The 72,089-nt window shown below is 38.1% G+C and overlaps 4 protein-coding genes across 4 annotated transcripts; 3 read left to right on the plus strand and 1 right to left on the minus strand.

Moving 5' to 3' along the window:
• Positions 1-810: 810 nt before the first annotated feature.
• Positions 811-5,759, plus strand: LOC139741652 (peptidase M20 domain-containing protein 2-like). Its single transcript, XM_071652232.1, has 3 exons — positions 811-1,319; positions 3,216-3,507; positions 4,236-5,759. The coding sequence occupies exons 1-3, from the start codon at positions 948-950 to the stop codon at positions 4,787-4,789; spliced, it is 1,218 nt and encodes a 405-aa protein (XP_071508333.1). The 5' UTR covers positions 811-947; the 3' UTR covers positions 4,790-5,759.
• Positions 5,760-13,773: 8,014 nt separating this feature from the next.
• LOC139741653 (uncharacterized) lies at positions 13,774-32,517 on the plus strand. The gene is made up of 14 exons (XM_071652233.1): positions 13,774-14,073; positions 14,746-15,008; positions 16,517-16,605; positions 17,623-17,744; positions 18,388-18,530; positions 19,746-19,836; positions 23,967-24,108; positions 25,302-25,409; positions 25,741-25,818; positions 26,300-26,386; positions 26,983-27,118; positions 30,563-30,711; positions 32,001-32,120; positions 32,393-32,517. Exons 1-14 carry the CDS (start codon positions 13,850-13,852, stop codon positions 32,462-32,464), a joined length of 1,824 nt encoding a protein of 607 aa, XP_071508334.1. The 5' UTR covers positions 13,774-13,849; the 3' UTR covers positions 32,465-32,517.
• Positions 32,518-38,170: 5,653 nt separating this feature from the next.
• LOC139741654 (chromosome transmission fidelity protein 8 homolog) lies at positions 38,171-48,336 on the minus strand. Its single transcript, XM_071652234.1, has 4 exons — positions 48,314-48,336; positions 45,839-45,843; positions 39,269-39,384; positions 38,171-38,633 (listed from the first exon to the last, which is right to left on the minus strand). The coding sequence occupies exons 1-4, from the start codon at positions 48,334-48,336 to the stop codon at positions 38,310-38,312; spliced, it is 468 nt and encodes a 155-aa protein (XP_071508335.1). The 3' UTR covers positions 38,171-38,309.
• Positions 48,337-54,186: 5,850 nt separating this feature from the next.
• On the plus strand, positions 54,187-59,061 carry LOC139741646 (U3 small nucleolar RNA-associated protein 4 homolog). The gene is made up of 5 exons (XM_071652225.1): positions 54,187-54,375; positions 55,118-55,237; positions 55,728-55,793; positions 57,241-57,415; positions 58,862-59,061. Exons 1-5 carry the CDS (start codon positions 54,211-54,213, stop codon positions 59,059-59,061), a joined length of 726 nt encoding a protein of 241 aa, XP_071508326.1. The 5' UTR covers positions 54,187-54,210.
• The last annotated feature ends 13,028 nt before the right edge of the window (positions 59,062-72,089 follow it).

The raw sequence follows: 72,089 nt of genomic DNA on the forward strand, positions 1-72,089 counted from the left end.
AAAATTGAATGACACAATTAAATGTCTGCTTAGCAATATTTATGATGGACACTACTTATGATTTGGAGGCACCATCCCTACATCTGGTGGTGGGTGAAAATATTATTTTTCAAGTATTTCATTCATATTTCAAGGTTCTCTGGTGAAACTTTTGAAAGCCTCCTAGCTATAAAGGCCAACTATATGTAACCATCGCATACTGTTGATTAGCCGCAAACTTTAGTAACGATTATTATTAGTAAGCAATCATTATTATACTAGGGGTGGGTCATTGTTTATACTAACTTCTTGCTTTGCTCTTCTTACCCCCATGAACTTACCCATAAACATCAAAATTTAGAGTACTAGTACTAGTAGTGTGTACAGGTGCATAATACTGTATATAAGTGCGCCAGCTACGTCAAGTGTAACAGACTCACGGTCGACCGACATGATGCGAGAGATCAGTGCATGATGCGCGCGTGTGTTGACGTTCGTGTGCAATGCAACATGTGTTGATTGAGTGCTCATTGACCTTCGTCTTCTTCATTGTGCATCGTTTGTGATCATGAGTTGTAAAATCGAGTTGATTTGAAGGCAAGGGAATTCAACACGTTCCCTAGCCACTGACCAACCAGACGGTGCAGGCAGCTTCTCACATTTCGTCAGGACTACCATTTGGTTTTAAAGTTCAAGTTGTCCGAGTAAAAATTCCAAGCATCGCACCCTCATTCCCATAACCATTGATTGCATTGTCATTGTACCGCCGCCGTACCTGTAATTTACCGGACTGTAGCTGTGGTGTGCCTGGCCTGCATGATCTGGGTGTGAGGAGCATGAACAAGCGCAAGATTACTAACGTTTATAGCACTGGAGTGGAGGAAATATAGGTAAAAGTTTCTCAGCTCAGTAAACACTAGACTAGGTTTCTACCTATCACTTCAAGATTGGACGAAGTGAACGACAAGATGGAGGAACTACTGTCGGCAAGTTCTCAGACCATCAACACCGAAGCCACACATTTGTGGGAACTTGGCCATGAAATTTGGCGAAATCCTGAACTTGGTCTCCAAGAGTTTCATGCCCACAAGCTTCTGTGCAATTTTATGCGAGAAAGAGGATTTACAGTAGAGGAACAATTTCTGGGTTCGACTGGATTCAGGGCATCGTACTCCAACCCATCATCTGGGGGAGAGGGGGTGCACCTTTGCCTGTTGGCCGAATATGATGCGCTTCCTGAGCTTGGACATGCCTCGGGTCGTAATCTCATCACAGAATCTTGCGTAGCAACAGCACTCGCTTTGAAGGCAGTTATTGAGAAAAAGAAAGGAATTGGGAAGGTGAGCATGGTCATGGCTTAATACACAGCATGACATCACTCAGTAGAGACAAGTTCACCCAAACAGATCAGAGAGGGACTTTATTAGTCCGGGAAATCTGCTCATGAGGGGGTTCTGTCTCACAAGGCACTCTCCCCCTCATGCTCATGAGCACCTCCCTCCCCACAGTGCTCATGAGGCCTCCTCTTCACTTCTCATCCATCTCACATCTGTTTTTTTTTTGTTTTTTTTTTTTGTTACACACACATGTCCACTCCATGATGAAAAAGAAAAAATTCTGTCTATAATTCAAATAATTTGTTTTGAGTCAAGATGAAAGAGTCACACTTCATGCAACTTTTTTATGTGTGGTGGTTTCACATGCATGGTTGGCCTAAGTCGGTAATTCTGATCTACTGTCTATTTGTTTTAATTATTACTTCTGTGTAGACTATGCTTCAAAATGCTCCACTGAATCACATGCATGGCTGGCATAAGTCGGTAATCTCTTGTTCGACAGATGGCGATACATACTTGATACTTGATACTGTAATCCCTCTCGCAGCTCCTAGTTACCTAAGCTATACTGGGATGAAACTACACATGTGTGCTATTGGGAGGTGCCATGGTGATGATCTCTATTTACAATAAAAGTGTGCACTGTGCGAGTAAAATCTGATTCGCTGAATGCATCCTCCTTAAAGGATGAGTGATCCAGAAGAAGGCTGCAAGGTTGTAATACATGGGAGAGCAGCTTCTCTTTGAAATGTTGTTAAGGTGGTGGCATGTACAACTTGACTAGGTAGGCGGTTCCAGATCCAAATTGTCCTTGGAAAGAATGAGTACTCGAATGCATCAATGGTTGTCTTGGGTATGTTGAACATGAGGTCATGTTTGCCTGTAAACTGATATTAAGTATTAATGGCAGTTGTTTGTTAATATGCTCTGATAAAATCCCCAAAGTGCTTTTGGTATGTGACAAAACATGTCAGATTTTTTTTCCCAACCAGATACATTGACAAAGGGAATCAGAAACTGACTTTTACCATTTATTACTACTACACCTACAACCATTGTGTACTGTCAGATATCACACACCAGGCAGCCTGGAGATCCAACTCCCACAGAATGAGAAATGTGACCTTGAGATTATTATGATGGTTAAGATGGACATACAAGCATAGTGATATGTTTTGTCCAAGGATGTAGGCAAGAAAGGGCAGGATCTAAATCCAGGGTCTCTGTTAGAGTGCAGAGCCTCATTCACAATACATGTACTACAATATTCCTACCAAGGCACTTGGATACTTCATAAGCTGTTATTTTCACATACAGATATTTTCGTGAATTAGGAGGTCACAGATATTTTCACAAGATGATGTTGTTTTCACGAATTGACACCAACGCTATCTTAAATGCATTATACCATAGCACATGGTGACATTTTTGCGTGTTGTTAAATTCGTGATCCAACTGTGATTCCCAAAATTCGCGAAAATTAAACCCTCACAAAAATAATAGCTTATACAGTAGTGCAGAGTATGGCTGTGAGCAGAAATAGCAATATCAGAGAGGATTAGAAATGTCATGGAAACTACACGTATGGCAGTATATACACTGAAGGCATAGCAATTCTTGTCTTACTGAGAATACAGGGTATGCTTTTGTTGATCTTTTTCTTTATTCTCTGCATTTTGTGCTGTTACTAATGTTTATTTTGCTTGGATGTGAACAACAATTACTGGTATACTATTAGAGCCAAGAGGGTTATTGCATCTTTATAGAAATTAGCAGAAGAGACATTTTGTCCCCCTCATGATTTAATGAGTTTACTGATTAAAAAACAAACAAACATCATTGCATCAAGTTTGCAGTGAAGAGCAACATGACAATGTCCATTTAAATTGTATTTCACAGGTCACTGTACTTGGCACGCCAGACTCAGAAGGAAATGGGAAGAAAATTGAAGCCATCCACAGCGGGCTGTTCAAAGATGTAGACTTAGCAGCATCCTTCAACCCCTTCACAGTCAATGTGGCCAAACCCACCATGCTGACCATCATGCGATTGACCATTCGCTTCAAAGGGAAAGCTGCACACGCCTCCTCGTGTCCATGGGATGGCCGAAATGCCCTGGATGCAGCTGTCCTGTGCTACAATAATATTTCTGTTCTGAGGCAACAGCTGAAGCCTTTTATGCAAATACATGGTCAGTAGTGAGTGGAATATGAAAACCCCATCATTGAAGAAGATTTGTAAAATGTTTTAACTGTTTAAGTATAGAATGTCTTCTTCCCTACCCTGTAAGATTTAATGAAAGAAAAAAAAAAAGCAAACAATGTGCCCTGTGACTTTAGCTGTAAAACTTACAATGGTGAGGTATTTCATCATCGAAGAATAGACCTGAAGCAGTAAAAAGTCACTCATCTGCATGATCTTTCATTCACCAGCTTGTTATCTTTCCCCATACCCCTTGGCAGAAATTTCAAGGGGTTAGTCAAGTAACCATATCGATCATCAGCTGTGAGCTTTTGTAATGTCTCATGATTGTATGTAATTGAACAGTGATGTTGCTATACTAGCTTCTGCATTGTATAGGTTAGCCTAAAATACACTGTTGGGATGAATAGTGAAGATGCTAAAAAATTGTTGCAGCTGATTGTGATATTATCACTATCTTCAGTGTCTGCTATGATGACAATGGTGTGAATAATTATGATGTCCTCTGACAAAACAGCGTTAGTCATCACTGAATGTTCATAGACTTTTATGTGAGATTGGAGTTTCTCAGTTTCTTCATACAGTGTAGTTTTCTCATCATATGCTATTACCACAGATGTGGCAGTCTCATGTGTAGATGTGATGACGCTTGATGATGAGAGTTATTGAATTATTTCTTCCCATCCTCCTATCACAAACACACACCCACATACACAGGCGTCATCTCAAATGGTGGAGTGAAGCCCAACATCATCCCTGAGCACACAGAGATGGTCTTCTACCTGCGTGCCAGAGACCATGTGGACATGGCTCACCTACAGCAGCGAGCCAATGCTGCCTTCCATGCTGCTGCAAAGGCAACTGGCTGTGAGCTGGAGTTTGATTTCACCCCAACACCATACTCCAATCTCTGCAGCAACACTCAGCTGGCTTCTCTCTATCAGACACAGGCGGAAGGTCTTGGCATGGAGTTTACCTCTAGCACGGATATGGCCGCCACTCTTGTTGGTTCGTCTGACACCGGTAATGTTTCTCACGTTGTGCCAACTTTGGCACCAGCATTTGACATTGCACCCGCAGCTGTAGCCACAAACACTCAGGCCTTTGCAGAGATTGCTGGTAGTGAGGAGGCTCACAAAAGAGCCCTCGTTGCTGCCAAGGCAATGGCCCGAACCTTGATAATGGCTGCCATGGATCCAACCATCATGACAAGCATCAAGAATGGGTTTGAGGCAGACTCCTGTGCTGCATCCATGACCCAGTGGCATTGAGGGAAGGAGTGTCTCATGGCAGTGACAACTGCAGGCGAATTCATCCTAGGTTGAGTTCTTTGAAGCAAAGGGAAATGTTTATGAATTTTAGGTTTTGTAAGGTGGTGTGCTGTCAGAATTCAGTGATAATACTGAAACAAGTTTCATCACTAACTGTGTTTTGAAAGGAAAAGATATGCTTTCATAATGAGCCACCAGGTTTCAGAGATACATTATCAGTGAAAAGTCAAGGATATTGACTGGAGTATGTCTGTAGTTTTATAATGATATAAAATGAAGATAATGTAAAGGCAAAACAGTTCTCAAAAGGATACAACATTCATCTTCCACCAATCGTAATTTGCTTGCAATAGTAATACATTGAAAGGGTCTGCCAAAAAATTTGTCTGGCTGACAGGATTTGCCAGGGTAATGAGTTCTTCTGAAGTGTTTGAGCTCAAAGCGTGAAATAGCAAAAGTCAGTATACCCTGTTTTTATTCGCAAAGCGCCCTCCCTGTTCAGTACTGGTTACCTGGTAGCGCTGCCTGGTACATTTGTAGGTAGAAGATTGTGTGATGATCCATAGTGAGCTAGAAATTGTATATCCCAACAAGCTGCATGTGATCACTCTAGTCTAGTGCATAAGATCAGCGGATACTGCTGTAGCCATATTTGTTGATTATTGATAATTGATTATGAAAACAAATATGTAGCAGCCACGATCAGCTCTGCTCTGAGACTGCAGTACCTGGTACTTCCAGTGTACCTTTTTAAATTGATATTTTGCATGTTTCTCATTACCCATCTGAAATTGCGTTATCACAATGTTATTTCACACATATTTCTTATGCTTATGTGTCCATTTTAGAGCAAAATTGGAATTGTGTTAGACCTTTAAAGGCTAATGCATATTTGTGAGTACTCCCTTTACTGTTTTGCAGCCATACTTTAGCATGATTGATGTGGCAGGCTGCAGGGGCTATTCAAACCTCTTGGAGTGATGCTATCAAGTCTGCATAGAATGCTTTAAACTGATATTGTATGTGACTGTAAATCATTGTAGTGAACATGGATTGGTGATGATTTGGAAAAAAAAAGTTGGAAGGTCACTAAAAAGTGTAATTTGTAAATTTTTTCAGCTGATTATCACACTAATTAAATGGAGATGTACACAAATATGCACATGTATGTAATGCAAATTAGCTGAAAAGGGCAGTAACCTAGACAAATATATCTTAGTCACTGCATTAATGCATGGATAACAAAACACTACATGTTTGTAGTGATTCTTGCTTTCAAACAATATTTTGGAGTTATTCATCATTACCTGTATTCTTATCAACTAATGACCATCTTCCCTTGAACTGAAATCTAGGAAATGCTGTATTTTCTTTTTTTACCTAGCAAAAACACTCGAGCACCAAATCAATAGACAAGAGGACCATGCAAAGTCAGGGAATGAAAAGCATATGAAATACCAAATGTGATCAACATCATTGTAGATAGTCTCAATCAGATGATTTTCTACCATTTTAGTGATACTATTAACTATTTACTGTAATGACATTCATGTTATGCTGCCCATATTCATCCTTTGTTACTAGAATAGTTCTAAGTCAACTCTCTTTTCCACCTTATTTCTTTGTCATATTTATAGTCTTTATTGATAGATTACTAGCATTTCTTTATCCTCTCTAATTAGGAAGATATCATTTTGGTATTTCTGACATTTTGTGCAAACAGGAATTCTCTCAGTTGATTTACTTCTTCTGGTATCATTTCCAGTATGCTATCATGCCTGCCACGTGGAGGGTGCTGGAGGTTTTTTTTTTTGTATATTTCATCCATTTTTGTCTCGCCCACCGGAGGTGAAGGCGAGACTAAGGGATCCAAATGGCGTCCGTCCGTCGTCCGTCGTCCGTCACAAATGTTAAAGTTTACCTGCAAGACTCTCTTATGATGCATAACTTGGCAACTGTTACAGCAATGGCAGCCACACTTGGGTGATAGAAGCACTAGGGGTATCTTCATGTTATGGTGTTGTCGGAGGTCATGTGATGATGTCAAAGGTCATTTGAGGTCATATATTAAAGAGTATGTGCAAGACTCTCTTTTCTATGTTAAAGTTTACCTGCAAGACTCTCTTTTGACAAATAACTTCACATACACCGAGTGTAAGTTGCTTGGATTACAACCTAACTTGGGTCATAGATGCACTGGGGGTACCTTCATGTCATGGTGCCGTTGGAGGTCACAGGATAAGGTCAAAGGTCATTTGAGGTCATACGTTAAAGTTTACTTGCAAGACTCTCTTATCACACGTAACTCGACACATGTTGCTACAATGGCAATCAAACTTGGTTGATGGATGCACTGGGGGTACCTTCATGTTATGGTGCCGTAAGAGGTCACATGATAAGGTCAAAGGTCATTTGAGGTCATACGTTAAAGTTTACTTGCAAGACTCTCTTATCACACGTAACTCGACACATGTTGCTACAATGGCAATCAAACTTGGTTGATGGATGCACTGGGGGTACCTTCATGTTATGGTGCCGTAAGAGGTCACATGATAAGGTCAAAGGTCATTTGAGGTCATACGTTAAAGTTTACTTGCAAGACTCTCTTATCACACGTAACTCAGCACATGTTGCTACAATGGCAATCAAACTTCGGTGATGGTAGATGTCTCTTGGGAAGTTGAAGGTAACCACAAGGTCAAAGGTTACAGACAGGGGTCAACGAACTTTTAGGGCCCAATGTTAAGTTTTTAGGGCGCATTTCATTTATGGCTCATAACTTTTGATCCCTTTGTCCGTTTGTGACCAAACTTGGATGGAAGATGTCCCTTGGGGAGGTGAAGGTCGTCACAAGGTCAAAGGTCACAGACAGGGGTCAACAAACTTTTAGGGCCCAATGTTATGTTTTTAGGGCGCGTTTTGATTGTGGCTCATAACTTTTGATCCCTATGTCCGTTTGTGACCAAACTTGGACGGTAGATGTCCCTTGGGGAGTTAAAGGTCATCAAAAGGTCAAAGGTCACAGAAAGGGGTCAACAAATTTTTAGGGCCCAATGTTAAGTTTTTATGGCGCGTTTCGATTATGGCTCATTACTTTTGATCCCTTTGTCCGTTTGTGACCAAACTTGGATGGTAAATGTCCCTTAGGGTGTTGAAGGTCACCACAAGGTCAAAGGTCATAAGCAGGTCAATTAACTTCTGGGAGTTATAAAAAATATTGATTCCTTGTACGTGAATGGGCGAGACACAATTTGGCGATTGCCTTGTTAGCTCACCTGAGCCGAAGGCTCAAGTACGCTATTGCAATCGTTCTTCGTCTGGTGTCGGTCGTGCGTAAACTTTTTACATTTTCATCTTCTCATTGAAAACCCCAAGACTGATTTTCACCAAACTTGGCAGGTAGCATCCCGAGGGGGTAAGGATCTCAACTTGTTTAAATGGGCACCATGCCCCACCCAGGGGGCCCCCAGGGGGCCCAAACCGCCCCAAAATTAAGGAATCCTTAAGAAATCTTCTTCTCTAGAACCAGAAGTGATAGAGCTAAGTTAATACTATGAGTTAGTACATTGATAACTGTAGTTTCAAGTTTGTTCATGGCGGAATCAGGGGTGCTTCCCTTGGGACCCAGGGGAGGAGGGTTGGGTGGGGTCCTAATTGGGCCTAAATTGTACATTTTCATCTTCCTCTTGAAAATCCTATGACCGATTTTCACCAAACTTGGCAGGTAGTATCCCTAGGGGGTTAGGATTTCAATTTATTAAATTGGGCACCATGCCCCACCAAGGGGGCCGGGGGGGGGCAAAAACCCCCAAGATTACATTTTTGTCTCGCCCACCGGAGGTGAAGGCGAGACTAAGGGATCCAAATGGCGTCCGTCCGTCGTCCGTCCGTCGTCCGTCGTCCGTCCGTCGTCCGTCACAAATGTTAAAGTTTACCTGCAAGACTCTCTTATGATGCATAACTTGGCAACTGTTACAGCAATGGCAGCCACACTTGGGTGATAGAAGCACTAGGGGTATCTTCATGTTGTGGTGTTGTCAGAGGTCATGTGATGAGGTCAAAGGTCATTTGAAGTCATATATTAAAGGGTATGTGCAAGACCCTCTTTTCTATGTTAAAGTTTACCTGCAAGACTCTCTTTTGACAAATAACTTCACATAAGTTGCTTGGATTACAACCTAACTTGGGTCATAGATGCACTGGGGGTACCTTCATGTTATGGTGCCGTTGGAGGTCACAGGATAAGGTCAAAGGTCATTTGAGGTCATACGTTAAAGTTTACTTGCAAGACTCTCTTATCACACATAACTCAGCACATGTTGCTACAATGGCAATCAAACTTCGGTGATGGTAGATGTCTCTTGGGAAGTTGAAGGTAACCACAAGGTCAAAGGTTACAGACAGGGGTCAACGAACTTTTAGGGCCCAATGTTAAGTTTTTAGGGTGCATTTCGTTTATGGCTCATAACTTTTGATCCCTTTGTCTGTTTGTGACCAAACTTGGATGGAACATGTCCCTTGTGGAGGTGAAGGTCGTCACAAGGTCAAAGGTCACAGACAGGGGTCAACAAACTTTTAGGGCCCAATGTTATGTTTTTAGGGCGCGTTTTGATTGTGGCTCATAACTTTTGATCCCTATGTCCGTTTGTGACCAAACTTGGACAGTAGATGTCCCTTGGGGAGTTAAAGGTCATCACAAAGTCAAAGGTCACAGAAAGGGGTCAACGAATTTTTAGGGCCCAATGTTAAGCTTTTATGGCGCGTTTCGATTATGGCTCATTACTTTTGATCCCTTTGTCCGTTTGTGACCAAACTTGGATGGTAAATGTCCCTTAGGGTAGTGAAGGTCACCACAAGGTCAAAGGTCATAAGCAGGTCAATTAACTTCTGGGAGTTATAGAAAATATTAATTCCTTGTACGCGAATGGGCGAGACACAATTTGGCGATTGCCTTGTTAAAAATCTATTCTCTAGAACCAGAAGTGATAGAGCTAAGTTAATACTATGAGTTAGTACATTGATGACTGTAGTTTCAAGTTTGTTCATGGTGGAATCAGGGGTGCCCCCTTTGGGACCCATAGGAGGGGGTGCGGAGGGGTCCAAATGGGGCCTAAATTGTACATTTTCATCTTCTTCTTGAGAACCCCATGACCGATTTTCACCAAACTTGGCAGGTAGTATCCCTACGAGTATAGGATCTCATTTTGTTCAAATGGGCACCATGTCCCACTTGGAGGGCCCCAAGGGGCCCAAACCTCCCAAAATTAAAGAATCTTTAAAAATCTTCTCTAGAATCAGAAGTGATAGAGCTATTAGATAATACTATGAGTTAGTACATTATTGACTGTAGTTGCAAGTTTGTTCATAGCAGATCCAGGGGTGCCCCTCTTGGGGGCAGGTGGGAGGGGTGAGGGGCCTAAATTGTACATTTTTCATCTTCTGCTTGAAAACCTCACGATGGATTTTTACCAAACTTGGCAGGTAGCATCCCTAGGGGGTGAAGATCTCAATTTATTAAAATGGGCACCATGCCCCACCCAGGAAGCCCCAGGGGGCCCCTATCCCCCAAAATTACGGAATCTTGAAAAATTTGGGCCCATATTGTACATTTTCATCTTCTCCTTGAGAATGCCTGGTCAAATGTTGGTAGAGCTGTGAATAATTTAGATTAGTGACTGCGTGAAAGGTGAACTTGCGATACTCGGGTGAGCGCTAGACCCGCGGGTCTCTTGTCTGTGTTTAGTGTGGAAGTTTTGAGAAGAGTTCGTGTTTACTCACTGCATGCATGATGTGTGCATAGTGAAGTACCAGATTTGCTAGTCTCATAAAAATATGCAATTACCATTTACATTCATAAATTTGGCAAGACATAATTTTGAATGACGACCATCTCTTGTTTTTGTGTGCATTGATTTGTGGATATTATGCACAGTTCATACTTGACTGCCCTTGTAATGGAAAATACGCTGAGGTGAGAAAAAATGGAAAGAGCTGTGATCATGCCTCGGTGTGTAGTGGAGGTCAACAAACCCTGCATTATGGTTGACACTTGTAAGCTGGTAGATTTGATTACAATAAGTTGTGTTAGTTCTAGTCTTGTAGAAAGTGTTCCTTCTTATATGCCGATGACTTTTATCTCACAATAGTTCAGGTACCAGAGGTTGAACATTTAATGGTCATCCAGTGGAAACCAAGGCAAGGGCGTTGATATGTGCAAAGAGTATCAATAAAGAGTGCATTCTATTACTGAATAAAGTTCTGAACTTGCTCCATATTAAGCTGGGGGAATTCAATTTCTTTCAAAATAACTACTGAAGAAGTTGAAATATATTTGACAGTCATAGTCAACCTGGACTGAACTCAATGACCCTCAGTCATTTATAATTCCTCAGTGGAGAGAATTTGCTATTTCAATATCTTCAAAAATATATTAGACAATCACAGGGGGGTGGGGGTGGGGAGAGAGAGAGGTGAATTTTTACTTATACTTTTATCTCTGACACTGAGGGCATACTGCAGATTTGAAATAGAGGCATGTTGATAGATTTCACACTGTACATTGTATTACCTGAATGATATGATTGGACTGGGGAGGGAGATCAGGTGGACAAGTCCCTGATTGGACCTGAGCCAGCTTTAGTCATGTGTTGAAGTGACAGTTTTCTTTTCATCTAAAAAAAATGAAATAAAATGAATAAAAAATCTTATTCTCAGAGTGTGACCACGATGATGGCTGTCTTTGCACAACTCAATGGTCATTTATTGTGATTTCCTTTTACAAACCTTTTAAATGAGCATGTGAGCAAGAAATAAAGTGAATGCAGTATTTCATGATTGTTCTGTTGGAAATGGTCACTATAGATTGGCTTTATCTGTATTGTTAGATCAGATGTTGTTTTTTTTAACAATGAGAAAAAATTTCTTTCATCATCATTACCAAATGCACCCCACAATTAATGTGAGTGGCTAATAAGAGGTTGCCTTTTATATTGTTCAAAGTTACTTGACAGACACATAGAATTCAAGCATTAACCTGAACTAGTTCATATGAACTTAGAAAGGATAGTAGATTAGTATGATTTTGTTACAATTTTGGCCAAATATGATAGTAATAACTTTTTGTCTTTAATTAATCAATGTCCGGCCTAAAGCCGTAAATAGTACAGTTCTATACATTGCAAAATTTTCCCAAGAAAATAAAGAACACAGAAATAAAAAACAAACACAGACACAGACAGACAGACACACGCACACAACATATAATTGAAGTGACTAGTCTACTGCAAAATAATGTCAATCTGCATCATTACACTTTTTCTATTATAACTTGCAAGTGTCCATATACTGAAAACTTGTTGATATATAATGTAGAACACAGATTTACAAATTAGCACCCCTGTTTCTTAATCTCATCTGTGTTTGTGTGCAGTTTTTTGATGCATCAGTATGTGCGTGTATGTGTGTGTGTGTGTTTATTGTGTGTAGCTTTAGCAAATCTCATGAATGTGTTTGGAGTGTGGTTTGGCAGTGAAGTAAGTCTGCCAATATGGTTTGTTGATAATGAACTTTACTGCTGTAGATACCTGCACAACTAGGAAAGCATTAACATAAATAAGTGTATATATATATATATATATATATATATATATATATATTTACTGCTGTAAAACAGGATTTAATGCCCCCTTAAAGGTAGGATTGCCCTTTCAGTCACATATACACATGTAGCTAGAGCTGATCTTCAAATGCTTCCTTACAGAAAGCTCTATCAATCAAACCAACATGAAAGAAATGGGTAGTGATCCCATTCGTGTAGAAAGACATGAGCATACAGGTATTAACAAACATTGATGTTTTCAAGACATGAATTCTCTATACATATCAAAGCCTTTTTTCCACAGTTAAAGTGAGTGTAAGCATGAAATGAGTCTTTGTGATGATACTACCAGAGTATTTCTGTGTCAAACCTGCAAAGTGTTGTGCCAAATGCAATATTGAAGTATGAGAGATGTCTTCCATGTTTTTTGACTTGACAACCTTTAACTTGACTTTGGAATACTCACAGCAGTCATTCAACTAACCTCAACAGAAAATCACCGTAAATACGATGAACTTTTGACCAGAACACAGGTAAAAAATACACTGTACAAAGACATGACACAGAAAAGTCATCCGACAAGTTAGAAAATAAAGTAGGAAAAGTGAAAAACAAGGATAAAGTATGTGCAATTACATGCATATATTCTGAGGGGCCGTGGAACTTTCAGTTTGTGTGTGTGTGTGGGGGGGGGGGAGGGAGGGGCACTGCGGGACAGGGGTCAGGGGCGTATCCAGGAATTCTGTAAAAGGGGGGGGAGGGGCATTACAAAATCAAAGGGGTGCACACGGCCTCCATTTTTTTACTTTTTATTTCTTTTGTTTTTAAAAAAAAATTAAGGGGAGGGGTGCGCACCTGGTGCACCCCCTGAATCCAAGGTCAAGGTCATTGGCAACCCACCCCCCCCCCCCCGTTCCGCAGCTCCTGATTAGCTGATCCTTTCAATATATGAAGATCTAGAATAACTCAATCAAAATAATAAAAATTGTCGCCAATAGCGAAAAAGAAAAACCGACTTGGGGTAACGGTTGATTTCGGGAGAGTTATGCCAAGGGGAAAACCCCTTGACATCACCATTCTTTTGTACCAATCACTGGGCAGCGTGCACGAAAGCTTCCGGTACAGGTATCAACATGGAGCAGAAAGTACAGTAGCTCCATGGTATTAACGGTCAACTACTGAACCAAGCAGTCGACATGCTGCGAATTTGATCTACTCGTAATCTTATCTTTTACGTACTAACAATACACGGACGCGGTACTTGATACTTCCGGGTACTGTGGTGAAAATCGTTCGGCTACCAGTATCATACACATACAGACCCACATGCACATGCGTGTCATACTGCACACTGTGCGGGCACTCGTTCATGATACGTGATGCCACTAACACTCGACAGCTCCTGAGTCTCAGGCAGCATCAGTTGGAGATCTAATCATGTTGCTGTAGAATTTGACGTAGAGATGATAAACATGATGACAACCAGAGCCGTATTTGTCGAGGAACCGTCTCTGCATTTGCTCTGTCCAGTTTGCAAAAACTTGCTGTTTGAACCCGTAATCAGCGTGGAATGCGGTCATACATTTTGCAAACTATGCCTGCAAGTCAACGCGGAAGGGCTGGCTTCTCTCCCCGAGTGTCCTGTCGACCATAAGACGCTGCAAGGTACACGGAGTGTCCCGAACAGGTTCGTTGACAAGTGGTACATGGCCCATGTGGACATGGGCCATGGGTCATACGGTGGTTAAATCGTTTATATTGAGGCATGAAAAATCCAAGATGCTCCTCTAGTTAACTATCTAAATATTTTAGACCTGCCTTATTGTCACGCTCGAAGTTTTTCTTTTTCGTGATCATGACAAAAAGGACCAAGAAAAGTTTTTTTTTTGATTTTTTTTTTTTTTTTTTTTTTTTTTTTTTGTGAAGACAGTCTTATAAACCAGAGCGGCGAGACTCGAGTGCAAGCAAGAAGGTGAAGGAGCTTTCAAGTGTCTCGTCTAAGTTACATTTATAATGTCATTGAATTTTCATTTGCTGTTCTGAAACTAAAGTCTGGAGCTTCTTTTTTGGTTTAATAGCACAATTTCCTCAACCATAAAATGATTTGCAGACGTCAGACCCTGTATTGTGTGAAATTGAAGCAGGCAGGCCAGTATGCAGTAGCTAGTGTAGTAGTGTGAATTCTGTTGTTCACCGATACTACTAGTCTTGTCTGCTTGATATCCTTGGCTTTGCTAGATGTTAGATTATACAATATATATGGGACTATGGGCCAGCTGTCTCTAAGTGGTTTGTAGAAAATGAAATGAAATTATTTCAAGATTTGTCTCTGATCTTTGAAAATTCCTTTCATTTCCAGGTCCATTGAATCCCAGATAGATGAACTACAAATCTTCTGCAAGTGTGGCATCAAGAGACTGGACTCTCGCAATGATGTCATAGAAGACGAGACAGGCTGCCCAGAAATCATTCCTCTGGCATCGCTGAATAGCCATGATGAGACTTGTAGCTACATCAAGGTGGATTGTCCAAACAGCACCCTCTGTGGTAAGCACAGGAGGAAGGCGTTGGAAAGTCACCTCCTGGAATGCACACAGTATCCATGTCCCTACCAGGATCAAGGTAAGGAAGTCCCTCACTTGTGGTGGTAAAGTCAGGTCAAAACATAACCTGGAAATTTAGCTGAGCTGTCGGCGAGGATGATTTAGTTCTGAGTCGTGTGACCTCAAATCTCTAGACAAGTCGTCTACCACCTCCCGGTTCATGGTGCCTTTAACCACAGTCTCCTTTGGTCTTGGGGTGAGACACTCTTTACTATGTGACCCTCACATTTAAACCAAATGAGAAATGATTTGGTGTTATACTCTCATTTGAGTCAGAGTAATAGTGGTAAAGATATCAAATGTTCCACCAATCTTGACCAGTTTTTTTTCCTTTTTTTTTTTGACTACTAGTAGATCATTTTGGATTACATCATTGTAGCCACAGAAACCTCACAGCTGAAAATTGCGGAGGTGATTTTGTGTCATTGGGAGAAAGGATCGACTATAAAAAATGCATAGCAGAGCTTTAAATAGGATTAAATGAAAAATTCAGTGTTTTAGTTCATTGCAACTACCAGACCTGCTAGAAATATGGCACATGCTTACTTCTGTAGATGCAGTAAAGATAATTCAGGTAAATTAAAGGTTTACAAAATGCTAATTGTTGAAAAATTGATCCCCCCTCCTAAAATTTGTCTAAATGCCTAAATTTTAGATAATGTCAATTTTGATAGGTGTCTACTCATGTTATGGTAGAAAGAGAATCATGTTTTGATTAATGACCATCGCAATGCCATAGAGCCTTTGATATTGATTCAATTTCTAAAAATTTAGCAAGAAAACTAATATCATTTCATTTAATTTCATTTCAGTCTTTATTGTCCATATCATGGATATTTGTTTTGTTCACATGCTTTTTACAAAACAGAAAAATATACAATACGCAATAACATTGACAACATTCAAAAGACATATCACAAAGGTATCTTTTTGCCAACATTACAAAACAGAAAAACATTATATATCATCATCAATCATCATAATAACAAATTTTATAATTTGTAATTCGAATGAATACTAAACCTGCACTCCATTTGATGAACTTTAGCTGCAAATAATTCCAAATGAATGGCAAACCCACTTGAAATCAGCATTACCTATTGTTTAAGTCCACTCCTTAGATATTCCTCACTCTACGAAAAATGTCATACTTGAATCAACTCAGTCAGATATCACTATTTTGGCACACAAATAACATCATGCTAGTTGTGCTTTGTTGTGTTAATTCTATGTATTCTCAAGAATCAAGATCAAAGAAAAAATATTGAATCCTTGTCCGTGAACATTTGTCCAGATACTGAGCAATTGCAATATATTGGAATGCCATTACTTGTGTATCAGAATGTAAACTCATTGCATATATATGTGTTGCTCATACAGTACTTGTTTTTCCCTGTGGGACCACAATATTCTGCTAATAACTTTAATTTTACAAATTTTGAGAAAGCTACATGGTTTAAAAAAAGGAAGAAATCTCTTGAGTCATGATTGAGAAAGGATCTCACACAGCTTGTTTGATGATTTCAGGCTGCACATTCAGAGGAACAAAGCAGAAGGCAGAGGAACACAGTAAGACCTGCAGCTGTCGGATACCAGCCGAAAACATCCCATCTGTGGTGAGCTGGGCTTATAATCTCGAGATCTTCCTTACACTTACAAGAACACTTAGATGAGATATTGTCATGGTAGCTTAACTTGCATGTTTCAGTGATATTAATGTGACTAACAATAGACATGGCGAGGGAACATGCAAGTTATGCTGAGTCGAGGGAAAGGTGCATTCCAATGTGTTTTGTTAAACATATAAGCAATGATTGACAGATGAGGTCACAACAGGAATATTGGTTTGGAAGGATTTTTTGTGGGTGTATCCAAGTAATCTGAAGAAGAATAGAAGAAAAACAGAAGAAAAATTAGGATAGAAATATATGAAGTGTTTCTAGATATTTGTTGCACTGCAAAAATGATGTTGAGGGTATCAACACAAATCAACAGGCATTTGTATTTCAGGGAACCTTCAAAAGTCTGTTTTAATATAGTGTCTAATCTTACACCATGCTGTGCTGTGAGCAGTGAATGGGACAAGAACAGGAAGTAAAACTCGTTAAGAACCACAATGAAGTGATGAAATTATTCACACGCTGTTAGCACATTCTGTTCATGACTAGTACCAACTTTCAATGCAGTAGCAACAGCCTTTCAAACGATACTAGATCTGAAAGTGAAGAGTGTTTAAGGGGTTTTTAACTCATTGAGGACGGACAAGTTTCGCCCTAATACGCATTTTCCTTAGATACCTGCCTGAGTGTCCTCTGGACTCGTCTTCAACGAGTTAAGAAATGAAAAGGGACAAGTCTGTAAGACATACCTTATTACAATACTCTAAAGAAAAATAAATAAATAAATGTCCTAGAAAAACTGCAATAAAGTGCAATTTCGCATTCACTTTGATGATCCCAAACTTAAGAATAATGTAGAAGAAGAATTGCTTGAAAAACAACAACAACAACAACAAAACTTAAGATCGACTAGCTTGACACATTTCACCTATTTTGAGTTCTTATGTGAAATGAGGGTGTGCAACTTTCTGTTGGTCTTGTGATGCACGGTCACAAATGTTGATTTCCCATCAGGTTCTGGAATTGCAGAAGGAGAATGCTGAGCTAAAGATGCAAGTAGAGAGTCTGAATCACAAACTAACCGTCCTGGAGCAGTCACATGACACCCTCCTGTCACACATGAAGAAGCTTGAAGCGTAAGTTGGCTTCTTAGTCTTCCAGAGCTGGATAGCTTAGAAATAACACCACTTTGCAGGAAAAGAATACCATTATGATGAAGAATAAGTTTCAGTGGATATTAGTTTGTCATGTTTCCTTTAATCATCCTTTAAAGTATGGAGACCACTGCACGGAATTTACAAATTATTATTATTTGTCCCCCAGAAGTTATTTGTATCCTTCGCAAGCAATAATTATATAAGTTGTGCCCAAGTGCATTCTTTTTGCTTCAGTAAGGTTTACATTCCTAGTAGCTGACAAATTTGTATATCCCACAACAATTTAAAGATAACAAAGTCAAAGAAGAAAGAACTTGTAATAATATCCACCAAAAAGGGAATTATGGCAGAATATACTAAATATATGCATCACAATTCAAATTGATTTTAGAATGATAATTTAACACTAGTAACTAACATAATTTCTCTAAATTAGAAATTGAACATGATTAGGATTAGAAATGCTATGTTATGTTCATCAAACATAAAATCCAACAGAAAAAAAATCAGACATTAACATAAGTTTCATTGCTATGTAAGTCATAATGATCTGTAAACTTTCATAGATGAAACTTAGACATTGTCTTTCTTTTTTATTTTGGTGTTTGTCTGTCTACATCAGACAAATGCTTACAGTGAATGAAAGATTATCAGATAACAATACTCCCAGTGCATCACCGCCTCTCGGCCAAGACTTCCTATCCAGGAGCTTCTCGACAAGGTCTTTCCGTCAATCTCGCTCCGGCAGCACAGGCAGCATATCAAGTCAGTTTAACCCACTCACTCTCTAACTTCTTATAGAACTGGTGTAGCAAGCTATTTGCAGTAACAGTCTGTCGTATTGATTATACACATCACAAACTATGATATTTCAAATAATTAATCAACTTTTAATGTATTTCAAATCTTCTTTCTTTAGAAATTTGTCATAATGTAAAATATAGTTCAAATGGTAAGATGGTATGTGTAAACGGGATTAAGACACTGAATGAAAAATACACATAAACATGTATCATATTAAGTATGCAAAGTCTATAAGGCACAGGTTGACAGGTAGTGAAAAGGGGACGTCAAAATGACATTGATTTAAAATGGATTGTTCGTATACATGTTCTTGTGCTATGTGCATATTGCATTGAAACATAAAAAACAAAGAATATGCAAATGATGTTGATATAGGTTGGTTTTTGGCTGAGTCCATTAATTAAGAGAATGCAATTTTAAATCACAAAAACTGCAGTTACCATGGCAACAATACAAATGCTCAAAGCAGATTGATTTAACATGATTACTGTCATGGTAATCGGCATTATTGTAAGTTGTAGTTGTCAGTGCTGTAGGAAACCTGACATGGTTCTTTGATAAATTCTGAAATCATATGAGCCATGACGCGAGAAAAGAGCCCTTAGGGTATGAAATACCGAAAATGAGTTTTCACCGCCACATTGTAGAATGAACTCTGATGTATTTAGATTTGCAAACCGTTTCCTGAAATTCCACTCCTGAATGGCCCAATTATGACATTTGAAAGAGCATGTTTTGTCCAAATCCTGCCGCTTTTTGATGCGTCTATGCATGTGCGTGCTAGCTACTAGCTGATCTCATTTTGCGTGTATTGGTTTGTCAAACTTCCATGCTATTTTCTGGTGTTTGTGTGCGACAGCTCTGGGGGCCCTTTCCTCACGTCATGGCTTATATAGTTTTCACTTCTCAGGACTAAACTTATCGCAAGCATGTGCTCACTTTGAGCCACAGATTTCTGTAGTCTGATATGATTTCAGTAAAAGAATACAAAGTGTCATTCACTTTAGGCCTGTCAAGCTTACCTCTCCAATCACCATGAATACACCTTTTTTGAGAAATGAAGTGATTTGACATGTAATATTAAGTTGTAGCTTTATATGTAGCATCATTCTATCCCAAGTTCCATTCACGCTGTAATCAAAGATGTTTCTCATGGTTGGATACTGTCCTGTCTAGGTCTTCGAAACTCTTTGGAGTTTGCCTTCCCAAGCAACCGCTCTGATCACTGGCAGGTACCATTTGAGTTTAAATGCATCGGTACCCTCATGTGAGTATGATACAATGATACACGTGTATGTCAGTACAACTTAATATATTTCTTTTTCCACTCTATGTATGTGTACAATGTATGTAGTCACAAACCCCTGATGATTAAGATTTTAAAGTTATGTGGGTCACACATTTTCAAGGTATACTCTATAGTCTCTGTCTTGTTAACTGGTATCATTATCTGTTGTTATTGCTATTTCAATATGGTTTTAATTTTGGACCATATTGGTTAGTTGTAACATCTAAGATTTGCATATATTTTCAGGCCGTAAGCAAAACATTGTTATCATACATTTACTGGCCATTATCCTCTGGATAATGAGTTTGATGGTGATGCTTGTAAAGATAAATTATGACATGCTCCATTAAACTGCATATGGTTATTCTCAAAATGTGCTTTAGTCAGGACATATGGTATTCATGATACTTGATCTTTGATATTCAATTAAGATATTTGATTGTGGAAAGTTTTAACAACCATTAGTTTATCTCATATTTTTGCTGTGAGACACGAGGGAAGTATGACACATGGTATTAACCCGTTGAGGACAAGTCCGGAGAATACTCGGGCAAGTGTCTATGGGAAATGCATGTTGTAGCAAAATCAGCCTGTCCTCAACGGAAACTGAAACACCCAACACCGCCCGTCCATTTTTGTCGAGCCCACCGGAGGTGTGGGGAGACTAAGGGATCGCCTGCGGCGTCTGTCCGTCCGTCGTCCGTCCGTCCGTCGTCTGTCCGTAACGCTATAAAAACTTGAATAACTCTGTACTCTGCGCTTCAAGTTGAATCAAATTTGGAGGGAAGAGAGGTCATACAAAGTTTTACCTTTTACCAAGTATGAAGATCACCTCAAGGTTAAAGGTCACAGGCAGGGGCCAATGAACTTTTAGGGCCCAATGTTAAGTTTTTAGGGCGCGTTTCGTGTATGGCTTGTAACTTTTGATGTATCTGTCTGTTTGTGACCAAACTTGGATGGTAGATGTCCCTTGGGAAGTTGAAGGTTACCACAAGGTCAAAGGTCACAGACAGGGGTCAACGAACTTTTAGGGCCCAATGTTAAGTTTTTATGGCGCGTTTTGATTATGGCTCATAACTTCTGATCCCTTTGTTTGTGACCAAACGTGGATGGTAGATGTCCCTTGGGGAGGTGAAGGTCATCACAAGGTCAAAGGTCACATACAGAGGTCAACAAACTTTTAGGGCCCAACGTTAAGTTTTTATGGTGCGTTTTGGTTACGGCTCATAACTTTTGATCCCTTTATCTGTTTGTGACCAAACTTGGATGGTAGATGTCCCTTGGGGAGGTGAAGGTCATCACAAGGTCAAAGGTCACATACAGGGGTCAACGAACTTTTAGGGCCCAATGTTAAGTTTTTATGGCGCGTTTTGATTATGGCTCACAACTTTTGATTCCTTTCTCCGTTTGTGACCAAACTTGGATGGTAGATGTCCCTCGGGAAGGTGAAGGTCATCACAAGGTCAAAGGTCACAGACAGGGGTCAACAAACTTTTAGGACCCAATGTTAAGTTTTTAGGGCCCAATGTTAAGTTTTTAGGGCGCGTTTGATTGTGGCTCAGAACTTTTGATCCCTATATCCGTTTGTGACCAAACTTGAACGTTAGATGTCCCTTGGGGAATTAAAGGTCATCACAAGGTCAAAGGTCACAGAAAGGGGTGAACAAATTTTTAGGGCCCATTAAGTTTTTATGGCACGTTTCGATTATGGCTCATAGCTTTTGATCCCTTTGTCCGTTTGTGACCAAACTTGGATGGTAAATGTCTCTTATGGAGTTGAAGGTCACCACAAGGTCAAAGGTCATAGGCGGGTCAATGAACTTCTGGGAGTTAGAAAAATAATCATTTCTTGTATGTGAATGGGCGAGACACAATTTTGCACTTGCCTTGTTCTTTTTATGCCTCCGCCACGAAGTGGTGCCGGAGGCATTATGTTTTCGGGTTGTCTGTCCGTCCGTACGTACGTCCGTCCGCATTAGTTTACGCGATCACTTGAGTAATATTGACTGGAATTTTACCAAACTTGGTCCAAGTATAAAGTATGATAGGGCAATTACTTGATTAGATTTTGGGTGAAATCAGCCAATGGTCAAAGGTCAAGGTCAAATCATGAAATTGTATTTGTTTACGCGACAACTCAAGACTGGATTGAGCAAATTTCACCAAACTTTGTCCGAGTATGATGTATGATGGGACAATTAATGAGTATTTTTTTTTTGTGGAATCGGACAGAGGTCAAAGGTCAAAAATCAAGGTCAAATCCTAAAATTTATCTGTTTACGTGATAACTCCAAACTGGATGAAGCACCTTTCACCAAACTTGGTCCAAGGATGATGCATGATGGGGCAATTAGTTGAGTAGATTTTAGTGACATTGGCAAGAAGTCAAAGGTCAAAAGGTCAAGGTCAAATGCCAAAAAATGTTGCTATTTCCCCCATATCTATGCAATGCCCAAAGGTATTTTCTTGAAACTTAGTGTAGACATGAACTACTGGGCAAAGATTCTCCAGAGAGAGTTTCATGTCGTAAGGTCAAAGGTCAAAAGGTCAAAAGTTAGGTGAAAATGTTACAATTTCACTTTTCTCGCAAATGGTTCGATGTATTTTCATGGAACTTGGTACATACGCATGTACTGACTGGCAGGGATTATCTAGGGAATTTAGGGGTCATGGGTCAATAGTCAGGGGTCAAAGGTCAAGGTCAACTCCTCAAAATTTTGCTATTTCCCTCATATACTAGTAATGCAATGCTTGCATTATTAGTTTTAAAACTTAATATGTACATGTATTACCTAATGGAGATTCTCTGGGAAATTTCCAGCCAGAAGGTCAAAGGTTAAGGGTCAAAGGCCAGGTTTAAATGCAAAAAAAGAAATTCTATGTTGTACTGTAATTACACTCTTTCTTCATACCTTGAGAATTACTCACTGCTTAAACTTATAAAAGGGTCAGTCAGAAGTCAAGTAAAAATCCTCAATTCCCCAAATATGTGTAACTGCACTCTTAGACATTTATAGCAAACCCAGTTCAAGGAAAGTGAACATTCAAGATATTTCTGACAAACCTGTCATTTCAATATTTTGCCAGTTATGTGAAACTGTCATCACACATTGTGAAGACATTGTACTATACACCTATTGGGAGAATCATGCATTATGGCGGAGGCATCAGTCCCCGTAGAGACATTTCTGGTTTTAAATAGTTTCATGCTCTATCATTTTTTGTTTTCATATTAAAGAGGTCAAAGGTCAGCAAATGTATGTCAGAATTACTCCTTTGACTCACCATTATCTAGACTTTCAAATAAACATAACTTATAACAGTCTAAACTAAACATGCAGTGAGCTATTTTACATCATTTAGAAAGTTGTACCTTCCAGGGAACCATAGGCCATTATGTAGAGAATCTTCAGTTGCTAAAGGGTTAATGTACATTTGTTAAAGGGGAAGAATGTAGTACTTAGTATTTAGAGAGATGATAATCAGCCATACTACATGTCAATACCACTATCAGTGTCCACTCCTTCATGACAACATGGGCTGGAATATTCTCAAAGGATAGATCAGGGTTGACAGCAAGAGACTATTTAAGCAGGGAGGGCCTCAAAATGAGATATAAGTTGAAGCGATTTAGGTTGAATCCCTAAAAGTGTTATAAAAAAGAGTTATATTTGTAAAAGAGTTATATTTGTAAAATTGTATTAAATGATTATTAAAGGGATGAAGGAAAAATTAATTCAGCAAAGCAAATTCCAGGCAAACACAACAACATACCAGACAGGCATGTCCACAAAGTTTAGATGGTTAGAGCAAGTTTATCTCTCAGTTGCCATTAACCCGTTGAGGACGAGTCCAGAGTATACTCAGGCAGAAATCTATGGGAAATGTGTGTTGCAGCAAAATTAAACCATCCTCAGCGGGTCAATGCTGGATCTGTATTATGACATATGTGCATGGCTCAATCTTTTTCTTTTCTATCATGTCTGCCTGTCAGATATGTAATGCATATTAATAAGTGACTTTAAACCAGTCATTTGCATATTCATGACAAACTTAACACAAAGGTCCAATCTTGTAATGGAATGATTCTCGCCCACTCTTGTCAATAGGGGTCACAGTAGTGTCATCCACTGCATTGCTATCCATGGACACAAGGTGTACAGCAGTGGTGGTGACTGTCATATCAAGGTATGGGACATTGAGAAATTGAGCAAAGGCTGTATACAGATCATGCAGGGACACACAGACACGGTGAGTTCACACTATGAAAACTATCCTGTGACTGATGGTACACCACAAACTACAGTACTGTAAAAGTGGATATTTTCACGTGAGTAATTTTTCGCTCTCGGCCAGGTAATATTGATTTCGCTTGTTTTTAATTCCGCGGAATCAAGACATTAACTACTTGAACACATGGCGTGCAAAAATATTTGCGTGCTTTTATTTTTCGCGCTGGCATCTGTTTGCGCGAAATGCGCGAAAATTTCAACACCGCGAAAATTTACACTTTTACAGTATGTTAGTTTTTTCCGAGTGGCACCACGTGCATCTTGTAGGTTGTAACCTTCGGTTGAGAAGCATCGTTTTTTTTTCTTCTCCTTTCCATTTGGAATGCGATATGATCTCCAAAGTTTCTCTGGTCTTGTCATATCAGATATGTACTCATGTCTTTGTACTGGATCATGTGGTAAATGCTGTTTCTCCGGCCTATCATTTCTACCCAGTAAATCGTGTAGCCAGCTCTAGTCAATGTAGTCTGCTAGTAGAATACCTAAAATGCAGAAATTGAGACTGTTCAGATTGGTTTTCATGCAACATATTTCACTGTGCTTCTTTTTGGTAGAACTATGCATGACAATTCCTGTTGACTGTTCATTTTTTAGAATTCCATCATGTGATTTGTAGTGAATGGGACAATCTTGGCTACATTTAATATGTTTGAGGAATTTGGAGGGTTGCCATAGTGGTAGTGAAGAGCCCATTTTGCTGGGCTAACTTCATCTATCCCCTTTATGTTGCTATTCATATTTTGTGCTATGTAGGCATGTGCCACTATCCATTTGAGTATACTTTGTGATAACACAGTGATACACAGGTTTCTAGCAGAATGATCTAGAGGTATTTTGCACTTAGAAATACATACGTACTGAAATTTAAAGCTGGTGAAATTTCATTTGTGTGTATTTTACAATCAACTCTTTACCCAAATCATGTTTTGTTTTGTTGTTGCTTTATTTTGGAAATGTATCAGGTTGAATCCTCATGTCCTATTTCTGACAAAATTGACTCCATCAGGACATTGGAAGGGTAATCTTCTTCCATTTTTGGCTGGTTAACCCAAAGGAGGGGATCAGCTAAGATATACAATCCAAGTGTGTTTACCCTTTGTTTCAGTCGCTGGTCAAAGGTTATTAAAAACTATCATTCTCTCCTGTTCTCAGGTCTACACCCTGGTCGCTTCCCCTGACTACCTCTATAGTGCCGGTGAGGACAGAACTATTCGTATGTGGAAGTATGACACTGCAGGCACGGAATACAAATGTCGAAATGTAAGTCTGAGATATCATTCAATATGTAGCATTGTAGTGGTTTATGATGTACATCTGTAAGCTTTGCTTTACATTACCCATAATAAGCTTCCATTCTTGTTTTTATTATTTAAGAGTGTTCTCCCAATAACTACAGGTATAGTTTTGTTAGGAGACTACATAGCACACAAAGGCATCTAAATAGATTTAATATTATAGTCTTATGTTTCTTTTAGTAGTGTTTGAATGTCCCTGTCATGGAAAGTAAGTAATTTGTGATGCATATATTATGCTAAATTATCATATCAAGTTTTGTTAATTTTCTACCCATATTTTGTTCATTTGTTGACAGGATGCCCATAGCAAACCTGTTTGTGCCCTACTGCAAGCTGGAGATTACGTCTTTTCATCATCGCAGGCATCCATCAAAGTAACCACATTTGAAATAAATGTCTTCACTGCAATTAATATCTGATGGGAAGTATTGCATTCTTACTGTAATTTCTGTGGATAAGTGATCTTACAAAGTTGTAAATATATCTAAATGTGCTGATTTCATGTCAATGCAACATGTGCTACCTTGATCCCAGTATGCCGATTTAATTAGCTAGTCATTACTGGTAATGCTAATGTTCATGGAACTTACATGTACTGTTTTGGCTAATCAGAATAATTTGACATATGTGAGAAAATTACTGCAAGCATATTGGAAAGTTTAGGGCATGAATGATCTTCTATGAGAGCCTTGTTATGAATATCTAGCATTCGTCAGTTAAACAGAAAAATAAATCCTATATGGATACCTCCATATCTAATGATATTAATGACCCTCTTTGACAGGTTTGTACACAGTATGAATAGTGTTTGTGGCCCTGAGAAAATCACTCATGTCATCCATGGTTTCTCCCTAGGTCTGGTTAGCTGATAGTCTTGATCTAGTCCACACCATTACTGGCCTACATGACTGGGTCCGAGCTCTGGCAGTTGACTCCAAGATGGTAATTAACTCTACGTCTTCCCTTGGTTCACTTCTTTACTCCTTTTCCTCCATATCTTGTTGGTATTTGCTCTTCATATTACTCCTGTCTACTAAGAAAGGGCTAATAAGATGCTTAATGGCAGATTGTTATATGATGATTGTTATTTAGAGTCCTTTGCAGATAAAAGTATCTTGACATACAGTATATTATGTTTGAAATACATGTAGTTCCTCACATTGAACCATCAGGGGGGCATTTCATGAAGCATTTTGGTCGGATAGTTTTCTGACAAACTGTTACAAGCTACTGAAATCCTTGCATATGATTGGCTGAGGGCAAATTTGTCGGACAAAATGCTTCATGAAATGCCCCCCAGGAATCTTTAAATCAGTGGGCAATTTTTCTATGATTTGAGTTCTCTAAATAGTTAAATAGAGTGCTTCCCGTGCCTTAGGATTGGAAAGGTTGACAATCTGTTGTCAGGAGTCTCTGTAGCTGATTTTTTTTTTTTTTTTCTTTGGGGGGGGGGGGGGGGTTGTAATTGTCCGCAATATTTTCATTTGTAAAAAAATGCAATGTCTCACACTGTGAAATATTACTTGTCTGATTGGCAGGAGAGATTGTATAGTGGCTCCCACAATTCTCTCAGTGTGTGGGACATCAAACCTCCATTTGCTCTGAAAAGGAAACTTGACCACACCTATGGGACCATTTACTCCATTGCTATCACCCCTCAATACGTCCTCCTTGGTAAGTTACCACTAAACATTCAGTATCACCACAGCATTTACACCTATGTAGAATGTAGTGAAGTTTTATTTTCTATGCTGGCGAGCTCCTTACCAAAATTGGAAGTTAATGGACCTAAACACGGCAATGAAATGGAAAATATTTCAGAGTTTACCTACATTGTATTTTATTGAGAAGCTCTATCACCTGTTGTACACTACCAAGTAATGGCTATGAAAGTTGATGATATATGAAGTTTTTATTCATATTCATGTGAAGTTACTCCCAAAGTGTGCAAGTTCTGCATAGTAAGATTCTTAACTACTTGGTGTACTACAAAACATCTGAGACTAGAGCAACAAATTGCCTATCTGTTAATTCATTCAAGGCTAAAAATGAACACCTTCACTATCTTACAAGAATCAATTCTTTCTGAAATCTGTTATCCTTAGTGAATGAACATGTGTCTTGTTACTTCTCATGCAGTAAATATCGGTCATCTATAATATGGCTTCACTTACACCTCAGAAATCCCCTCACCGTTTGTTTTACATCATGCCTCCACTGAGTAATCTACACACATTCATTGATGACATACTTCCAACCCCCTCTCTGGATTGTATTGTTATCATGTTTTCCAGTTGTAGCAAATAATCAGGTAGCCAGTGATTCTCCTGTATGATGTACCACCTCCTAAGAAGTTCAACATTTTTGGGACAAACTGTGAATCAGCCACATTTTTATTCAGAGCCTTGTTTTTTTCTTTAACCTTTTTTTTGGGTTCATATTTTTTGTAAGGGTGAAGTTTTTTGGTTAATACTATTTTCCCCTCTCTCTCCCTCTCTTTAAATTTGGGAGTATGTAGCTGAAACTAACAAGAATCAGTATTGTTAAGACAACTGATGTAGGTCAGTGAGATACTGGAGTTAATTATGCTCTTACAAAGATATAAACTTTGATGGACAATTGCATTGTGTTCACCATATATTCAAGATGTTCTGTTCATGAAATATTTCTTTGAGCCTGAGAATTTTGAAAATTAATGTAAAAGATTCTGAAGACTTGAATTAGTTTATTGCATTTTATCTATTTCCTTGCCCTTCACTACTAATGCAAACATTTCCTTATATCTGTTTCACTTAAAGCATTGTAACCTTACTAACATGCTGTTACATGCACACTACCTGTCTTTGTTCTTTAAATTCCAACTATTACCATCCCTGCCAATGTCACTTTCTGCATTGCAGATTATTAAAGTGGGTGTTGACTTTGTTTCATGTCTTATACCTCCAGGCTGTGTTTGTTCAAAGTATGGTTGTGAAAGACAAATCAATCAAGATGGTATTTCTTTGCTGTCCACTACTTTCAGGATAAAATTAGATTTGCATAAAAAAAAAGCCAACAAATTATGAATTTAGCTGTGGAGAAATATAAAGATTTTAGCCACAACAACAACAACAAATGAATGTTGACTCCCTTGACTTTTTCTTGTTAATTGTGAAGTGTGTTATACCTACATGACCAGTTTTATGAAAGATATAAGTAAATATTGAATCAAGGAAATATGAACTTATTTTCCCCACATGAATTTCTGTGGCAGTAATTACTATTTGAAGGGGGGATAGAGACAGAAAAGAAAGCTTTAGAAATCATGGTTGATGCTCTTTGTACACACTTTTTTGAAAATGGCCTATCTTGCTTTCGCCCTGCTCTCACACAGGTACATACAATCAAAATGTTCAGGTGTTTGAAGCTGACTCTTTTGCACATGTGCAGACACTAACTGGGCACATCGGGATTGTTAATGGCATTCGCACCAGTCCCGCTGGCCAGTTTGCAGTCACTTGTTGCTATGACGGCAAAACGAGGGTAAATCAAAATGGTGGAAGAGATTTGTTGTGATGGACTGTCTGAAAAGAAAAATAAGTGCAGGAAAAAGAAAAGCTGAAAATTGCTCACTTCCAAACCTGCAACCTTAAACAGAGGAATTTTATCATAAAAAATTTGCATGATATGCACTCAGATTGACTATTCTACGTATCATCTGACACTTTGCAATTTGTATCTGCAAGACATGCAGAAAATTCATGGCCTTCATTCCTAATGGTGACATCAGATACACAAATTCATTTTATGTTGTCATCATTCATTTCAAACTTCATTCAGATGACCTCTCATCACCAATAATGCAAAAAATTCCCAACTGTGCCAATCTTAATTCTTGCATCAGTCCCATTTGACTTTGTTTAAATTTGGATACAACTGTCCAGTAATCTGTCTTCATGTTAAATTCTTTTCTTACTGCTGGCTTGCTGTAGCCAAAGATAATCAAGCCATTGTCAATTTAAATCATGCATGCATTCTTTGTTTATATCTTTAACATGGGGCAAAGGTTTCTGTTTTATTTCAAATTCTGGCTATTTCTTATTTATTAGAACAAAAGAAAACAAAAAAATTGTTACTTTTGTTTTTCAATTTAGATTGCCAGTTTTCTATTCATGCTTTTCACCTGGTTTTGTTATGAAGTGGAATAGCCTGTAAAGTTTGGTATGCCATCCTGTAACTTTCTTTGCCCCACCATAAATCACCTCAGTGCATCAATACTCTGCTAGAGTTTGAGGAACATGTAAAAAAATGAGTTTTATACTTGCATTAAATCGGAGCTGTGCACAAGACAGGATTTCGTTTGAATCATTAATTGACATGTTGGATATGAATCACCTATTTTCTGATGTTTGGTAAGAGGTTGCTTTGTAGGGGTACCCCGTGGACATCTGATGTCCCTGTAAAAGGCCTGGAAATGAGAATCCTTTCATCACCTCAAACATTCTTGCATGTAGCTATCTGTGTTTAAAAGGTGTTGGGATATTATGATTTCATTTTGTGCGTTTATCAGAAATTTCATATACAACTTGACAAGAAATGAAATCAAGAAATTGCACTTTTACCCCCATATAAGTGATTTACAGCTTTGTACAAATATCTTGCACTTATTATTTCTTTTCAGTTGTTCATTCCATGAATTTAATTTTTTAATCTTTATTTACATTTGTATAAAGTGATGATTGCCTTGCTTAATGTTGTTTCACTCCTACATGGCCAAAGCTGTCATTCTAGTCAAAGTGCCTTTCTGTTATTTCTGTAGTACTCCTTCAAAGAACTAATCTTAAGTGCTAAGGCACTGGAGAATTATTTCGGATGATTGCCTTTGCAAACTCTCTGGAAGGTAGCTAGCCTTTCAGCACAAAACCCCAGAATAACATCATTACCTATCTTTATTCATCAAACGTAATGAATTTAAACCAAATTATGAATAGTAGTACACTGTTAGCAAGGCTTGATGGAGTGAGAAAACAGAATGGCATGGCATGATTCAGCTGTCTTTCACCTGTAAGTAGTGAGTAGATGGTGTGAACCTCCTCCCTCTCCTTGCATGTCTTTCCTCCATTATCCCAAACCATGCAGGGACCTACAGCCAGAAATTACAGGTTCTGGACCTAGAGACATTCGTTCATGTCAAGGAACTTGGAGGTCAAATAGGTGTTATAACATCCCTTGCTGTAAGCCCTGATGGCCAGTTTGTAATCAGTGGAGCATACGACAACACAGCCATGGTATTCACCAACTAAACAATCTCAGGACAGGGAACAGTAGATAAAAAAATAATTTGTTTTGATACACATTGGAAAGTACCTCTTTGTGAGGTGAAGTGGCAATAGTCAAACAATTTTGTTCAGTAGTGTTGCACTACCATTCTATTTCTCAGTCACTAGCCTTAGCTTTCACATTTACCTAGAAAGGCTATATTGACAGTGATTTTCTTTGATAAGTATTAGTGTTCACCAATTCTGGACAAAGCATTTTGTATAAAGTTTATGATTGTCTTTGTTTTCTGTTCTGAAAACAGAGACACAGAAATTGTGTTTATTCACCTGCATGTGAATAAGACATCCATATGACTTCTTACATATGTAATTGACGTGAGGTGAGAGATCCAAGTGACTAGAAATTACTCAAATTTATAGAAGCATGGAAGATGCTGTCATATGATTTGAATTTAGAAGCTAGAGACACCAAACATCTTGGGCAGAGTTCAGTTTGTAAGTTCTGTTGTAATGGAGATAAAGAAATTACTTTATTGCACTCAATTTATTATTTTGATGCATGTGTGAATCAGTTTGGCAATGCACACTTTTGTAAAGAATTTGTGAGATAGTGGCCTTCATGGGGTAATTTTGTAGATTCTGGCAGTTTTAAATATCAACAGACTTAAAAGCTGACGCCCCTTTCAACTCCATTTTGTCGACTTATTGGTCAGCACATGCATAATTCAACAGATTTCTCCACACTAATTTAAGGAGACTTACACAAGGCATACTGTACATTATACATTTACAATTCAGCTCTTAAAAATGAAAAGGGGATATGAGAATTCAACACATTTTCATTTTTCTAGCTTAATAAAAGAGCACTTGACTTGGGTCTTTTAGAAGGAATAGCATTACCATTAAGACATGCCAGCAACAGGTTTAAGGAGTGTGAAGTTTTTATGAAAAGTGAGATCTTGTGGAATTCTCTTTTTATTTTCTTTATTTGGTTTTCCTAATGTGACACCACAAACTTTTGTAGTCTTCTTATCTAGTGACATCAAAACTTTAAAAATTCATAACTTTTTAACAAATTGTTTAATTGTCTTTAAACTTCACTGATGTGCTCTACCAGTATTTATGTGTGAATTGCCCTTTAAACCCAAGAACACAGCCAAAAATAATATTGAAAGTGAATTCTTCTCTTTTAATATGCGGACACAAGTATGTAATATGGCAAGAATTTGATTTGAAAATGTCGGTTTTACCATACATGATGAATGGTGACCTATGACCTATGACCTCTCTACCAATAGATTTTCAATCTGGAGAACTTCCTAAGTCTACAAGTCCTGTCCAGACACCAGGGTAGCGTCAATGCCATTGCTCTCCGTAATGGTCTCCTGTTTACTGGCTCTGAGGACAAAGATATCAAAGTGAGTTTGGCTTCTTTCATCTTACCACCCTAAGTATGTTTTGTCAGCTTACCCTTAACTAAACACATCTATTTCTGCAGAGTACTTTGTGACTATGCACTGGGTAAGATATTTTTTATCATTATGTTGAATATGTGGGCAAATAGCCATATACTGTATTTTGTTGCCGACAGACCACTCAGTGAAGTTTGTTGGAGGGTATGCTGTCCATGTAACGAAGTAATTTAGTTGACTTTGATGTTATATTTGTTTTCTCACCCTGTTATGTATAGATTTTCAAGTACTTCAAGTCAATCACGTACAGCAGCTATGGCATTCATATCACACCTGGCAAAGACACATGAAAGATGTGAGGATTGATCTCCATGGTGATGGATCTCCATGGCGATGGATCTCCATGGCGATGGATCTCCCAGGACATTATCTTCCCAAGGCACTGTCTCCACCCAAGTCATTCATCTTGTCTGTCACATCTTGGCCTTGTTTGAATGCTAGATGGAAATGACATCTGATCAAATAACCGAGTGTTCTCCATTAATCTCAATCACCTTGGTAGGTTGAAGTAGACTGATTACTCTTGTATGAGATGGTGAAAACTGTTTAATAAGGATGACAGGTTGTTTTCCTTGACCTCGGCTCACATGACCCTTAATTAGCTGAGCACAGATACAATGAGGTAGATTCTCAGCTGTGCCTTCATGGGTCCACGCCATTCACTAAGGTTTTCTTTAATCCTCTGAGGAAATCACAATATGAAGGTTGAAGTTGGTTTGAATGAGATTCCCTGAGAAATTGGTGCTCATTTGCAAAAATTATAATTTTTGTGCATTCTTCAAGATTTTCACCAGTGTTTGAGGCAGTGACTATGGTGACTTGATACATGTATTTATTTCACAAATCCTAGTGTATGGACATTATGTTATGTCATCCATTATTACATGCCAGTAAATGATTGTTGGGATATACCATTAGTCATTGTGATGTGACACTAATGGCAGACAAACGACAGATTGAGTATGACGTTCTCTTTGTGGAAAAACGTTCATTAATCTGTAACAAGATGAAAGTCAGGTATTACGTGTGGATTAAAAATACAGTGTGTATCTATCAGTGCATGGATTGATGCTTTTTAGATCATATTGCTGTACATGTGGTACTGTAAAAGTGGATGTTTCTGTGTGACTAATTTTTCTTGCTCTGCCGAGTACTGGTAAGGTGAATTTCACATATTTTTAATTCTGTGGAATCAAGGCGTTACCTAGTGGTACATTTTTAACAAGCAAAAATGTTCATGTTCTTTTATTTTTGCGCTAGTTTCTGGTTGCATGAAATGCATGAACATTTCCATGCCACAAAAATATCCACTTTTACAGTATTACATCATTTTAATGCAATAAAGTTCTCAAATTTTTCTTTGTGCCATATAAAAGAACTCAGAAGTTAAGTATATATGGCAGAGAGACATTGAAAGCTGTAGTTAAGGTTACCATGGAAGTGATATTTGGTGAGACAAGTGAAGACCATGCATTTTATTTAAATTTTCACCAAACGTGTACCTTGCTTCTTAAGCGTCTCATAGATTGTAACATGATTCACCTGTATTGTAGGGTTGGAGGATTCTGTGAAACCCTTTGTTTAAAGATCACCTCAGGGAGACAAAAAAAAAAAGTGATGGAGGCAAAACTCACTAGATCCGGTATGAGGTACAGTGAGCTCTTACTAGCATCGCAGGTCCCAAATAAACTTGCATCTATTATTTTTTTCAGTGGTGTTTACCTCATATATTGAGGAGATGTAGGACAAAATGAAAAACACCACTATTGCTGTCATATAAAAGCGAATATTTCTTCAAAATTTTACCCAAAATGTCTTTGTATCACCCTCTTCATTTTTCTATTAGCTCTGTTACCCTCTTCTCACACCCACTTTAATTTATTCCCCCAGTTTGCTAATGTCACTACGTAGTTTGCTAAGCCTAAGCACACAATTTAGTGGTTGAACACATACATGTATTTGAGAGTGAAAGTACAACCAAAAAGCAATCATTTGTACATTCATTGTCATTGTGTTCAACTAATAACATTACATCGTGGTCAATATGTAAAACAGCATGAGGAAGCAATAAAGGAATGGAATGAAACATGTATGGTATGTAGTCCCACATATGCATTTTTATGTGTTTCTCGATATAACATATAAACTGTCAAGTGTATAAGAGGAAAATCTGTCAATGCTGACAACCTCTACATATTGTCCGTATCCTTAAGCAAATGGTCTTTGGAAATGAGGTTCTTTTTTAACATGTCATGTGCTCTGAAGGGAAACAAAATACAATACGAGATACATGTGGCCTTAACAGGGTGACGGTTTGTATAGCCTGGTGATGCTAAGGTATGATTGACCCTATGAAGACTGTCTGAGTTATCGTTGGCTCAATGCAGCATTTGGAGACATAATTCAAATGATGGCCTTCTGATAAGGCACTGCAGCTGTACCGTCCAAAGTCCAATATTCCACCACACTGCCCTGGTTCCTGCCATCAAACTATATTTTGTATGGAGTCTCTGATGTAAGATTTGTGTGCAGATTTTGGGGAATCCCGTTATACATGTAGTGAGGAGGTTGGAGGAAAAGTTCCACATCAAATGAAGTAAATTGGTGGGTCTCCTCTAGTCTTTACAAATGAACTTCTGGGAAATAAGTTTCCTCAAATGAGAGATAAATTTTGGGCCAAAAAACACAAAGAACGAAGAATAATGTGTAGGGATGTAGCAAGGAAAAATATTGGTCCCAAACCAAACAGCTTGTACTTGTCTGTGATGTTGCTAAGGTTACAATATACCATGTTGTAATGGGATTTGCCTGTAAAGTATATGATTGCATAGGAGAAATGTCTACCAGATCCGAGCAAGCAGTGTTTATTATGTGTATTATTGTGACTGTTTCAGCCTCACCGTAAAAGCTGCCACACTAAAATTAGTAGAGCAGTAATTATATGACTGTAATAACAACATATTGTTTGGCTTGGAATTTACACTAATTATGATATTGTCAATAGATCTATCCATGCTTACAAATTGATTTAGTCACAAATTGTCACACATTGCCTGTTTTATTTTTAAACATTTTATACATTTATTTACCTTGGACAATTGCATTTGATACATTATTTTGACAATAAATTATCAAAAGATTAACATACAACTGCATACTTTTTCACAGGTGTCTTCATTTAGAATGAACAAGGACACAAAGTCATAAAAAAGGGAGAAGCAGATGAGAGATGTTTAGAAATGAACATGAAAAATCCTGTGATGACAATGTACAGTGCGCTCGCGTTATAGCAAACATGGTTTTAACAAAATTCAGGTTACAATGAAGTAAAAATTCAGGCTGCAGGATTATCCACTCTATGTATTTTCATTGTTTATTTGTTCGGTTATGAGGAAATTTCGATATAATGAAAGAAAACTGCCGGTCCCAAGGACTTTGTTATATCGGAAATCCACTATAGTAGACATCCCAAATAGTGCCTCCCACACACACTTGATGGCACTGCAAAAACACACATAAAAATGTATCTGTTTACCCTTGAAAACTTCTTTATACAGAGATTCATTTTAAAAGCATCTTTGTGTCATAAATTAAGAAAAAGTTGTACATGCATGTGTATTCTGTGTATACAGTCACTAGACACTAAATCTTGAAAGCTGTCATGACAACTACATATCTCGATCTTGTCCCAGTTCATGAGATTATGTCTACAATATGCCTTTTTGACCATGTGCACATACCAAGAAGAAAGTATTGTAGCACACCTGTATGTGATAGAAAGCTCAGCATTTTAGACATTTAAATTGATTATACAGTGCACTCCCGTTATGATGAACACTGTAATAACGAAATTCCTGTTATAACGAAGTAAAAATTTGGGCTGCAATGTCATCCACTCTATTTATTTCTATTGTTTATTTGTTCGGTTATAACGAAATTCCGATGTGACGAAAGAAAACTGCCGGTCCCGAGGATTTCGTTATAACGGGAGTCCACTGTACAAAGAAAACTTTATAAAAAAAATCACATGTACATTGTACAGTGCACTCACGTTATAACGAACACGGTTATAGCGAAATTCCGGTTTCAATGAAGTAAAAATTCAGGCCGCAACATTACCACCTCTTTGTTTCCTATTGTATATTTGTTCAGTTATAACGAAATTCCGATAGAACAAAAGAAAACTGCCAGTCCTTAGGACTTTGTTAAAACAGGAGTCCACTGTATTGCATTCTGAATTCCTACTGAGTGCAGTTGCCCATACTGTTTACTGTATTTTTGTACCATTTGTACCATTTTTTTAAAATACTTTTTTCCTTCAAGCAGAACGAAGTTGTCTCTATTGTTTTGTTCTTCATTTAATGAGAGCCATTTTATTATGTTAGCTTTTATGTGAAAAGGTAGTTTAAAGGGACTGTACAGTACTGGTTGAGGTAGGGATTCATGTTTTGAACATTCCTAAGTAAGATAATGAAAAGCCTCTTATGAAATATGAAAGAGCATGTAATTTTAAGGATTCAACGTTTATTTGATGGAAATTGGTTTTCAAATGGCTGAGATATCCAAAAAAGTGCTAATAATAAAAGGCGACATGCCACAACTTTATTAGGATCTCTTTGTTTCACCTTGTTTGGGGATATCTCGGCCATTTCAAAACCGATTTTCATCGAATAAACTTTTGATTCCCCTTAGAACTGCATTCCCCCTTACATCTCATAGAGTGGTTTCTGAATATCTCGCAAAATTTTAAAAGCTAAATCTACACCTCGACCAGAACTGCACACACCCTTTAAAATGTGGATATATTCTCCATGAGGAACATGTTTCAAGCTTTTTAATGATCCTGTTTTTACCCAAAGAATTTCAATACATTGCAATATACAATTGTACTTAAAATCCAGCTTGCACACATTACCGGATACAGTGGACTCCCATTTTAGTGAAATCCTCGCGACCGGCAGTTTCCTTTCGTTATATTGAAATTTTTTTATTACTGAATGAATAAACAATGAAAATACAAAGAAATTTTTACTTCATTGTAACCGGAATTTCGTTATAACCGTGTTCGTAATGATGGGAGTGCACTGTTCTGTAAAAGTGGATATTTTCACAGACATAATTTTTTGCAGTCGACCAAGTAAGATGAAGTTCATGTGTTTTTAATTCTGCAGAATCAAGACATCACATATACATACATACAACAAGTAAAAATATCCTCACCTTGAACATTTCCACTATTTGCTGTGTCAGCAAGCCTCAAGCAAGCCATATGGTTGTCAGACTCAACTTTTATGATAGAGGTGTGCATAAAATCAGTCTTCTATTCAATCAGATATGTACATGTAAGTATAAAGTTAACTATCAGGTTTTCATGTGCATGTTTGTACACATGTATGTGTTTGTGTGTGTGTGTGTGTGTGTGTGTGTGTGTTTGTGTGTGTGTGTGTTTCTCTCACAGAACCAAACTACCAGGTATTTCAAATAGTGACATTGTCTATCACATTCATATACACTTTACTTGTAGCTGTACATGAAACACTACATTTTACTTCCTACAATAATTGTACATGTACACTGTAAATAAATTTATACATGTGCTGGTAAAATATTTTATCACACAGCTATACACCTGTATGTACATTGCATAAAGAACTGTACATTGGAACCTCCCAATGCTGTTTTTGGGGGGAAAAAAGAAAAAAAAAAGCAAACAGAAGTACAATCTGGAACACACAGTTTGAATTTTGGAAAACTTTGCTTGGTATACTGTCACTCTCATATGAAGAAAGAAGGACGATGTGTGATACATGAAACAGTATGGACTTGTGGGTAACCAGCTAAATGTAATGTCTTATAGCACTACATTGTGTTCTGTTTATTCCAAGTCCCCTGTACAATGTGGCTATATTGCTTCAGGAATTCATGTTACTCAAACAGACTAGAAAACTCTTCATTGATTTGATTCCCTCAGTCGGCCTCGTGGTTCTCTAGTCGAACACTTGCACTCCCATAATGGCAGAGTTTGCATTTTGTCAGAATATATTTTAGTTCTGGTGCATTCACTTGCATCAAGTGAGGCCGTATTCACAGCATCTTCTTTTCAATCCAAGCTGTTCAAACCAGGGCTAACCTCAGTTACACCTTCTTAGGCACATTGGTGATGATTGGCTTGGGACGAGTTTTAAAGACCATCTTTCTCCGGATGACTGCCTTCACTACATAGTATGCATCTTCATCACATTGATGCTGGTTCAGATCCGTAGTGCTATTCTGAGGATCACAGTTCAAATCTCCATTCTGTTCATCACTGGAATTGGTCTCCATGGCAACCACTGGCTCACTGCTGCCCTGCTCTGGTCCATTAACATTCTCATTTTTTGTCAGAACAATGAAGGATTTCTCCAGGTCAGAAACTTTGCCATAGAGGATGTGATGTCCAATAATCAGGATTGGTACTCCCTGAGAAAGACATTAATTGATGAATGAATAACAAATGACTGAACAGTGAAATTAATAAAATGGAAAAAAAATCAATTAATCTATAACAAGTACCTGTATACATAATCACATAACTGAATATCCAATCTTTAATCTTTGAAATACTCTAAATGAATGGAAGATTGTAAGGATGTGTCAGTGTAGTGTCCACAAGTACTCATTGAATGCACATTGTATATTGATTTCTGAAGAAAATTTGTATTCTGTTTTACTCGACTAAGAATTAAGAGTCAAATATGCAGTTTATAGAAAAGTTGAAAATTTAAATTCAAACATGCAAAAGCTCTGGTCCTGATATGGCACTCTGTAATTTCTTCATTATCAATAATGGTCACATTTAATACAGTAAGCAGATAATCAACGTTGGTGAAGGTGATGAGACAAACTATCACTTCCGAGGCGATCTGGATGTAGCTATCTTTGCGAAGCGCAGCTGAGGAAAGATATTATACACATTCAGATTGCCGAGGGAGTGAGATAGTTTGTCTCATTCGTCTGTAATAAATATGCAGCAGATGGGTGTGGTAACATGTGTTGTAGTCAATGATCAATGAAGTATAACCAGGAAAGTGATTGATGAGGTCACAAAAGGTCACCTTATTATTAAAATGTAGATCACCAATAAAGCGTCCTGTGATTTGCTCGCTATCTGGAGATTCAATAACTCCCTGTAGCTCCACCAGCATCCACTCTGCAGGAGCCCCAGGGCTGGCTCTGAAGGTAAGATAAGCAAGAAATCTAAAATCAAACCAAACTTGAGTGTACATGACAGTAACTTCATCATTTTTAGAGTTTTAGAGATCTTGTAAAATTAGTATCTACGAGACGCTTTCCTACATTTCCCTATCTATCTATTTATTAATTTTTTTTTCTGAAATAAATTGAAATTCTTTCTATGTTACATATCACTCTCAATGACACGAAGGAAAGATTCTAACTTTTTCCATAGAACATACAAATCTTAGAATATGAGCATCAAACCGGAACTCATACAATAAACAAATCATATAAATATTTTGTTTACAAAATTAGAACATGGTGTATATCAAGCATGGTCAATGAAATTCAAGAGTAACATTTTCATGGATCTATCATGCCCTTACTAAATAGATCTTTAGACTAGACTAATGTACTTGGCTTGGCATCACCACAAAATCCACGGGCAAAGCTGAAATTGCACAAATGGCAGCATGAAATGCAACACAATAATGCTGTATTATTCTCTTGAATACTTTTAGGTTCTACTGAAAAAAAGGGGAAAGACATGTCACACACATAGTTTTACTGAAATCTAACCTGTCTTTCACACAACTTTTTTGTGAACTCAATGGCCCAAATTCACGAAGGTGGTACAAATGAAACCATGGTTTAAACCATGGACAAAAACCAAGGAGCGCCAAGTGTCGCACGGAATATTTCGTTATGAAATTGGTCATTTCGTCGACAAAATGACCATTTCGTTAACCAAATTATCATTTCGTGGACGAAATGTTCATTTAGATACAAAATGTTGTCATTTCGTTACAAAATAATCATTTCATCGACGAAATGACTGATTTCGTAATGAAATATTCCATGCGACACTTGGCACTCCATGGTTTTTGTCCATGGTTTAAACCATGGTTTCATTTGTACCACCTTCGTGAATTCGGGCCTACGTGAAGTAAATCTGTAGCTGATGACAGACATATACATGCAGTGCTCCAGTGTTGAGCTGTGTGATTCTTATAAAGCCCTGATTTAACAGACTTTGCCCAGGCTGAAATGTCGGGGAAAACATCGGGAGAAAAAAATTCCTCGCCTCAGGCAATAAAACTGCAGGAGAGAGCGAGGGGTACCCATTCATACGCAAAGGGGTGTGGCCACAATCCATGCACATGATTTCGGTGAGGGGTGTGTCATTCTGTTTGGATTATTGTGCATGCATGTGGGCCATTCTCCGAAAAGGGGCACCAAAGGGCATTTTTGTGTCTCCAACCTTCTCTAGGCCATAAAACACGATTTTTTCATCAGGAAACCAATTTTTTTACTTTTATTTATACTAGAGAATATAATGAGTAAAATCAAAATCAACTGAGGTCACAGCACCTCATGAAAAAATTATATACGACAACATGAAATATATATTTGTTGATTTTACCCATGTCTCCAGCCTACTCTGTGATTATATTTCACGCTCTCGCTCTTTACCGTAATATCAGAAATCTATGTTTTGTTCACTAATTTATAGTGCCTTCGGTGCCTAAATAAAAAAGCATAATGCTTAGCGAAAAAAGGTTTGTATATTTTTTTCTGCGATCTTAGCGATGGTGTCTCCAAATCTCCATAAGATACGTTACTTTTTGTATGACGCCCTAAAAAATATGAAGACAATAAAGCAGTGATCTGTATGTCGGTCTAGCGAATGAAGTCCATTTCAAGATTATATAAATACAAATAGTGTATTCTGAAACTCTATAATGATAAATATATTCAGATACAAAGTTTGCAATTGTGTATGTTACGATAAGCTGAAATAAGATACGTTACTGAAACTTTGCTCTATTACAGAATAGAGTTATAATGCATTTTTCTTTAAAGCACTTTACATTGCTTGTATTCATACATGGGAGTTACGAAAGAAAAAGTTGTTATTTTGTGAAAACACAATGTTGAACATTAAGGCCGTCAAATACGTTACCGTCAAATACGTTACCGCATAAAGTGCATAAAATAGGCGCATCACACTTTGCGCTAATTCTCTAATTTTGCATAACCTAATGGTTCTCTGCTCTTCAAAGCATGGCGGCCACTTTGAGCGTGATGTTGCATTGCGTTTAGTACCGAGAGTTTGAGGGAGATGTAAGGCTTCTCGCCGTTTGTTATTCGTCCCGGCTACGTGGTTGGTAAGAATTTCATTTTTGAATATCGGCAGAGTAGGCCTATAGTTCATTTATTTATATGACTAGTATGACACATTTGAGAGTTATTTAATGTTGATGGAACAGTTATACGGCTTAAAGACATCTTGTGTACGCATGATATTGTTTCGTGTGTGTGATAGCTCGCATGTACGTTAGAATATTACCCTGCATTGGCACGGTAACGTATCTTACCCGACTGGTAAGGAATCTTATTGGATGATAATATCCTGTTCTTACGTACACGACTATATATATATTATATTTATGTGTTATTTTTTATTAAATAATATGCATATAAAACTCCCATGCTGATATTTCCCCTCTATGTTTGTCTCTCGTGTATTTTAGAAAGAAAAAAAACATGGGTAAAATGCTTGCTGAGATACAAAAGGCCTATGGATGCAGAGAGAGAAAGAAAAAGAGTGACCCCACGTTTCTAGCGAAGGAGCGGAAAAGACAAATCCATTATCGCGTTCCTGTTTCTGATCAAGACATGTCGACTCTTGAAAAAGGAAAATAATGACGTGTTTATATCTTATTTTTTTTCGGAAAACATTTCTTTTTTTGAAATGGGCAAATTAATGATGTAATCCCCTCACAATTTTCTACACATTTTATTTTCAGACATCCTCAAAATTTAATATATCATATATGATTTAGTATAAAGCTTTCCCTCTATTAATCCAGAATGAATGACAGATAAAAATTTGTTCTGACATATCTTAATATCAGGGTATGTTTTTTGCCTGTACAGGTATTCTGCAAAAAAAGAATTTCAAAAATGTCATGTATAACATAATGACAAATTATGAGCGGATGACATCAACGACTTGCTCATTAGAATCTTCATAAAGACTGGTCAAGAAATGTTTTCTGAAGATGTGAAATTTAGAAATGTATTATCTTCCTTACTTGGTATACTCGGATTGTATTTTTTGCTTCTCTTCCTTCTTAATTTTATTAATTTCGACCCGGATTTTCCCTTTAAAACTTGCCACATTATGTACAGGGGCAACGTAATGTTTATTGTCAACTGATACGTGGAAGGAGAATATTTATGATTCCTTAATCTAGTTTTTTTTTTTTGTCTTGGCTCTCTATGAATGTAAAAAAAAAAAAAAATGAAGATGTGGAATACGTCAATATAGTGTACGTTTTAAGATACCGAAATGTTTGAGTGGATGATGAATCAGATGTGTTAATGCAAAGAAGTTTTAGTTACTTGAGGGTTGTGTCGGTTACGTTATTTCCACCATTATCTAACGTATTACTCCGTGGCTTTTTTAAAACAAATTTCATGACAGGACATGTGGAAATATATTGATACATTATACAAAGCTTCTGACACCTATATGCAACGTGACTACTTGCTGGGAATGAAATCTTTTATACTATTTTAGAAGGTTCTTTTGGGTCTTTTTGTTAGGAGCAGAGCCGAAACACATGTAGCCCAAGTGAACATTGTCTTTATAAGATTAAACTGTCAGCAGTCAAATACGTTACCTTTATACGTTGGAAGTGAAATATTTGTCTGTTCACTCGGAGCTATTCAACTTCATCATGTTGTTCCAAACTGAATAATGTTGCATATCTATATGCGTTAACAGAGGGACAGAACTACATAATAGGCTGTACATTGTCCATTAGATATCAAAAGTTTCAGTCATTATATTTGAAACAGAATTATAGTTACGTCTCGGGTTAACATTTTTGTGTATGTTATCGATTAATAATTTTACTAACTGAAATATGTCAAATCGATTATCCGAGGTTATGATATGTTCTAGGTGGCTATAACATTTTGATGTAGACGATATGCAAGGGCGAGTCTATCGTCATGTTACTTTATAATTCACAGTAACAACATTTTGTAGTATAGATGTCTGTCAGATACGTTACCGTATCGACATGACCGTATATCTTCCTTGCACTCGTATAGGTAATATAGATTTGATTTTTATTGTTGATATTGTTCCACCTTAATAATGCCAGATATCTAATCAATAAGATAACAGAAGAAAATGGACTATATTGTACATTTTAAATCAAGTTTCAGTCATGCATTTCAAACAGAACATAATTAGGGCAAGTCCAAGATAAGGTCCCCTCAGAAGGCAAAATTTCATCTTTGCTCAATATTGACATATTTGGTATCATTTTGAAGCTTATGAGTTGAAGTTTTGATTTCCATGGAGGAAAAAATGATATTATGTAAATTTATGCAAATTTCAAGGGCTTCATTTGCATAAATGTAAAACACACCGTTACGTATGGGACATTTATAAAAATTCATATTTATTCAAAGGAAAGCAAATGATATTTGATTAATATGTGGACATAAGAAGTTCATCAAATAGTTTAACTTGGTATGAAAATTTAGGGATTATGCAAATGATTATGCAAATTAGCTCGTGTCCTATCATGAGATGTCCCATACGTAACAAAATGAGGTCATTTTTTTTAGGTTTTTTCTGAAATTGCTAAGGTTATTTGAATGCCCTTTTGGAAAGTTCTAATTTATTGTTTAGAGAAATTAAATACCATAGAAAAAAGAAAAAAACTGTAAAAGAAATATTCTTTATTAGGCATTGAAATAATGTTACGTATGGGACAAATGCGTTACGTATGGGACATCCTCATATATATTGCATGTGAATGCATGCAGCTAGCTGGGAAGGTCTCTCAGTGCACAAATGGTCAATCATCCTGGAGAAAGCATCCCAACTTTGGAGCTACAGCGTACTTTTTGAGTTATAGACACTTGAAACAATACATGTACTTGACTGAACAATTTTCAGAAAGGGGGAAGGGAAGATGGCAAAATACACAATGAAAATCAGCATTAAAGGGATGGTATAGTTTTTGTAGAAATGGGGATTCAGTTTTCAACATTTTATGAGATGACTGGAAACCAACAATATGAATTACTAAAAAGCATACAATTCTAAGACTAGAGGAATTCAAAGTTAATTTGATGGAGATCCAATTTGAAATGGTTGTGATATAAAAAAAAAAAATAAAGTAAAATGATTTTTTTTTTATTGCAAGTGATACACAAATTGTCCTTATTCAGTTTTCAATAGTAGCCACAACAAAATCCATGGGTATACATACTGAGGTGTGACTCAAATCAATGACCTGACTGCTAGACAGACATCATACATCTACTCGATTACTGGAATTCCACGCAGCAGGCAAATCTATCAAGATTAATATTTCTTGTGTCAAGTTGTTTTTTATTGAAACTAAATGGCAAACTGCCCTTCATCAATGGAAGTAAACACTTTAAAATATTCATTTTTTTAGTAGTAACTATCCTGATTAAAATAGGGCATACATACTCAGGTTGGTCATCAAATATGATTGAGTATGATTATGATGGTAAATATTTGGGGGATGTTGTTCCCTTGACAATCTGGATCAGTATTTGAGTAATTTCAACTGATTCCACCTCAATAATTAAATGCAAAAATTTGGTTATGGGTATTTTGCAAAATTATTTTGCAAAATACCCATAAACATGGCTCTCCACACACTGAACGAATGGGGGACAAAGGGCATGCATACTCAGGTTGGTCATAAAATATGAAAATATGATTGAATATGACTATGATGATGAATATTTGGGGAATATTGTTTCCTTGACAATCTGGATCAGTATTTGAGTAGTTTCAACTGATTTTACTTCAATAATTATGCAAAATACCCATAAACATGGTTCTCCACACACTAAATGAATGGGGGACAAAGTGTCCCATACGTAACTGTCCCATACGTAACGCGTCATGTCTCTCTTTAATTAGAACCTGTAATTAGAGCTTTTTGCCTAATGACATGAAACTTACCTGTAATAATCTTGAGTGTTGTGACTTTCATCACAGTGAGTTACAAGTTGTAGAATGAAATACTTTCAGAGAGTTTTGAGGTTGAAAAAAATGTAAAAAAAACCAAAAATTTTCTGGTCCCATACGTAACGGCACATATTTTCTCTTCTAGAATATAATTGTCAAGGTCATTTTTCGCAATTTTTTACATGATTATACTTCTCCTAGATATCAATCACCATGATAAAGTTCAATATGATCAAAGGCCATTAACACTATTTTTCAGGTCATAAAAGTCTCTGAATGTCCCATACGTAACGCGCGTGTTATCTTGGACTTGCCCATTATGTTATTGCGTAAATTTTGTTAATGCATGCACATAATGATATCATGATGAATGTATGACTTTGTATTACTGAGCAGTGTCAAGGCGATTAACTAGGGCTATAAATATGAATGTTTATGGTTGGTAATTCATTTGGATGTAAGATATAAAGCAAGACTGAGTTTATCGTCATCTTGAGATACAAATCTAGGTAACCAAATTTTGTGAAAGAAGTATGTCAGATACGTTACCGTTTTTTTCTTTCCTTGTAACTCGAAATGTATGAAATCTGTTGTAAAGTGCGCTTGCAATTAGCTTTCTTTGATAATTTCAGTACTTATGTATGACTTTTATTACTGTGTCAAAGCAATATAAGATCAAAGTGTATTAGAGATAATAATTGCAATATAGGGTTGTGTATCTTATACGAAAATATATAATTTTGGCGCTGATTTTAACTTACAGGCTTCAAACGTCAAAACTTTTTTTTTACATCTGGACCGATCAAAGTTCAAGAATTACTATTTAGTCATGTGCGCATATAGTTACGTTTACATTGAAATAGATATTTACATTAATGGTCCACAAATGATACATCCACTGCCATTTTCTTGTCTAAAGCCTAATGGTAACGTATCTGACAGGTGGTAAAAACTATGAAAAAATGTGTTCAAGTTCAATGCTATTTCTTGAAAAATGTGTTTGTGTCAAAAATCACCCGTTGGTTGTTATGTGTTCTCAAAGTATTAAAGTTTCTGAATTCAAATGAGTTTCGTGACTTTTTTAATGTCGAAATTTTATAGTTTGTCCAACCCTGTTGGTGCCCTTTTGTGGAGAATGGCCCATGTTAGTAAAATAAAGAGTCAATCAATTCAAAGGAATGTTATTATTGTTACGGCGAGAGCCTTTTAACAGAATTTAGGGTCGTTAGGGTAGATGTCGGGGTAATTATCCTATAGGTCTAGCTGGCTAGGGTAGAATTTGGCAAAGGTTACTGCAACAACGTCCGAGCAAGATTTTGCAGGGACAGTTTTAACTGGTAGCAGGGTAAAAAAGAAAAAAAAATTGCCCAAATGTTGTTGCAGTACAATTTTGGTATGGTATGGTACACTATATAAAAATGTTCTTGCAGCCAAACGGCTGAATTGAAACATTTGCTCACAAAAAATAACACAATACAAATTTGATTAGTATTTACAAATTTCAAATTATTCATCTATTATATATCATTAACAATATTCATATTAACTCTATTAAGTTTTAACCCTGGTCAAACGGCTCTTCTTCTATGAAACTGTCCAACAGAAACACCCCCTAAGATTTAGAAGGGGCCAATCGGACAGGGGGTGCACTGGTGTTCACAGTGCAGAGAGTGAAGCTTTAGAAACTAGTTGCTTTGCTCTTGTTGGATGTAATGGAGGGTTGCTACTTTGAAGGAGTCTTTGTTTGCGATGCCGGTGACTGTCGGTGGGAATCAAATCTGTGATAGTTCAAATCTAACAAACGCAAACTGAAAAACTGCCCATATTATTATTTACATTATTACATTATCATTTATTAGTGGAAAATTGAGCAAAGAAAATGGGATTCCAACAGGATTTGAACCCGAAACCTCCGGATTGAAAGCCTGGTGCTCTACCGACTGAGCTATAGAAAGCCCTAGTTCAGTGTTCATTCCAGAAACCCTAAATTCTCAATGTTTGAATGGTCAGAAGTTATACCGGTAGCAGTGTGTTTGTGTGAGACACACGCGTACACACTTGAACCTGGCATATACCCGAAGGATACCGCCGTACCGGTAATTCAAGTTGGGGATAAATGCGAGGGATCACCTAAGTGATGCAGATTTTTTAGTAAGTTTATGTAACAAATGCAAACAGAAAAACTGACCAGAATGAATATAATTTATTAGTGGAAAATTGAGCAAAGACAATGGGATTCCATTTTCTTTGCTCAATTTCCACTAATACAATAGTTCAAATCTGTGATAGTTCTTGGAATGAATAAGTAAACTGAGTTATATAAATAACAGTTTTTGTTTGTGGCAATTGGGATATATTATTATTACTTGTAACGTTAAAAGATGACTTTTGGAGAACCCTTTGGACCGGGTGCAGCCCGGCTTTTCGAACTGGGAATAGTGGGATGGATAGGCGACCCACACTGCACAAGCGAAGCGCTTCACAGAATGTGGTGATGCGTCCTACCCTGTGTGTCGGTGTTGCAGCAGTTCCCAGCTCAGCTCACGCCTCATATTATTATTACTTAGGTGCCTAGTACGTACGCTACTGTGCCTAGGCTAGAGCACAGTTTCCAATCTGTCTTATCAAAGTTGAGCTCTGTTAAAATAGGGCTTCATGTTCATGCATGCAGCATGGTGTTTACTGTTACTGCAGTCAAATTAAATTTACAGAATTCCACACTTTGAGTCTGACTCACCATGGCTGCTCACTAATGACAATAACAATTGTCTATTAAACTGTTCAGTGTTACTGTTAGTGTTACTGTTAGATATTCTACAATTAACTCCAGTGGAAATATGGCACAACCTATCTCTCCAAGTCCAAGGCATAGATGATAGAAACTTACTTTTTAAGGAATAATTGCACCATTCTGTATGAAGATTGTTGATGTCATCAACCACTTGCATAGATGGAACCAAGCATGGATGCCTGCAGCATGGGGTCGAGCGAGCGGCGCCGGTGAGCTTCCTAGCCGAGGAGAACAGCGTCGGGTCGGGGTTGTGCTCCGTACTCGATCGTGATTGTATTTCCCGCGCCTAGTGCGTATACGTGCACAACGGCGGGAGGAGTACCAAACCGGAAGAGGAAGTGGATTCGTTCAGAGGTTACCAGCCTGTATCCACGTGTGTGCGATCTTTGGTACGCGCACGTGAAAACAACGCTGTAAACACTTTCGTCGCTGGAACTGTAGCTGTGTGTGTCTGTTCTGTTTAGGTAAGTGCAGCCTCTACATTTCTATGGGAGACTCCAAGACAGCATTTTTGTCCCGTGATTTTAAGTAACAATGAGAACAAAGTTTTAAAGAGGGTCAAGACCTGATTTAGTATATAATCAGAGGCAGCAGGAATATGTGAACTAGGCTTGTCTAGAACTATAGTAAATTTATAAAGTGTCAGTCCCATCCACTAATATTCATGCTGTTGAAGTGACGCCGGCAAGAGTTCCTTTTGAGACAGCCACCCAAAAGGGAGTGCGTGCTTCCCTGCGTATCGCAAGCAAGGTTACTTCTACTTCTACTTCTACGAAGATACTCAGCAGGATCCATAAGTCAGGATGTAGTGCTAAGGAGTTGAACTTAGGTGCTCATTTGCAGTGCATGCTTGTTGGTGCATTAAAAATATATGGTGCGAGTAAAAATCCAGTTCCTCAGTCTAGATGCTGAGTGGAAGAGCTCCCTTGAAGGCCTCCAATGAAGTGGCTTCAAGGCCAAGGGCGTTTTTAGGAAGCCCATTCCAAGCAGTTACTGTACGTGGAAAAATGAGTTCCGATAGAGTTGGGTTCGGGTAGGAATTGCCAGCAACTTGTTTGGATGGTACTGTCGTGTGTTGCTAACAATCATGGGTGATGTGAAGTGCTGTGCATTGATGGCTGCCATGTTGTGCTGAATCTTGTACATGAGGAAGAGGCTAGCAGCATTTCTTCTCCTCTCCAGACTTTCCCAATTAAGTTGTTCAATCATGGCAGAGACACTGTCTGGACGGTAATACCTCTGGAGGATGAATCTTGCTGCTCGCCTTTGGACGGCTTCTATTTGGGAAATGTGTTTGTTTGTATGTGGGTTCCAGACTGAGCTGCAGTAATTTCTAGGTGTGGTCTCACTAGGGAGAAGTATGCTTGTTGGCGGATCCTTTGCGAGGTCTTTCGTAGGTTTCTGCTGACTAGTCCTAGCATCCGATTGGCCTGGGATGTGAATTGTGATGTTGTTGATGTGACTTTGCCAGGATAGGTTGGATGAAAAAGTTAACCCTAGATACCGGAGATCTGGTACAGATGCAAGGGGAGAGTCTCCCAGGGTGTATGTATTTCTAATGGCTTTGTGACAAAGGGAGAATGTGATATGGTAACATTTCTCAGTATTGAATTTCATCTGCCATGTATCAGCCCATGTGAACAGCCGGCTGAGATCTTGTTGCAGGGCCTGACTGTCATTGAGGTCACTGATAGGTCGGTATATGAGGCAATCATCTGCAAAGAGTCGGATTTTGGAAGAGATCCCATCTACTATATCATTGATGAAAGATATGAAGAGAAGTGGACCGAGGACCGTACCCTGCGGTACCCCAGATGTGACTGGTACCCATTCAGATGACTCTCCGTCAACTACAACCCGTTGTGACCTTTCCGTGAGAAAAACTTTGATCCACTGAAGGAGGCTGTCATGGATCCCATAATGCTGGAGTTTCCGGAGAAGGCGCTCATGGGGGACACGGTCAAAGGCTTTGGAGAGGTCTAGAGCAACTGCATCAATCTGCTCTTTTTGATCCAGAGAGCATGCAATGTCTTGTGATGTGATAATTAACTGGGTCTCACATGAATGGCCCGGGCGGAAGCCATGTTGTACATCATTCAGAATGTTGTTTTCGTCATAGTGATCCATGATGTTGGTGAAGATTATATGTTCAAGCAGTTTGCTGCAAATGGATGTGATTGATACAGGGCGGTAGTTGGAAGCCATGCTCTTGTCACCTTTCTTGAAGATGGGAGAGATGTTTGCAAGACGCCAGTCAGATGGCATCATTCCTGTGTCCAGGAACTGCTGGAAGATGAAGGCGAGGATCGGTGCAATGTCCTCAGCATGGTATTTCAAGATTCTACCCGGTATGCCGTCTGGTCATGTTGCTTTGCCTGCATCTATGGCTTTTAGTAGCTTGGCAATACCTTCCACGGAAATCTCAATGCGGTCCATGGATGGAGAGGTAGGCTGTCCGAGATCTGGGATGTTTGTGCGATCCTCCATGGTGAAGACAGATTGAAACTGGTCATTCAATACTGTTGCCTTTCCCTTGCTGTCTGAGATCAGCTGCTGACCATGTTTAAGAGATGCAATACCGATTGACTCTTGCTTTCTAGATTTAATGAACTTCCAGAAGGCTTTATTGTTCTTGTCTGCTGGAGAGAACATCTTGTTTTGATAAGTCCAGTAGTTATGCCGAAGTTGACTCCTAAGCTCTTTTTGGAAATTCTTGTACTTAAGCCAGTCATCTGATGTTTTTGAGGCTTTATCTTTGTTGTACAGCTTCTGTTTTTTCCTGATCCCTCTGTTCAAGATGTTTGTGATCCAAGGGTTGGTTCCTTTCTTTCCAGACATTAGACTTTCCAGAGGTTAGGCTAGGTAGAGTTGTATAGATTTGCACTGACCCACTGTAGGCTAGTACCAGTGGCTGTCTCAAAAGGAAGTCTTTCCGCCATGACGCCATATAGGGTTGGTCCCACTAGGCCCTTCTATGTAACAATTGTTACTAAATTTACTCATCATTGACCGCCTAATATTTATTTGCCTGATAACAATAGACTATTTAACGCTGCAATTCACGTAAAACCTTGACCTACGTGATTGAGAAAATCCAGCAGCAGCACTATCAAATACTGTTGTTCTCTTTTCAATTTGAAGTTTCAGTGCAAAAATATCGCTGTCGAACTTGAGTGCCCTCTTTTCAGCTCCCCTCGGTGCTGGCCCTTTTTTTAGATCGACCGCTGTTTTTGTATTGACCATGCACACAAACTGAGTTGTATTGAACACTGTTGTACGAACCTTTTTAGAAAATGTGTTGACATTACGATTCGGTTAAAATATTCATTCGAAATTTTGTCCTTGATTTAAACCATTAATGAACAATGAATTTTCGTTTTCCCTACACATCCTCATCAACAGTCAAGACTCAAAAGCCAATACATTTTTAAGTGCTCTGTGCGCACGTGCAGTGCATACTAAGCGTTCTGTGTGCCAAAAACTAGTGGTCGGTTTAAAAATGGGTGGTCGATGTGTAGTAAAGTTACCATATACGTGCAAGCGGTACATGCAGTGCCAGCCAGTGGCGTTACATGTGGTGGACCGCCCATGATCGGCGAATGGGTAAGAAGTGTTGTAGAGGGTCTGTACCTGTACTAACCCTAGCAATATAGGGTCTAGGGCATGGATTCTCTATGTCATACGAAAACCCAGGTAATCCTGGAGTTTAGGGGTAGAAGACAGTTATGACCCTCCAGGATTACCAAAACCCATTTTCTATGCAAGTGAAGTCAGGCATCTCATCCCAAAAACTTTGAGTAATTGTGCACTCTCCTCTCCGTTATCCTACTATGGACCACGCCCCACAGTACTATGCATTCAACATTTCAACCATTTTTTTTTTTTTTTTAAATAGAAAACTAGGTCTAACAAAGCCAAGTACAAAAAGAAAATGGGTCCTAGCATCTTCTCCAAATTTTTGGAGGGTGGTGAAGCTGGAGGTCTTTTATATTTGATATCCCTTTCTTAATTGAAATTCTAACGTCAGTGACCGTAGTCGCCACTTGTGTGTATTTCCTATTCACTCCTGGGTTGGCGAACGAATGATAGGCACTGAATTAGTTCGCCGCCCATAGCGTGCCACGTTAGCGCGTATGTTATACACACACTTCAATGTAGGATGCATAGTGCATCATCGCGTTTGAAGAACCTGACTTCCTTTCGAAATCAAAAAAATTCTCACATTGAAAATGGTTTTGTCACCTGTTACATATGGTAAAATGCATAACTTGAATTACAATTATTTGTGTTTTATGGAGGAAAAAGGTGAGTTAGGAATGTCTTTTGAGAGCGATGAAAATCCGTCGCTCCAGCTGATCTCTGATTGCGGCGCGCGTTACATGCGAAGTGAATGTCTGGCGACTTTAGGTAGTGGCGACTTAATGGTAATCAACGTTAGACATTCTTTTAATCTGATGCCGCTGCACAGTGCAGCGCAAAGAAGGCACTTCATACTAGTTACTAGTTTTGCACTGCCTTGCATGGTAATCATTGAAAATGATATTCAAACATCCATCAACTGACCCTGAACATATCACAACCTCAAATAGATTTGATACTTGCATCAGTAAACGATTAAAGTGACGCACATGCTGCACTTGGTATGAATAAACAATTTGAATTAGTGCAGCGATTGAAAGGGTTTTTACTTTTACAGTCAGAAACACAAGTTTTGCCCTTATTGACATTGCATGGTGGCTCACTATGGATTATTTATTTAAAAGAAAAAAGAAAACTGGGTTTTGGTGGGTTTCTTTTTCCTTGGGACTGAGCTGTGCCCTTCTGAAAACAGTGCCAGCCAGTCACCTCAGAATATGTAATTTCAACTGGAGCCTCTATAGTGCATGATATATTTGATTATTATTACATGATAACAATGATACTAGATTCTGGTATGATTGTACATGCCAAACAGGAATATACTTCATAGAAATGTACAACTCACTGACTCGGCTTTGCATGCATTGAAGAATACTTACCAATGCCTAGATGGATACCTATGGATGATTCTGAATGCAGGCTTTGTTATGCCTCTATGCAGATCTAGATGTGATCCATTTGTGACCGTGCACCTCAAAACGAACATAAAGTCGCACACACTGATTTTGCGTGAGGACTGAAAATAAGTGAAGTGGGTCAACCTAACCGAACTTGACTTTTTCATATTTTCTGAAAGAGAGGGTCTTCCTTTACATTATGCTAAAATTTGGTATCATAAAATGGGCAGGAATTACTGTGTTTTTTAGCAGTTTATCTCGAACATTTTTTGGTAGAATAGTGTGGTTAGGTGTCTTTAGAATCCCTTTTTCATTTCTGAAAAACCTTGTCCACACTCTTCACTTTCAACTGATAACTTTTGAAAAGATAGTGTTACCGCTTTGAAAGTTGGCATTGATTATGGACAGAATGTGTTAATGAGGCATGCTTAATTTCAGTTTAATCTGATAATCCCTTCATTGTTGTTACTCTGGTGGTTTACTTCCTGTTTTTTTGTCTCATTCATCGCACAGCCAGCACGGTTTGGTAAAGATTAAGCGCTTGAATAGACACTGTACTTTAATAAGAGCCTCTTTTCTCAGTTCACACTTTTCCTGAGTTTGTGCTTTCTTTCCAATATTTAGATAGGTTAGGAGAGTCCATTTGATTTGAGTTATACATCATTTTAAAGCTTAAAGTGTGCTCTTTCAGAATATGGTCTTAACTAAAAATTCATGTCTGGCAACTTTTTGTTTGTTTTGAGGTGCAGGGTCACATTTATACTATTCCATAGCATTGTCATTGACGTCATTCTACTTTGTAATTTTTCTGACAATGTTACCTATCATGATCTTGTATGTCCTTCCTAATCCTATTCTTCTTTTTACTCTTTTTAGATTTATTTTGATATTGGTCATCACAGTTCTTAGAAGAGTTGTCCTGATCTGCTCTATAGACACAGGAACATTCAGAGAGCCATGGGAGACTTTTGCCTCCATCATGTCAAGTTCTTCAATTATGTACCTTGTGGCATACAAAGTCTAGCTTTCAACCAAGCAGACTCCCTCCTAGCAGTTGGCCGAGATGATAATTCACTGGAGATCTGGAAGGCAGGGGAGCAGAAACAGTGGCATCAAGAAAAGGTTTGGAAAGTATAATTGTTATTCTTTTTTAGGGGTTGCTTTGTTTTGATTCTTCATAGCATTAACCTGGGAATGTTTGTTCTCTCTTAGTTTTACTCTTGATTTAACAACCATCATGTGCAGTCTTGGCATAGGTAAAGAAATTGCATATGTTTTGTTTTATTGTTTTCATTTTAATGTTGATGATTACTATAGATGCCACCTCTTACATCAAAGATCCATGTATGATACAGTTCCTTTACACTTTGCTACAAATCAAATGGATTGTTATCACTATATAACTGGTGCAGAGGCACTGCCAAGAACTCAGTGATTCAGAACCTTCCCTGTTGGATGTCTTGTACATTGTACATGTTGTATACATGAGGCAGCAATATGCAATAAATGAGTATCAAATCTCTTACATTCACATATAATGTGGTTTTTTTTTTTCATCATTATGTCAAATCTTTGATATGTATGGAGTATGCTGCAGTACAAAAAAAAATACAAACAAACCAACAAATATTCCATTTGTGCCTTGGAATTACACTTTCAATGTGACTTGGAGAAGACACTTAATTCACAGTTATTTTTTTCCCCCTCTGTTAGATGCATGAATTCAATTTTCTGTTAACAAAGAATTGAAATATAAAGATCTCTTGGGTATCCTATGTACTCGCTTTGACATTATGGTGTTAATGTTTTGAAATCATGTGCCATGCTATTGCAATTTGTGTATGTTCATTCATGCCACCTTCAGGTCATCCCAGGGTCACAGAAGCACAAAGTGAACTGCCTTGTCTGGGTCAAGGGTCGTCTCTTTTCAGCTGGTCTCCTGGGTCACATGATTGAATATGATCTACAAAAACTAGAACCAAAGGTGAAAGAAGAATTTCTTTGTTTGCAGACTGCATTATTCCCTCAGCTTTCAACTCTTGACTGAGACAAGTCAGCAGTGTCTGGAACATTTGCTTCAATATATGTTTTTTGAGAAATGGTGGGAATTTATTCCAATCTCACTTTACTAGTTTATTATGTTGACTTTTTAGTTCCAGTTTAGAGGCAATATAAAACCTAGTAAGGGATACAAATGGCATATTGATCAGAATAAGCTTTAGTTTACATAGAGAAATATATTCCATATATTTTTGCAGTGACTAAGCCATAGTGATTAGAGTGTTAACAGCAACAACAAAGATATTACTCATTTGTCTGATGAAATGTGAACACAGAGAGTTTTTTTCTTTTTAGCTGAGATTATTTACACTTCTTTTTTTTCTAACAGTGGAGACTTGTCAATATCAGAAGTTGATATATTGTCTTACATTGATAGTTTAAATGTTTTTATGTTTCTCTGTATTTGTTTGCAGAAATCAGTGTACTATGGAAATGCATTTTTGTGTCTTGCAGCCAATCATGGTGAAACACATATTGCGGTAAGTCATATGATATCTCGGGTTTGGTGAAACTTAAATCATTTACTAACTAGAGAAACACTCTGAGAGCGCAGACCTCCGCCAAGCATGCAAATCATTTTCACCACTGATCTTGTTCTTCCGTAGAGATATCAGTGATTTCCACCCATACGTACTGCATTGTGTGCTGAAAGTTGCCAGATTTCCCAATATAGAAGCCTCTGTTACGTCATAAACCCTCAGCTGCACGGTGCGCCTCACCCCAGCAGAAACTAGAGCACGCACTGTAGTGCGCGCAGGCAAACCTCAAATACGCGCAGCCTGAACTCCCAAGTTCATTGACCCTACCTGCCAAAATGTCAAAAATCCTTCATAAATTCCCAAAAAATTCTCGGATCACTGCCAAAAGTTAATCGTTTGGTACTTGTGTCATTCTCAACCTTTCCTGCAAGTTTCATCCCAATCCGTCTACTACTTTTTGAGTTATTTTGCACACAAACTAACAAACTAACTAACGAACAAACCAACGGTAACGAAAACATAACCTCCTCCCTTGGCGGAGGTAACAAGATTTTGTAAATAGCAACCTTTATCATAAAGCAGTAGATTGGTCATGTTGGTATATGAAGTATTGCTAGTACATTATACAGGGTGGTCCACAACTTGAAATTTGAGCATGTTGCAAGCTCAGAATCTGATAATATTGCAGAAATTGAATATGCGCGGAGCGCACACAATGAGTACGTAGTACGCAATATTTTGCTGCTTATCTCTCTTTGTGCTGCTTACATTCAATGTTCTCTCTCATGTTTTGCACACAAATATCTAAGTACCAGGTAGTTTGACGTTTCTTATGTTATGCACATGTTTTGCACATCTTTGAATACTTTTACTTTGAGCTTGTTGCAAATTCTTGAGGATGTTGCATAGCGTGTTGCTGGCTTTTGAGGATGTTGCACAAGAATTTTAGCATGTTGCAGCGACATGCTAAAACCCCTCGTGGACCACCCTGTTATATAACAGACATGCTTTGAAATTGAATGCAGATAATCCAAGAACACATACTGTAAAACCAGAAATGTTTGCATGCATTTTAATTTTGCGAATTTCATGAGAGCCAAGATTCACAAAATTAAAATGCACACGAAAGTTCATGTCTACACTATACTACACTGCACAATACACTTGTCCACACTATGCTGATACAAATCATACCATCATATAAATGTATGATTAGGAACTGAAATGTAATGCATGCACCCCCCCCCCCCCCCCCCCCCCCCCTTGGATGTTTAGAGATACTTTGATTGCTGTCATTTCTGGATACTTTTTCTCTCAGATATTTGTAATACTGATTGTGCCAAGGTTCTGTCTAGTTGTGTGTGACTCTGCAGAAATTTGACTGTGAATGTTGCTTTTTCTGTCCCTTTATGAATCATTTTATCTATTTATCTTTATTTGTTTCAAGGCGGGGTGTGAGGATGGTTATATCCGTCTCTATGAAGTCAATGATGAGGGCTTCACCTATGACAGAGCGTTTCAAATGCAGCAGGGTCGTGTCGCGTCGTTGGCATGGCACCCATCTGATGAGGTCATTGTTACTGGTTCTCTTGATAACATCAGACTCTGGAATGTCAACACAGGTAGTGTAGTCACCTCTGCTTTTTCATTTTCCCCCCAATTTTAGCACTAGTTCTTGATCTCAATCAGGATTTGCCTTTGTGAGTAGTATTGATGATGGAAATTCTCAGCAGGATCAAGAATGATAGATGTTCAGTGGTTTACGTAATTAGATATGGCCTTCATAGAGGTGATGGCAAGTGACTAGTGTCAATTTTTTTCCCCAGAGAATATATATATATATATATATATATAAACATGTATATTTTTTTTTTATTCATACTGTCCTGCTTTTAACTATTTCAGCATTTTCTGCAGTAATGTGCAATAAATCACAATCAGGTGAAGTGTCTTCAAGAAATTACTTGTAAATACTAAATTGCCCTCTTTGAATACCTGAAATGTCTCTTGCTAGGAATGAACAACATTAAAGGCATACGATCGTCATCCCTAATGGTACGTAAACTCCGAACAACCGAAGTTTGTGCATGCAATTGCGCAATGCCAGACTCGGTGCTATATCCATAAACGTATGGGACAATGCTACCACTGAGACACGTGTGTGTGTGTGTGCGTGTGTGTACGCATCATACACAAACATTGTCACCGCGAGCTGCGGTGATTGGAGGAGAGAGGCCAGAAGACGCGTGGCTCTTTTGGCCTCTCTTCATGCGCATGCGCACAGAGAGTGTGTGTCCATTTGGAAGCTCTCGTGGCTCGCTCGGACAGCCATTTTGGGTTAGGAGATTTGTAGCACAGAGCTCTTGTAGTCTAGAGTGTTGTTTCCTGACCCATTGAGCCAGTGCCATTCTCATTCGGGGTCACTACATTTGATACAGAATGGGGGGAGGCAGCGTGTTGCGTTCGTCTCTGTGCCGCACAAACCACTCGCCACGATTGTATGCCTTTAAGTAGTATGTTTAATGTTGGAAAAACTGTTCAAAGTAATTGTTATATCAGACAAATAATAGTGTTCAGTGCAAATACACTGAAGGGAAAAATAATTATTGAATGATAATTAGATTTCGGTATAAATACAAATTGTGAAAATTGTTCATCAATTCCAACCATACTGAGGTATGAGAAGAGGCTACTCAATCCTGTCAGGCTGAAGTAAGAAAGTGGTTTCATGTGATTTTTTTATCTATCCCTAGTATGGGTTTTTTTTTTTCTCCATGTATTAAGCACACAAAAAATAAAGCGTGCAATGTGAATCCAGTAGAAATTGAACAAGCAAGCAATAGTATGTGAGTATTGACATTAATTATATTACCACAATTGTATTATTGGCACTGGGCATGCAGTAAAAGCAATAGTAGTAGGTATTGTATCACCTATAGTAGCATTATATCAATGTCATTAAATTCCTTGATGTCATCAAGGTCTTTATTGCTGTACATTTATTATTATAACAATTGTTAATATTAGTGTGATGAAATCAACCATCAGTTCTGTGCTTGTAATCCCAGGCCATGCCAAGCTGAGAATCACCATGCAACGAGTCCAGAGGCACCAAGAAGTAGTGGTCTGGCAGGTAGCAATACTAGAGGACATGACTGTGGTCAGTGGGGACTCAGTGGGCAGGACTCAGTTCTGGAACGGAACACATGGCACTCTACTCAAGGTGATAGAACTTGGCAAATACTTCAATACAGTGCACTCCTGTTAAGACGAGCATGGTATTAACGAAATTCTTGTCACAATGAAGTAAAAATTCAGGTCCAAAATGAACATCTACCTGGTTTATACACTCAGCAAAAAAAGGAAGTAAACACTTTTCAAAGTCATATTTTTCTTCGAAGATTTTTATGAAAGTCAATGAGTTATATACCATGTTAAAGGTAATTCAATTGGCTATTAAGCTAATAGGTTAATTAAAAACAAAACTTTACGCATGAGTAAGCACATTCGTTTTTGTCCTCCAAGGCACAAAATTAAAAATTGCAAAAATTGACATGTTCTCTTTCATTTGCAAATGCCCTTCATGATAACATTGACAACAAAAGACCAGTTTTACACAATGAGAGACATGAATGAAATATGAAAAATAAGTCTTTGTTCTCTTTATCTCTTTATAACCTCTAAGAAAAACAAAGCGGGAAACTAGAGGGGAAAAATAAGAATTTTCTATCAAGTCAAACTTCAAATGACATAGGGAATAATAAGGATAAAGATGAACAAATGAGCAGAATTTCTTTATTTATTCATCTTAATCTAGTGATTTAAGAGTCGAAGTGACAATTTCAAGAAGCAAACATTATTTAAAATTTCCTACTTTGAAAAAAGCTCAAATTTCTACCATTTTTATCAAATTTTACTTCTTCTCTTATTTCATTTGAATTTAGATTTTACATAAGATGCTTTATTTTTCCTCCATTATTTTTAGCCTTCATTGATCTTTTGAGCTTTAAAGATATCATAGAGATCAATGGTTTATTTTTGCAAGTTGATTCATGTTTCTTTTTGTGTGAAATCTGTTGTTTGTTCCTATTGTTCTATGGAAGAGCACATACGCATAGATGACAACTTATTCAGTTTTGCAATTTTTGCTTTTGTGCCCTGGAAGAGAAAAACAATGGTGTTCACTCATGCGTAAAGTTTCCCTTTTTGGTGACCTATCAGGTTGATAGCCAATTAAATTACCTTCAATATGGTGTATAATACATTAGCTTTCAGCCAAATATTCTATGAGAAATCTGAACTCAAAAAGCATTTACTTTCTTTTTTGCTGAGTGTACATATATCTTTATATACTTGACTGTTAGGGTATAGCAAAATTTCAATATAACAAAAGATACAACTGCCAGTCCTGAGGATTTTGTTATAATGGGATCTCCTGTATTTATAACATCAAATATTGCATCAGTGGAGTGATGGTTTGGCATATGAGGTCAGATTTAGTGAGTTAACAGCTAATGGAGCTTGAACTGTAATGACAAAACTGTTGGACTTAAGTGAACAGAGCCATTGCTGTATGTGCCAAGTTTATTTTAGTAAGTATAGGCAAGTAGTGGTGTATCAGTACTAGAGTGGTATGCTCACAAAGGACTTCTGGAGCCCGTTGCATAAAAGTTGCAATTATGGTAACTTTGCCATCCAACGGTAACTTCCATGGAATTCTTGATTTTGATTGGCTGTTGAGTATTGTTGCCATGGTAGTTACCACTTGATGACAAAGTTACTATTGTTGTAACTTTTATGCAACGGGCCCCTACTTGTTATGATTGATAAAATAAGGTAATTACACATACCTTGTATAACTTGAATTGCCTGATTTGAGAGCAGGTTAGTTTTTGTCATTTAGGGTTACAATATTTTCTTTCTTTTGTTTGTTTATATTTCTCCTGTTTTGAGGAGATTAGAATTTTGCTTTCATGCAAGCAATGTCTGGTAATAAATGATCCTTTATTCCAGTCTTTACCAATGTGTGTAGAGATTGAAACCATGGAGCAGCTTTTGGGCGTCATTCTCAAATTTGCTTTTCATGAACTAGTATAGATGTAGACAAAACAATTTCACACAGTCAGTCGTATATCTATTGTTTCATCTTGCCATTAACTGTTTTTCTGTCCACATGTTCAGGTTCAGTGGCAGATCGGGGGGCACACCGGACACGTGCCCCCCTTTGATTTAAAAAACAAAAACAAAAGAAATAAAAAGAAAAGAAAATGAAAGGGGGCGCTTGCCCTCATTTAATTTTTTATTATTGTGGCACCAGAAAATTCTTCTTAAGCCTTTTTTTCTTTGCTTGTCAGACGATGAAACCTGGAAGATGCACAAGAAACAGCACAGGAGCCTTTTTTTTTTTTCAGCTGATTAAACCCGGAAGTGGCACCAGAAATATTTTTTTGCATCCCCTCTTTATGGAATTCCTGGATCCACTCCTGATGTTTGCTATCCCATGCAGATGCTTATTGGAATGTAAATGTAGGATAATTTGTGTCTTTTATTTCACTTTGTCACACAGAGTTACACCAGCCACAGGGCAGCCATTCTCTCGATGTGTGTGTCTGCAGATAAAACCAGTGTCTTCACTGCCGGTATTGATCCTATCATTGCTGAGTTCCGTCTGGTAGCAAAGACTTCTGGGAGTGATTCCAAGCACTGGGTGCGCAGCAGGACCATGAGGGACCACACCCATGACGTGAGGGCGCTGGTCATGGCCAGAGACCAGCTGGTTTCAGGAGGTATTGTTTTGTGACAGATTGGACAATTTAATGGGCATGTTGGCTTTGAGCCAACTGCTTCATGGATGTCTTATCAACAGAAAACTAGAAGTTTGCAGAGTTTCGGAAGAGGGACCTGTCTTTCACTTAAAGTGTACAACATGCAATATTGTACACCTTAGCAGTAATTGGGGATACATTTGGTAAAGGGGGGGGGGAGAATATTACAGTGTTACAAGTGTTCTGTTGTACTGAAATCAAGACAAATCAATTTCTGATGCTATTTGAAAATTATGTTACTAAAAGTTGTTCCAGTTTCAGTAAAGGACTGTATGACATATTGAGATTTGGCATGGTTTTCAAACAACATCCCCTTGTCTGGCTGTTCCAAGTCTCTTGAGACTGAGGAGTCCTTGTGAGTTGATAACCAGACCAATTCTTATTACTAGAATATATATCTGAGGGATTTATGATGGTCACCACCTTATTGAAGTTTCTTTGTACCTTGCAATGTAATCAGAGAGAGTGCTACTGGTTTTCTATATACCCGAGTCAGGGGCGTATCCAGGAATTTTGTAAAGGGGAGGCGCCTTTACAAAATTAAAAGTGGGGCGCACGTGCCCCCCTTTTTTTCTTTTTATTTCTCTCGTTATAACAAAAATATAGAGGGGGCACGCGCCCGGTTGGTAAAACCCAATAAAACTCAAACCTCAGAGTTTGTGAATAATAAACACAAATTTCAGAATGGTTAGTATAGCACAAAGTGGAGCTAAAGTACTGTAAAAAGAGCAATGTTAAGTGATATGAATTGGTAAGGTAAGTAAGATAAGTACTTGGTTAGGACAAGTAAGGAGATGACTGACTACTTGCCCCATGCTCTCTCTGAAAAGGTCTGGACACTCAACTGGCCGTGAATCCCGCTCACCTTGAAGTAGACATGTCAAAATTAAAACAGTCGGCCCATAAACATCGTCAGAGGATACGAGGCTTCCCCCATGTAAGTCTCCATGTTTGTTTCCTATCATTCGCAAGCAAACTTCTTGTATGTGTCCAATTTTTTAAGAACGCAGTTTGTCATACATAGATGATATCTGTCATTGTCCATCCTTTATTCTTCCACTCCACCTTTTATCATAAGTGAACTTTGTATGAAATGAAGATAGATCGGAGTACTCTGCAAAATGTCATCTCAGCTGAGAACTGCTTTGATAGGAACAATCAATTTTGTTGTGTTCGTATTTGTTCTTGGGAAGAAGATGACAGATCATTCAATTACAGAATGATGGTTTTTACAGCATTTGTAATTATGTCTTGATTTCTGTTTCCTAAGTGTCCTTTTTCTCCTGAATTTCAGAGACCATTGGTCAGTCTGGCTGTGAAGGCAAGACTTCTATTGCTTCAGTTTCCCTTCAGACTGGAAGTCTGGAAGCTAGGAAACACACAGGAATCATCAGGTATAGAAAGAGGGCAGACATTGGAGTGTAAAAGATCTATAAGGAGAAGTCTTAGGCTTTCTGTTGAAAAAAAAAAGGTGTAGTGAATCATTATACAAATATTTTGTTGATTTTTTTTTCTAATATTTGCTTCTATAATTAATTTTTGTCTGCTCTAGCACACATCCTCTTGTCACTTTTTTTTGCACAGACTTTAAAATGTTTGTCATGGAATGAATATTCAACTCTGTGTAACTGAAGTATGTGATTGCCAAATGCAGACTTTAGTTTCAGATGACAAGTTCCTTTTTGTTGTTTCATTATCATGAAGGGTTTGATGGAATATGTCATGATTTTAACCCGTTGAGGACGAGTCCTGAGTATACTAGTACTCGTGCAAGTGTCCAGGGAAATGTGTGTTATAGTAAAATCAGCCCATCCTCAACGGGTTAAGAAAGATAGATCCCACTGTGAAGGCAAGTCATGAAGAATGCAGTGCTCATGGCATCATTTCGCAGGGTCTAGCATAGTGTTAATTTGTGAAATGGCAGTATTATAAAGTTAAGCAGGTCATGAGTGTTGAGTACAGAGAATTGACATGAGGACAGTAAAAGCCAATAAGGTTAGGTTCTGTGAATCAGGAGTATAGTGCCAACATCTGAAAATTCTGATTGTTATATGAATTATGCATATGGATTGTTTGAATGTTTGATTACCATGATTTATATGAAATATAATGTATGATTTCATGCAATATGATACATAGGTCAATAGTAGTTTTAGAAGTGGTTCTGTATATGTAATGAACAGGGACTCCCAAATTGTAATGAGTAATTTAACTAGGGGTAAAGTAGTCTTCATTGGAATGATTTTCTGCACATTTTCATCGATCGGGGAAAGTCCCTGTTGCACAGTTCTTAGCTGACTGTGCTGTAAGTCACAATATTTCATTTCAACAGAATGATATTTGAGGAAGATATTTCAAAATCAAAGTGAGCAATTTTGGTGTCAATATAAACGTTTCCTATTCTTTTTTCTTCCTGCCATGAATTAAAAGTTCTAGTAATGAGAAATCAATCTATTAAATCTTTCCCTACACATTCATTTGAGCTACCTATAAAAGTTGACAATCTTATAGTTTTCCAAGGTGTTTGGGGCCTTGATGTGATTTTAGCTCTGATGGTGTCAGGGAAATTGAAAATGACATGGTATTTTTACTTCCTGTTCAAAATCAATGACTTTGTTAGGTCTGTGATAATTAGGAGAGAGTGTGAAGGGCATGTGTTTAAGTGCTAGCTTAGATTCAACAACTGTTTGAGGCTGTCAAGATCATTATGATCTTTTCTTACTCTAGATACCTCTCAGTATTTGATTGACAATCTCATTTTCGTCTGGAATGTGTCAAGGGTGATGCCCACATCCGCCCCTCTCTTAAAGGGGAACATGAGTTGACATGAAATGTTCGGTACTCTATCCATGGTAGTCGTGCTTCAACTTTTCCCGTCATAAAAAAAAAGTTCACTACTGTAGTGTTTGCCAATAACATATTTTTTGTTATAACTTTGAAACTTTTTATTCTTTTTAGTGAGCAGCGATGATATTATAGTTAAGTTGAGCATTCTCAGTCTTTTTTTTTTCTCCATGACAACAACATTTGGGCACAATTTTTAAAAAGGAGTAAGCAATAATCTTTTTAAAATGAGAGGACCCTGAGTGACTGGCATGGGACATTATATGAAGTGATGTAGTGTTGGATCTTTCATAGCTATTACAGCGTCTTTGACTATAAACGGTCTTTAATTGTGTATTTAATGGTTTTTCTTATCTGTTCATTTGCCTGTTTGTGGTTTTGTTGTAGGGCTCCAGTAAACAGTCATCCTATTTCTGTATACAAATATTGGCAGTCTAATCCTCCTCAAATCAGAGTCAGCCAAGTAGTTATTTTGTTGCCAAGGGCATCACATTCTTCTGCCAACTTTGACAATTTCTATGTTTTTGTATGTTTGTAAAACTGTGTGATATTTTCTCATTTCTAGCCAAATTTTATGACTAAGATATTGATTTTACTTTTATGTTGGGTTGAGTGCATGTGATGAAGACATTTTTTTAGTGCTTAACCCCAATCAGGCTGGGCTTTTTTGGCTATGCTATATCTGGGGGGGGGATTCCGCCCCCCCTTCAGATCTCGCCTACGGAACGCGTGATCGCGCTGAAAATCGGCACACGCGACGCCCGTGACATATACTATCAAAATGTATGGTTCCTTTCTCCGAAAAATTTTTCTTATATTTTGTATTAATTAATTATTGTAATTTATGCATAACATCAGTTTTGGGCTCTAAATCACTTATTAATGCTCTAATTAAGCTAATTTCTTTTTAAAAATGTTTCTTGTATCATTCTCCTGAGACATAGGGTAAAAAAAAATCTGTATCGAAATTAATTTCTTATGTATTTGATTGTTTTTTGAATTTCTTATGTATTTCTTTGTTTTTCGATCCTTTTGTTTTTGTTTGTTTTTTGGCCAAAATTTGTCACAGACATTTTTCGAAGCTTTATTATGCTAAAATAAATTAATTTCGTCCATTCTAAGTCAAGATATGAATTTTTATGTGAATTAATTGAAAAAACACAATTTGCATTGGATTTGTACACAAAATCACGTTTTGGAGCAATTTTGGGGTTGACAAATTTTTTTCGAACGGGCGTCGCGTCAAAACGGTACGCGCGGGCGCAACAATTTTGGTCTCAAAAGTTGCGCGATACTTGAAAGAAAAAAGTCATGAAACATCGCGGCGGGAGCTTATCGCGCTGCGAAGATATTGCGCGAAACGTCGAGGGGGGGCGGATTCCGCCCCCCCCCCCCATCCTGATTAGGGTTAAAGTAAGTTTATCATTTTTTTTCAAACAATCTGATATTTTGCAGTAAAATATGTTGTTGTCATGTGACACAATTGCTGAAGGCATTTGTCTTGTCTGAAATCTGTCTTGCAACTTGCAGAAAGAGTTTTATATGGAGGGAAAATGCCTAAAATATTTTACCATCCCATCTTAATGATGGTACCCGTGTGTTCACATACACCAAGTTGTTTGCATAACTCAGCATAGAAGCTAAAAACATGTCAGCATGTCAAAGTCCTTGGTGCTGATAGTTGGCCCACAACTGTTTTCACCGTCCTCCATGATTCTAATCCCAGGGGCCTACTCTCCTAGACACATGAGACTCTCTGAGCATTGCTTGTTTCCATCAATACACAACTCATCACCAATTGGTGCCTCATTCTACTCCTTTCTAGCAGACCTGATTTGTACAGCAGAATTAAAGCAAAGTGATGCAGTAAAATCATTTTCTCTCATTTTGCTCTACTACTTAAAACCAGTGTAGTGGGGCCCCAGCAGCAGAGGAAATGTTCCACACAAATAACATTTGCTCCCATAGCATTGGTTATTTTATCATGCCACTCTAATATTTTCAGAAACACTGACATGTTCCACAAAGTATTTTTTCCCTCATGTCCTTTTACTTGTGGTATTAAAGCAGCTTATAGTCAATGGTTAGAGACTCCTGGGGTTTGTGTGAGAGTAAAACTATTTACAGTAGCACAGTGGCCATGGATCACGTCATGATATGCTTACTGATGTATGTGCGTATTAAATGATACAAGGGATCTAACTTGCCAAACCCCCTAGAGGATTTCTCTGTGTTTGTGACCTGTGTACGATATGAATGTCACCCCCATTCAAGGGCAGATACAGCTATGTGTTTTATGAGATAATGATTATCATCTATAGTGTGCATAAACTTTATCACCTACAAAGATGTGATGTGGAGGTGAATGCAGCCAAGTTTGATTCTTGATCTTCTTCCTTGAGAGTTGTAACTTTAAAGTTTGAATCACTGAAGAAAATCAAGAATGTATGTATGTGATTAGTAAAATTTCATAGGTTAAGCTACAAAGTAGATGATTTTTCATTTGATTAGAGTCTGTTAATGTCTTTATGCTATCCAATTTGTGATATTGGAGAGGAATGATGTTTACCACTTGATACCAAATGGTATCATAGACTCAAATAGTTTAATTATCACTTTGAGAAGAGTGCTGTAACTATCTCTGCATGGTTTGCTTCTTTGTGTACCTTTCAGATGAAGATGGCAAAGTGCTCCCTCTATCGGAACACCCAGTCAAGCTGTTGGAGGTGAAGAGTAAGGTAGGCAATGTGTGACAATGTAGTGTGAGAGAACAGCATTGCTTGTGGTGAGCAGCTGTGTGTGTGTGTCTGAGCAGCTGTCTCTCTCTTTGTGTCCGTCTTTAATCTTCCATTGTTTAACAATCATGCATGACGTGTGCAATACCTTCCCCCACTCATCTGTCATGTCTAGTCCTCATCTGCAGTGCATGATGGGACCTCTGACAGAACATGGCTCCGTGCAATATCCAATAATTGGTCTTTTGATAGAGATCAGTACTTCATTACGTACATGTTCTTTGTCAGATTTTCCCCCACTTCAAAATGACTCTAAAATTTCCCAAAATACAGCTTGCTTGAGTTTCATCATTCCTCTCCTCCAAACCAGGCTGCTTTTAACTGGCGACGACAGCTGCTGAAACCAAAGTTTCTATATTGATATGAATTGGCAGAGGCAGTGTGTCGGTGCAGATGATAGTCATAGATGTAAAAGGGAAGATATTGATATATCTTCTCAGGTTTTTGGGGTTTTTTTTGGTACAGGCTGGTTAAAAAATTGGCACAAGGCGACTTCATGGCTGTCATGTTTCCCTGATTCCTGGAGACTTCCTGAAAAATGAAATAAATGTATCTGACCACATTCTGACAAAGTATTATTAAGTCTTTCTGGCTTGGGATAAAGCATTGGATATTGAAATGCATGCAGTGCACAATGATCTCCCTGATACCTTTCATGACATTACCTTACTTGACATCTCCATGATTTTGATATGTGAATGTCGGCAGTAATCTACCCCGTAGAGGACAGGCTGATTTTGCTGTAACAGGCATTTCCCGTAGACGTCTGCGCGAGTATGCTCAGGACTAGTATTCAACGGGTTGAGGGTTATTATATCCCTCTTGTAAAGTTTCTTGCAATATGATTGTACAGAGCACGAAAATGGGGTAGTTTTACTAGCTATCTACGAGCAGCTGGATGCCGTGCAAAGGCTTACTATCTAGCGTGATATAGTACTTTTGGGAATCCACGATCTGCACGCAATCTGTGATTCTGTGATCGGTATCTAAATTTCTCACATTAGAATGTACGCAGTGTGCGTAGTAGCAATACTAGCTAGCTGCAGTACAGGCTAGCTAGCGCGGTGCCGATGGCATCTCAGAAATCTGTGATGCGATGGCGTGTGTGTGATCAATCAATTCAGCTCAATTGGCAAAGTGACTGCTTCAAGTAACGGAGGAATTTCGTAAATTGCAACAGAAGTACAACATATCAGGTACGGTTTAGTAATTATGTTAGAAAACTAAAACCGATTTTGAAGATGATCTGGATAACGAAGCCGCTTTCGGCCTACTTCTAGTCCTGGACCTCCTTCTCTCGCAGGTCTACGCTGTGTAGCTCGGAGGAATCAACAACTGTGAATACGTACGTATACACGGTGGCCTATTACATTACACAGTGCAGCGGTGTATGCGCTGAATGCACTGCTGCACTGCCATGGCCTAGAACTATCATTAAGCTTGCACATTTCCAAAAGGGAACCTTGTCATCACTCTAGTAAAATGCTCGGTGATTTCTCAAACAGTGCCATGCCCCTCGACTTTGTCTCGGGGCACAGCACTGTTGAAAAATAATCTCGATGCAAATAATTTTACCATCCCCCTCTGAAGCAGTCGATATTTGTATACTATGCACTGAAGGTAGCATGAGAAAAGGTGTTATACAGATGAAAACAATTGCAAGAGTCTGTGGCAGAAAGCTGTTGTGTGTTGACTGTATGTCACATGAAGTATTGGTAGCTATGACTCTATCTATGTAACCTCTTTAGTGTGAACTTCCTGCCAAGTTACACTACATTAATGTTACACAGATTACTAAGACCAGAATAATTTGAAACAGATGTGTTGGCCCATTACAAGCTTTCTCTGCCAGTCTCAAATTATGCGGTCACATACAATCAATTTCACATTTCTTCCTTGTAGCTGTCACCTGCTGATAGTGTGGAAAACAGTTGATAGAGTCATTGGCGTGTCGCAGAGTTCAGTGATCTAGATCTGACACAAGTTTGGTGTACTGACCATCGATTTGTCTCGACAGAGGCAGGCAGCATCTCGAGATACGAGCTGTGCAAGATTTTCAAATGACGCACACATTGTCATACAATACACTGTAGACCCTATTCTTTTCTGTCACAATTTTTGTGTGAGTACAGCATAGATGTGAAAAACAAAGTAATCATCATGCATTCTTTAGAAGTAATCCCACCAGCAACTCGTTTAATGCTATGCTGATATGAAATCTAGCTGGAGGCATTGATGCCGACTCGTGCAAATAGGAGATCAGTAGTTTTAGTGAGTCAGTGCATGCATTATCTGTCTGAAATGATAAACAGACCAACTTTTAAAGAAGAAGAGAAAAAGGGGCATGATTACTTTCTGTGTAAACTGGTTACTGTACACAAATATTCAAAGAAATCTCAAATGAAAACTATTGACCCAAGTAAACGGCACTGACATTTAGAGTCAGTATGTGCAACAGCTAATTCAGTACAATTAACAAACTTCCACAAGTTTCTTTTTTACGTTCCATGGTAGGTTAAAAGTTGGACAGGTGCTCCTAACCCTTAGATATCTAAATGGGACTAGAATGCCAAATGGGATTGTCTGGTAACAATGCAATCATCATTCATCCTGACATAAAATCCCCTTGCTTTTTCCATAACCTATGCAGTGTCGATATAAGGACATTGTTATATCAAGGGCAAATGCTCTGAGAGAATTTATTTAAATATCTTTCCCATGTGTTATTTACCAGACAAATCAAACTGATTCTTTTCTTCACATCTATTACATATTAATCTCGTCAAATTATTCAAATATCCAAACTTCTGCCATCATGCATTAGATCCTCCAGAGTTAGAGGTCTGTATGACGTGTGATTTGACTATGTGTGTCACCCTTTCAATGGGCAACCTTGTTTTTGATCAAAGCTAGGACCAATGTAAGTCACTGACATGGAAGTGCTGGAAAAGGTTATTTAAACTATTGTAACACTTGAGTTTTGTGACAAATTATCCAAACTTTGTCTCAAGGCCACTCCGAAGAAAGTGACCTCATTTGACCTTTTTATCCGACAGTGTGCTAGGATGAAAGATTGAATTTATCACATGAGTTCTGAGGGAAATTTGTAATGAGATTCTTAATTTACCAAATTCTCAGCTGAGGTGACAGGTCACATGTCTGTCAGTCTGAGTGTTTGTGAATATGGCTGAAATGTTGGCTGGAATTGTGTGAATGACATAGCTGGCCTTGTTTGGGTGCTGCTGCACTGGGTCATGCCAGGTGAGTCAAGGGGGGGGGGGGGGGGGGTCTGGATGTGTCACTTTTAAGGATTGCATGGTGAGGAAGTATAAAGGATTACCACTACTCACAGTCAGTGGAGGTGTCAACGTGGACACCTGACTGTTGTGGTAAACCTGACCTATTTTCCCTGATGATACTACAGCGGCTCTTCTTGTGGTTTGCCACAAGAGATTCATGACTGAGATGAGAACTCTACCCTGGCTTCTAGTCTGCCTTGTCTATTGGCAGCCAAACTCTGAAAATATTCATCAGCATTTTCCCCCGTTTTTATACCACCCAACCTGGGCGATTGTTCCAGTTTTCAAATCCCAAATCACTTTACATTATGGAGGATTTACAATATTTGTCTGTTTTCATTGCCCAGGAAGAAGTGGCATTATTTAGCTCAGCCTGGATTTAATGTAAAAGCATCATGTGGAAAAAAAAAAATCCTGTAGAACGTAGAAACTACACCCAAAGAAGAAATTTGTTATTGGCAAACTCAGTTTAGTAGAATGGAGTGAAATGCATGAATATATCCCTTATTTATGTGGTGATTTAACCATGAGTCCAAGGATGTACATTCTTAGATTTTCAGTTTGCTGTGTGTCTAGGCAATGGGAGATTGCAATCTTATCTAGTGAGGATTTGAATGTGTCCTTGTTCACTTTAATACTGATTGTTATTGGAGGCATCAGGTTGTATTTGTGTGTGTGTGTGTGTGTGTGTGTGTGTGTGAAAACATCCTTTTATCTTTTTGTGACAGTGTTCATCAGCATGTACAAGTGTATTTACGTAATTGTTTTTTTTTTTGATAAGCTGATCATTTCAAGAAATTCATCTATCGAAGGTAAAAGGTGTGTTTACTGTAAAAGTGGAAATTTTCGCGGTGGTAAAATTTTCACGCTTTTCGCGCAACCCGAAACTAGCGCGAAAATAAAAGTACGCGAATATTTTTGCTTGCCATATGTTCCTGTGCGTGATGTCTTGATTCCGCGGAATTAAAAACACGCGAAACTCTTCTAACCCGGCTAAACGCGAAAAATTAGTCGCGCGAAAATATCCACTTTTACAGTATATATATTATATAGACAGAAAAATGTCTTGCATTTTCATTACTATCATGCATGCTTTGATAGTGTGTGATGCTCTTATAGACTATTAGGAATAAGAGGACAATGCTTTTAAAAAAATCACAAATATCAAAAGTCAACAGATTACTTGGAAAGCATTTCAGATTTGCAAAAGTCACCTGAACACTATGAGAAGTTCAATATTTCCCTTGCATGAAAATGTTTTGGGCTTTCTCATAAATCAAGAGACTATTATAATTATCCAGAGATTATAGAGACCAATACACTATCATGCACTATACAACCTTTTCTTTTTCCCCAGTGGTTTTGCATTAGTTATTATGATGTGTCAGCATAGCTTACTCTGTCATTTCTACAAGTTGAAGTTAAAAATAAAAATACTTTCAGATTGATTGGCACACACTCATTCACAACATGCAGATGCTTATACTTATAATGTGCAAACATACTTGTGAAGTGTGTAAGCGGTGTTTTAGT

The sequence above is a fragment of the Diadema antillarum genome, unplaced genomic scaffold (assembly GCF_040938485.1).
Source record: "Diadema antillarum isolate AM-2024a unplaced genomic scaffold, OU_Dant_1.0 seq00000942_RagTag, whole genome shotgun sequence".
In the NCBI taxonomy this organism is placed as follows: Eukaryota; Metazoa; Echinodermata; class Echinoidea; order Diadematoida; family Diadematidae; genus Diadema; species Diadema antillarum.

Excerpts from the sequence above, each read along its gene's own strand:
- LOC139741652 (XM_071652232.1), top strand. The coding sequence starts at position 948 with ATGGAGGAACTACTGTCGGCAAGTTCTCAGACCATCAACACCGAAGCC. Across the intron at positions 1,320-3,215 it reads AAAAGAAAGGAATTGGGAAG|GTCACTGTACTTGGCACGCC; the intron begins GTGAGCATGGTC and ends TGTATTTCACAG. Across the intron at positions 3,508-4,235 it reads GCCTTTTATGCAAATACATG|GCGTCATCTCAAATGGTGGA; the intron begins GTCAGTAGTGAG and ends CCACATACACAG.
- LOC139741653 (XM_071652233.1), top strand. The coding sequence starts at position 13,850 with ATGATAAACATGATGACAACCAGAGCCGTATTTGTCGAGGAACCGTCT. Across the intron at positions 15,009-16,516 it reads ATGTCCCTACCAGGATCAAG|GCTGCACATTCAGAGGAACA; the intron begins GTAAGGAAGTCC and ends TGATGATTTCAG. Across the intron at positions 18,531-19,745 it reads CAGCACAGGCAGCATATCAA|GTCTTCGAAACTCTTTGGAG; the intron begins GTCAGTTTAACC and ends TGTCCTGTCTAG.
- LOC139741654 (XM_071652234.1), bottom strand. The coding sequence starts at position 48,336 with ATGGTGCAATTATTCCTTAAAAA. Across the intron at positions 38,634-39,268 it reads ATCTACATTTTAATAATAAG|GGAGTACCAATCCTGATTAT; the intron begins GTGACCTTTTGT and ends TGTCTTTCTCAG.
- LOC139741646 (XM_071652225.1), top strand. The coding sequence starts at position 54,211 with ATGGGAGACTTTTGCCTCCATCATGTCAAGTTCTTCAATTATGTACCT. Across the intron at positions 54,376-55,117 it reads AACAGTGGCATCAAGAAAAG|GTCATCCCAGGGTCACAGAA; the intron begins GTTTGGAAAGTA and ends TGCCACCTTCAG. Across the intron at positions 55,238-55,727 it reads TACAAAAACTAGAACCAAAG|AAATCAGTGTACTATGGAAA; the intron begins GTGAAAGAAGAA and ends ATTTGTTTGCAG.